Source organism: Camellia sinensis, chromosome 11, assembly GCF_055761805.1.
Source record: "Camellia sinensis isolate YWXY chromosome 11, ASM5576180v1, whole genome shotgun sequence".
Classification (NCBI taxonomy): Eukaryota; Viridiplantae; Streptophyta; class Magnoliopsida; order Ericales; family Theaceae; genus Camellia; species Camellia sinensis.
The window spans coordinates 160,966,172-161,038,260 of NC_138971.1; the positions used below are offsets into that span (position 1 = coordinate 160,966,172).

The 72,089-nt window shown below is 38.9% G+C and overlaps 1 protein-coding gene and 2 pseudogenes across 3 annotated transcripts; 1 reads left to right on the forward strand and 2 right to left on the reverse strand.

The window, feature by feature from the left end:
- Positions 1-10,982: 10,982 nt before the first annotated feature.
- LOC145802819 (uncharacterized) lies at positions 10,983-11,943 on the reverse strand. The gene is made up of 2 exons (XM_082895611.1): positions 11,356-11,943; positions 10,983-11,270 (listed from the first exon to the last, which is right to left on the reverse strand). The coding sequence occupies exons 1-2, from the start codon at positions 11,941-11,943 to the stop codon at positions 10,983-10,985; spliced, it is 876 nt and encodes a 291-aa protein (XP_082751737.1).
- Positions 11,944-21,108: 9,165 nt separating this feature from the next.
- On the forward strand, positions 21,109-21,952 carry LOC145802972 (14 kDa proline-rich protein DC2.15 pseudogene; annotated as a pseudogene). The gene has a single exon (XR_014344878.1). The product of XR_014344878.1 is annotated as a 14 kDa proline-rich protein DC2.15 pseudogene (transcript).
- A 1,866-nt stretch (positions 21,953-23,818) lies between these two features.
- On the reverse strand, positions 23,819-51,280 carry LOC145802820 (cation/H(+) antiporter 15 pseudogene; annotated as a pseudogene). The gene is made up of 3 exons (XR_014344636.1): positions 50,617-51,280; positions 47,574-47,587; positions 23,819-24,544 (listed from the first exon to the last, which is right to left on the reverse strand). The product of XR_014344636.1 is annotated as a cation/H(+) antiporter 15 pseudogene (transcript).
- Positions 51,281-72,089: the final 20,809 nt, after the last annotated feature.

Genomic DNA, 72,089 nt, shown 5'->3' on the forward strand with positions numbered 1-72,089 from the left:
CATGATTTCATTCATTAAGGGGCTTAACACGCCTCTCTTTCTCTCAATTGATCAAAATTTTGCAAAACCTGAGGAATTCCTTCCTCTTCGTTTTCACCGCAGTGTTCAAAAAGTTTTGGAAAACTTAGGTCGATGCAATGAATTCAAGGCACAGAAAAGACACAACTTCTAGTCAGATACTGCCATCTCATTTGGAATTTCTGGTACAACTGGCACACGGCAGAAGCAAACATAAAAGCATGAAAAACCACTGTTGTTCATTCGAATCTGCTGGCGTTACTGGCTCCAAGGCAGAAATAGACTCAAAACAAAACGAAAAGACAAACAGAAAACAAAATGGTGACGCCCGAGGTAACACCCCCCGGAATCACCCGACTCCTATACAACAGGACTGACTCGATACAACAAGACAAACCCAAAACAAAAGAGACTGACTCAAAACAAAAAGATAGACTTAAAAACAAAACAACAAGACTGACCCAATACCTAAGTCAGAATGTACAAAAACCAGCATTCACAAATGCTCAAAACAGTGCGTGCCATACACCATATCTGAAATAAACTGAACGCCGCCCACAGGTGGTTCATCCCTCGATCACATCACATTATCCCTTACAAGTTCACTGATCAAGTGCCGATAGACTTTGCAGGACCTGGTGCGGGGATGACCCCGTTGTCAATCAAATTTTGTATGTCGTGGCGGAGACGGACGCAACTATCGGTGTCATGACCGGTTTGTTGATGGAAAGCACAGTACTTAGTCGGGTCATGTTTTGGAGGGAGAGGATCGGGTAGAGGCCGTTGCTCTAACGGTTTCAGATGTCCTTTCCTGAGTAGGACCCCCAGGGCTTTAGACAAAGACGTATAGAGTGGGGTGAAAACCCTCTTGCCTCGGGGTAGATAGTCTGAAGTACGGGGGTTTGAAGTGGATGCACCAACAAAGGGGGTGGCTGCTCTACGTGTGGTGGCGGCGACCATGCCCACTTCGGAAGATCTTGCAGCTGCGTCACCGCTGGTGGTCGCATTCGAACTGCGGGTAAACGCCCTCCTGGGCTGCTCCTTCTCCTGGTCAATGAGGCCCTGCTTCATAGCATCCTCGATCTGTACTCCCATCTCATGCAAATCTGAAAAGGTAGGAAAGGGAAGCACGATCATTTTCTGCATTAGTTTGGGCTGGAGGTTGCGCACAACCATCCGTATTTGATCCTTATCCGTTGGCCTAATGGTCATCATTGAGGCCTTGGCCCTCCAGCGGGCCACGAATTCTAAGAAGCTCTCCTTAGGCTCCTGCCTCGTCGTCTCAAGATCACGGGTCGTAATCTCGATTTGGGTATTGTATGAATATTGTGCGACGAAGGCCTCGGCCATCTCCTCCCAGCTTCGTTTCACTGAATCCTCCAATTTGGCGTACTAGATGGCCGCAATACCCGACAGGGTCCTGCCAAAAAGGGAAAGCTTCTGTAATCTTGTCAAGCCCATCGGGCGCAGAACATCTGAAAACAAACTCAGGTGGACCATGGGATCTCCTGACCCGTCAAAACGGTCGATGTGAGGCATCTTGAACCTGTCCGGCAGTGTCACAGCTACGTCGGTGTACCCGTCCTCAATGTCCGGGATGGACTTTACCCCCTGGGATTTTTTGAACAACTTTTCAAGCTTGCTCAACTTCAACGCTATATGGTCTACCTCGAACTTAAAGGGAGAGTCTGGCGGGTTGATTGGTGCTTTAGACAGCTGGGGTAAGATTGGGGGCAGAGCCGGCCCTGTCGGAATGCCCGTACCTTCCTGGACATTTGGCGTCTCCCCGGGTATTGGATCTACTGGTGGGGGGGAGCTTGATGCGAAGCAGATGCTCCGTTTTGCCGTTGCAATCTGGTGATTAGCTCTGCCTGTTGGGCCATGACCGCAGCCTGCTGTTTGGCGAATTCAGTTTGGCGGACAGCATCTTGCTGCATGAGTTTCATACTTTCTTGCATCTAGCGCATCATTGCCTCCATCCCTAATGTGTTCTGCTGATCCATCTAACTGACTGGTATCTATCCCAGCAGTAGAAACTGAGATCTCAGCCTGACTGTTCACTGGTGGGGTGGATAAGGGCCACTGATCTGGTAACTGCTGAACTGGTGATTTGTGCCTGACTGGCCCTTTTACCCTGCGTCTGGCAAAGGAACACCGATTACCCTTGAACTGAATCTCTGACCTGACAAAATCTATCAGCACAAGTTCGATGAACCTCGGGGGATATCAGAGCCTTCTGAAGCTATGGTTCCAGGACTACCCTAGCAAAAGAGAAAACAAACAGCACCTCAGCTCAACTTCACCAAAAGAGATATGAGTGTAGCGGGATGACTGTACCCTCTACTGAATTCTGCCTCCAAAATTCAGCCTCAAATCTGATACCCTCAGGTAAACTGAATCCCAAAATACTAAACTGGTGCCTACAGGCCTGATGCCCAAACTTCCAAACTGATACATGCATTCTTGTAGAGACGCACTCTAAAAGCACATAACAGATAATTGAGAGCCAAAACACCCCTATGGAGGGGTAGGGTTTCCCTGTCCTATTTTGTCAGGAGCTAGGGTCTCACTACGCACGTAGCTTGGGTAAGCAACCTGTCCTAGTTTGGAATGGTCAGTAAGGATTCCGAATATGCACTAGGTCGAATGGTCAAAAGGGTGCCCCGGTAAAACCGGGATTTCTATTCCCATACTGGCAGAGCCCACAACCGGTCAGCCTTATGGTCATGCCTTGACAAGCAAGCCTCCGACAAACCGTTCAGGAATAGCAGATGGCAAACAAGGTGTCCTAAGCGCACCAATGCAAATGCAATGCAAAGAAACACATAAGTGTAGTCAAAACCAGATATCATGAGTTCGAGTCAAGTTCTCTAAGTCCCCAGCAGAGTCGCCAGAAACTGTAGACGTCCCCGAACGCCCGGGAGGGATGAGTCCCCCGTTCCGTTCGTATTGGGGTCACTACAGCTCGGACTCTCAAATTGTCACGGTTCTAAATCTGAACCAAAGAGTCCAAATCCGGCAAAATCATTTTGAGAAAACAGATTTTGAAAGAAGTACCAAACATGGACTGCTTTGCCAGATACAGAGTCACCACCTAAATGTTTTATTTTGGGAAAATTTAGGAAACCCTAACTCGTTTGCCTAAGGCCACGTGTCCGTCATCACCAAAGTTGCCTCGGCTCGGGAACTTGGGTACGATTGGGGAAGGTCACTTCGTGAGCACCCCCGCTCGCCCGATCAAAGATCGGCCTCTACTAACCATGATATCTATTTTTGAAAACATTATGCGTTCTTATTCCGGTTATTAACCTAGATTTACTATGTGATGCGCACAGCATACAAGTATAGACTGGGTCGCCTGAATTGGAACAAAACATTTCATGTTTGTTTATTTGAAAATGGTTTGAAGGTGCTACTCGCAAGTAGGCTAAGACGTGGATTTGCCACCCTCGGGTGGGCTTAGAAAAACATGGTTTTGCCACTATCTAGTGGGCTTAAAACACACATTTGATGAATTGTTCCAATTCAAATAACCCAACCTTCACCCACAGGCATTCAGGCAGTTATATCACATAAGCATATAGCCTCATGGTAAGCATGCTATTCATGGCAGTCACTCACACGCATGCAAGGATGCTAAAGCATAAAACTTACCGAGTACTCCAAGCCAAAACAGAAGCTAATTAGAAATCCATGCATGATCCTAATTATACGGAAATGCCTAATGCAACACATGCAAAAATGCAACTATAGCAGGCTCGACTATTCTAAACATGGCATATGAAATGCTACAGCTAACATGTATTCAACTTGGAATTGAAAATTCAATGCAGTTAGTATGATGCGCCGAGCCCGGTGCATGCAAAACAGATGAATGAATGCAAACATGCTATCATACTGTATGCTAATTGAAACATGCCCTAATCTAACCATCATAAGCGGGTGAATAAAAGGGAGAAAGACGTGGGGTTGGAAGACATACGTCACACACACGCACGCTTATTACAACATTGCCCTCGCGCAGAGGGTCCGAATAAATAATATACAATCCCAAATGAATAATTACAGTCCAAATATGTACAAAACCCTAATTAATTAACAAATTAAATTAGGAAAGTAATAAATTGGCATGCAAGCCAGGGACTGCCTCAAATCTGCTCCGGATGATGAATGATGCATGCTCGGGTTGCCTTGTGCGGAGAATCCCTCGCGATGCCCCGGTTTGCCTCTGTTTGCAATTGTTCTTGGAATGCGTGCCAAGCTCCGGAAGGCTGTCGATTTCTGATTTGCTGCAACAGAGAGCAACAAAGGGGCATGGCAAAGTATTTTCACATATGTATGCATGACTACTCTTCCGGGAGTGTAGTCCTCGGTCCTCGTGCCACCAATCACGCATATCGATGCATGATGGCCGAGGAGTCGAATTGCACGACTCAATATGAAATGAATGCACATATAAACACAACAAAACCTAAACTCCATCATGGATAATCCGGAGTGTCGGTGACTGGGAATTGAGACACGTTCCGTCACTAGAAATACGAAACGTCCCTCGTTTCCCGTGCTCGGGCTAACTCCTATCCTAAGCAAAATGCAATATGCATGAATGCAACTAATATACAACCTAGCATGCACAATGCTATGGAATGGCATACACGATGCACGAGGTAACATGGCATACACAATGCGCTAACATACGACCTAGCATACACAATGCTATAAAATGAAATGGCATACACAATGCACAATGGACTTACACCAACATGAGTGGACCACAGCCACACTAACATCAGCAGCCATGAGATGAAAAATGAGACACTCGAAATGCGTGCACACATGCACGCAAACCGAGGACCGATCCCAAGGCATAGCATGCAACACTAACAAGGCATGGTAGGGCATGGAATATGGCATACAAGCATGAAAATTTCAGTACCAAAATATGATGCAAAATAGCCCCGAAACATGGCAATATGATACCCGATGCATGAAATGAGACCCGAAACGCAAAACTAGGCACACGCAATGGCCTATAGCTATACAAAGCATGCATTATTTGAAAATGAAGTGTAAAGATAGAATCAAGATAGTCCCAAAACAAGCATATTTACATTTTTAAGAAAGGCCAAAAAGTGAACACAAATAGGGCTAAGTTAACATGCAAAAATAGCCCCAAAAGAGAGATAATGAAGCAAGTAGAAGCTGCTGGCCCTAAATGGCAAAGAACCCTTCAACAAAGTTGAAGAGGGGCGCAAAATATGGTATTTTACAATTAGTGACCAAACCCAAAACAGTGCACATGCAAGCTTAAAATACTATGCAAAATAAGGCCTAAAGAGAGGTTTAAACACAAAGAGCAAAAAGGGAGCTTCAAACAGCAAAAGTCCCTTGATCAAACATGAATAGGGGGTCAAAATAAGGCTATTTACATTTCGTACCAGAGCCCAAAAACACAAGAACAAGGGGCTAACAAAACATGCAAAAGTAAGGCCAAAAGAGGGATGAAGAGGCAAGTGACAAAAGGAAGCCTCAAACAGTGAAGAGCCCTTGAACAATGTTGAAGAAGGGCTCAAAATAAGCCACTTTTCAGTTTATGACTAAGCTCAAAACAGTTTACAAATGAGCCTAAAATACTATGCAAGAAAGAGGCATACAAGAGAGGTAAAGAAGCAAGTGGTAGCTAGAGACCTTAAACATGGAAGGACCCTTAATCAATCATGAAAAAGACATCAAAACATGACTATTTTCAGTTAGGGTCGGAGCCCAAAAATGTAAGCAAGTATGGCTTAGATATAGAACAAAATAAAGCACAAAAAAGGGAGAATGAAGACTCACCCTTGTAGACCAAGCTTCAGCAGCTCTTGGCTTGAGAAAAGGTGCTCCTAAGCTCTATAAAACCAGCTCCAAGTGTTGGAAAGGATGGTGGTGGTGTGGTTCTATGTGGTGGTGTAGAAAGGGGTGTGGGATTTGAGGGGTTTTGAGGGTTGGAGTGTAGAGAGAGAGAGATACAATGTAGGAGGCTTAAACAAGATTTTCTAACCCTCAAAACACAGCTGGGGGTCCTGGATATATAGGCAAAAGTGTGGGAAAAAAGGGGGGGGAAATGGATTTCAAATTTCCCCCCAAAAGTGCAGCCCCCCGGATACACAATCTGGGGGGAAACAGAATACATATTTGTAATGTACCAGAGGAGGGGAGCAAGGCCGGCCTGGAATCTAAGTTGCAGGTGGCCGGCCGGCCCTCCCCATGGCCGGTCGGCCAAGGGTCAAAAGGCTCAAGAAGCATTAGTGGCCGGCCACCCCAGATTGGTGGCCTCCCATGTGTGCACAACACAACCATATGGTCAAAAACTGGAGAAAGTAAACCAGGAGAGAGAAAAGCCCACTTTTAGGAGGGGTTCAAAAGGGTCACACACAATGACTAGCCGGCCATATGATATTGGTGGCCTCCCAGGTGTGTACAACACAAATATGTGGTTTAGGGCTAGAAAAAGTGGCCTTAGGGTGGTCAACATTGGCTTTCAAGTGAGAAAAATGGGCGATGGAGGGCGATAGAGGAATAAAACTAGTTTTCAGAACAATTACTGGCCTCCCACCCTTCTATGACCTTCTTAGCAGTGAAACAGAGGTCCCTGCCAAAAATGAACTCAAACCGATACAAAATGGAGGTTCGAGGGCCGAAACGCGCAGCTCGAGGCCCCAAAAACTGACTGTTAGGCACCGGAAGTGGTGTTCGACCACGAAGTTGGTTTTTCGAACCGCAGTGTCCCTCAAAAGGAAGCAAATAAGATACATGCCAAAAACCGGAGCAAATGGAGGCGGTTAAGCGGTCCCGAACCGAGACACACGGCCAACGGCTCCGAAAAACTGAAAACCGGACTCCAAACGGGCAAAATGGCCTACGACCACGAAACGTAGCCTACGGCCACTGAGAGATGATCTACAAGACCTCTCCCTCCCTTCGGGAAGAGAAAATGGAGAAAACAGAGCTTGGTTCGCAAATCGAGGCAAAGCATGAAAGAGTCCAGAAGTCCAGAAGCAAGGCTCGCAGCCGAGACTTTGAAACCTCTGAATGAGCACAATATGCACCATCACCGAGCGCTCAATCGGTGACGTCTGAGTCTTAAGGTCGGTCAAAAATGGGGTGTCTACAATCTACGGATGAGACTCATCGCGTGTATGATGTCTAGTCTTGTTGCTGTCAGGTACATTAAACTTCCTATAATCTGCTTGTAGAGAGTGTTTTCTACATTCTTTCCTCCGGGATCCTTCATTAGCTTCAAACCAAGTTCTGTTGGTATGCCAAATGAGTTATAATTCTTCATCTGAAAACCTATCCAAAATCTCTTGAACATATTTCTTCTAAAAAATAAAGATACCAACAGAAGATTGCACAACTTCAATGCCAAGAAAGTAGTGCATCATTCCAAGATTTGTCATATCAAACTCTGACATCATTGATTGTTTAAAATCATCAAACATAGCCTTATCATTTCCTGTGTAGATCAAATCGTCAACATACAAGCATATAACAAGAATTTTTCCTCCAAGCCCAATTTTCTCATAATGTGTATGTTCATATGGACATTTTTTAAAACCTTATAAAAATAAGCATATATGCAACTGTACCAAGCTCTCAGTGCTTGTTTCAGTCCATAGAGTGCATTTTTTTAATCAGTATACCTTATTCTTACTCTCTTGTTGTACATACCCAGGTGGTTGATCAACATACACTTGTTCTTGCAACTCGCCATATAGAAATGCTGACTTCACATCTAATTGGAAGATAGGCCATGAATTTTGTGCAACCATAGAGAGCACTTGTCACGACCTGCTCCCTGTACCCAAATGTTAATTATCGTGATGGCTAGTAACTAAAGTTATCTCCGGCCAATTCTTGAACAAATTAATAAATCGGAGTTTCTATTTTTATTACAAAATTTATTGACCAAAAAGGCCGATGTTTACATATAAAAATATCATAAAAGTGGTGTGTGTGTCTATTCTGCAACCCCGCGTCTAAGACTTTCCAAAAACTATTTTTGAATTGCATTGTTTCCTGAAAATTGGTAAACAACTATAAGCACATGGCAGAGTGAGAAATATTATGCCAAGAGTATAAGGGACACAAAATAACCATGGATAGTTATGTAACTAAAATATTTAAGATACCTTAGTTTGAACAAATAATCATTTAAGTAGCAAAACTAAGATTATGTAAATAAATAACCATAATCACGGTACCGAACAGAACAGAACATAGGTCACATGAGTGACAATCAGAACAAAGATACGGATTCAAGAGGTAGCTCGTATGGATTATAGAGGTAGCTCTTACAATAGTGTAGCACTTATCTTCGCACAACACTTTGCTTCGCACAGAACAGAGGTCATTAGATCCATGACAACAGAGGGCCATAAAGTGATCAAACAGATGTCAATGGTTATCTAAGTCCCCCAAGGCATGGAACTCCCGTGGTGGTACTTACAAAACATAATTGTTTATAAGGTCGTAGTCAAATATTCTTTAAAATTTAAACAAACATATCCATGGATTTTATTTTAAGCAAATAGAGTTCAGAAATTAATCCACGTAACTGAAAATATTTATAAAATATAACTTCTATTAATATAACTAATAAAATACAACTTGTATAAAATAAATTATGGCAAGTTAAAACATGCGTAAAATATATTATGATAACTAAAGGTATAATATAACTCACTTTAATATTAACCCTTAGCCTTTACTTTTCACTATCACAAACCTTCTTACTTCTTACTTTCCTATCTCCACTATTCTTGTGTTTTTCTTCTCTTTTCTCTCTCTTTTCTTTTTTTCCTTCTTTTTTTTCTTTTTCTTTTGCACTGATCTTGATCTTCTCCCATTTATAGGGAGGCAAGCCCTGTCATTACCCACCACATGTCCACGACAATTTCCCTCAGGTTTGGATTTAAATCTCTCAGATCTGTACTTATCTCATTAATTTTCTATAATTACATTTTGGCCCTAATTCTTTAAAATAATTATATTCCCCTTATTAGTATAAATTTACAGAATAATTAAAAATCTGGGTTGTTACAGCACTAGCCGAATAGTGTCTAGCCTTGCAACTAGAGCAAACACCTCTTTGTAATCAACACTAAACTCCTATCTGTAACCTTTTGTCACCAAATGTGCTTTATGCTTATTAACTTCTCCTTTCGCATTCAACTTAGTTTTGTAAACCCATTTGACATCGATCATCTTCTACCTATTGGGAAGATTTGTTAATTCCCAAGTGTTGTTTTTCTTAATAGCTTTAATCTCTTCATCCATAGCTTTTTGCCATTTTGATTCTTTGACCGCATCTTAAAAGACTATAGGAGCACGATCTGAAAAAAGAGCAAAATGTGTGAGTGGGTCTTCAGATTGATCAAGACCACTGACATGGTAATCACTCATCCATGCAGGTCTCTGTATAATCCGTTGAACTGGTTGTTATATCTTGTTGCCCACTTGAAAATTCATCAACTTCAGCCGCTGGTGGATTTTGATCTGTTGTAAGAATGAAACTTGTTGAATGTTGCTCATTCACCACAGGTTGTTGCCTCCTCTCATCATCATCATAATCAAAAGTTGCTGGAATTTGATGTCCATCACCATTATCATCCCATGACCAGATCTTTGTTTCATCAAAAACAACATCAGGACTGATAACAATTTTCTTAGTGATAGGATTATACAATTTGTAAGCTTTCGATTGATTATTAATACCAAGAAAAATGCATTTTTCTCCTTTGGGGTCTAGCTTTCTTCTCTTCTCATCTGGAATGTGAGCATAGACAATGCAACCAAAAATTTTGAAATGGTTAACGCCTCTTCTACGTCCACTTCATGCCTCTGCAGGTGTCATGTCTCGAACAACAAATGTGGGACTTCGATTCAGTATATGTATGTTCTAGTTTACTGCTTCAGGCCAGAAATTCTTTGGAATGTTCCTTCCTGCTAGCATGCTTCTCACCATATTTAGAATTGTCCGATTATTTCTCTCGGACACACCATTTTGTTATGGTGTGTAGCCTGGTGTAAGTTGCCTCCGGTTACCATGTATATTACAAAAATTAGCAAATTCTTGTGAATTGTAATCTCCGCCACGATCAGCACGAAGAGTTTTAATGGCTCTCCCAACTTCATTTTCTACAAGAGCCTTAAAGCTTTTAAAAACTGAAAAAGCTTCAGATTTTTCCTGTAAAAAATATACCCAAGCTTTCTGACTATAATCGTCAATAAAAGAAATAAAGTATCGCTTGTTACTGTTGGATATCGGAGTAATCGGTTCACATATGTCGAAATGAATTAACTCCAACGGTCTATAAGATCTTCATGCCTTCCCTCTTGGAAAATGATGACAATGATATTTGCCAACAATACATTCTTCACAAACTTTCGAGGAACAAATGATCAGAGGAAGGCCAGTCACCATCTCTTTCTCTTGTAATGCTTGTAATCCAGTGAAGTTCAGATGACCATAGCGAAAATTCCAAAGCCATGTTGAATCATTTACTTTGGTAAGGAAACAGGACTGAATATCATTCTTGATATTCAATGAGAACATTCGATTCGTCGTCATCTTGACACGAGCAATTAAACCTTTTTCCGGATCATTTATCTGACAAACACAATCATAGATAATGATCTCATATCCTTTCTCTTGAAGCTAACCCACACTAAGCAAGTTGCTCTTCAAATCAGGAACATAGAAAAAACACTAGAAATGGTTTGAAGAGTATTAGCTCGTGTTCGGATTTGAATATTACCTTTTCACATAACAGAAATTTTTGAATTGTCTCCAAATCATACCGTCATTTGAAAAGATTCATCCAACTTTGAAAAAATTGACTTACTGCCACACATATGATTGCTGCAACCTGTGTCTATAGACCATAGGTTTTGGTGATTTTCTTCCATGGTATGACATGCCATTAAAAGAGTGGCTTCTTCTTCTTCTTCTGCAAAGTTGGATTGGTCTCCATTTTCTTTTTGCAAATTGGTGCAACATTCAGAACGGTAATGACCAAGCTTGTGACATCTGAAGCACTCAATATTTGATTTGTCCCATTTTGATTCATAGTCGGTTGACTGTTGATTTTCGCATCCTTTGCCTTTCCTTCGGGGACCAAAGGTGTGATGATCTTCTGATCTGTAATTTGTGAGTTTGTTTCCTTCTCTATTACTTCTGCCTCGTTATTTTCCTCAGCCTTGACTTGATCCTTTCGATGTTGAGATTTCATCATTCATTGAAATTTTCAAGGCTTGCTCCTCTGAGGTTGTACGATTGACCCTTTGCTCATGGACCAACAAGGAACTCCGCAGTTCATCAATCAAAAGCTCATCAATCTTATTTGATTCCTCGATGGAACAGACAACATAGTCAAATTTTGTTGTCATCGATCGAAGAATTTTTTCAACTACTGTAACAACTTCCATTTTGTCACCATGGATGCGCATCTTACTTGCAATCACCATCATCCTTGAAAAATAGTCAGAAATAGACTCTTCCTTTTTCGTATGAAGAATCTCAAACTCTATGCGAAGAGCTTGAAGCTGGGCACGTTTCACCTTCGTTGTGCCTTGATACTTCTTCTTCATTGAATCCCAAATCTGTTTGGAAGTGTCTTTCTCAAGAATAGTCTCCAAGATTGCATGATCAATTGCTTGAAAAAGATAGTTCTTGGCTTTGAGATCCTTTAGCTTTTGTGCTGCCAACTCTGTCTTCTGTGTATCTGTCATCACTGCTCCACTTGCAGGTTCAGGAGTACTTGTCTCCACCAGAGGCCAATACTCCTTGGATCTTAAAAAGTTCTCCATCAACATGCTCCAATGATCATAGTGACCATCAAAACGAGGAATAGCAGGTTGTACATAATTGTTGTCTAATGCCATGAGACGCTAACCTGGCTTTGATACCACTTGTAAAACCAAGCAAGTATATAAAAAACACAAGAGAGAAGTAGAGGGAATTCGGTACTTTATTCATTGACGATTAGCTACTTAAATAGAATCATACAAAACTAACTTTGCTGAAAATAAGAAGCAACTAAATCACTACTACCAGATTCCTTTACTAGTGGGATACTCTTAGAGAATAGATGAACAACTGACTTCTTGTGGAATAAGACAACTAAGACATATTCAAAGCAAATTAAAAAAAAAAAAAAAAAAACTCTCAACAATATCTGCCCCCTTTATCTTAAAATCCTGACTCCGTCCCTACCTACATTTGATTAGACTTGTTCGGTTATGAAGTTAACAATTGCCGACAGTCAACTGACTGTCATGAATATAAGTTTAAAATAAAAAGCTTATAACACTAATTGATTTAGGTGAACTAGCATAGGATCAAGAATTCGCATCATAGAGCCTCTTAGGTCTGGTGTTCTTTTGTGGTGCCAAACAACCCTCGTAAACTCTGCGGGTTAAATGTTGACCATGCATTAACCGTCCTAAACACACATTTAATTATAAAGTTGAAGCATTTCCTAACACCAATTTATTTTAGGTGAGCAAGATTGTTAGGTTATGAGAAGTAATCAGTAATATCTACTAAAAATTTTATTCAAGAATATCAATGTGTGGTCTAAATTAAAAGAGGCACCAAAACTACTGATTTAAACAGACTTATATAGGCTCTGTGTCAAGAACAAGGCAAGGTTGGAGTTTCTGTGTCAAGTGGTATCAAGCTGGACTTATATAGGCTCTGATTTATATACATTCAAGATGAATGGTGGTTGGATTCCTGTGATCAGAAGGAGGGTGGTAGGAAATCAGGATGGTTTTTGCAAGAAGACAAAGGTGATTACCATTTTTGTGGACAACATCCCTGAGTCCATGGATGCTAAAGGATTATTCAGTCTTTTTAGAAAGTTTGGCGTGGTCAAGGATGCGTTCATACCAAGGAAGAGGAGAAGAGTTTTAGGTTCCAGATTTTATTTTGTGCAATATGATTGTGAAGTGGCGGCAGAGATGGCGATTGAGAAGGGTGATGGTTTGTGGTGTGATAACAAGGCGCTGAAAGTTAAAAAAGCAGAGTTTCAAAAACTTCATGCTCTGGGTCATTGAGAGAAGGGGATGCTAAATAGAGGGAATGAAGGCAGAGTGATGCATCAGTGGCCTCAAAGGCAGCAATGACAGGATAATGGGATTAAGCAGTCATATGCAGAAGCATTAGTGAGAGGAGGAGTACGTGACAGTGGGAAGGTGGTGATCAGAGCTTATAAAGAAGGAAACGAATGGCTTTACGAAAGTTTAGTGGTGAAGTTGAATAGCTTCTTAGTTGTGGAAGTGTTCAAAGCAGAACTACATAACAGAGGAATGAGGGATGTTATTGTTAGGGACAATAGAGGAAGAATAGTAGTGATAACTTTTAATTCTGTTCAACAGATGAAGGAAGGGAAGGAACAAGTAGATAAGTGGGGTAAGAAGTGGTGTGATTCAGTTGATGAGTGGGGGAAGAGCCAGTTTGAGGAGCAAGAGAGATGTGTCTAGTTAAATTGCTTTGGCATACCAATTAATCTTTGGACTGTGACGACTTTTAGAAGCATTGGCAGCTATTGGGGGACTATTGTTCAATTCCAAGAGGATATTACTAGCCCACAAAATTTCCACCATGGAAGAGTACAAGTAATCACAAGATGTATGGAGTTGATTAATTCGGTAGTCTTTTTGGAATTCAAAGGTAAATCTATACCAGTAAGGATCTGTGAAGAACTACCAAAGTGCTTGTTTCCTACTTCCAATGAAAGCCGAGTGAAGGAGATGATGCAGTTGAAATCTAAAGGTTGTGAGACTGTGGAGGTGGATCAGGTGTCTGGCAATGGTGGGACAACAAGGTGTGATTACAGAGGTATTGTAGCAAGGGAGAAGGAGGTGGTTGGTGAAGATGATGAGGTCAGCAGGGTTCAGGAAACAGTGGCTGGTAGATCAGATGTGATACGTAGGGGTTATGATGGGAAGTATGAACCAGATGAAGTTATGGTGGGTATGGGAAAGGGTAAGGTAGGCGCTGGGTCCAAAGAAGAGGGTATGAATCAGGAAGTCAATTCACAGCAGATAATGATGACCAAAATTCAAAAATTGGATGGGGTTGTTGACAATACTGGACTTGCAAGTGCAGTGAATGGGCCGGAGGGGGTCACACCAAATATAAATTTGGAAGTAATTCTTGAAGGCCTGCAGGTTGGGCCTCAGCCTAGCAGATTACAAGTTGGGTGAGGCTCGGATTTGAGTGACTGTGTGGCCCAAACACAACTCAGACCATCTGAGGCCGATGTCTCCCATTTATCACATTCCATTATGGTTAAAAGGGCTAGGAAAAATTCAAAGAACAAGGCAGCAGTTGGTACTAAAGGTAATATATCACAGCAGAAGGGCATAGGGATAAAGAAAGGCTCCTGCTCTGTAGGCGGCCTTAGCAAACAAAGAAACATGGTTGGAAGGCTTGGTTTTCAAAGAGGGGCACTATTCAGAGCTTCAGCAGTAGCAGCTGCAGCTGCTACTTCTTTGTCTTCGTCTCAGAGTCATGCAACACAAAGGAGGAAAAATTTAATGGAGGAAGCACAATCAACAGTGAAGATTGGAAAACTGTTGGGTTTGCAATGTCAAGGTAAAGAGGATGAGCTAGTCAACAAGATAGTGGAACTTGAAGAAAGTGATTTACAAGGAATTGCAGGTGAGGAAGGGGCAGTAAGACCTTAACAGGTTGTTAAGTAGGGGACTAAGGAGAAAATATAAGTTTATTATGTAGATTTTATCTTCGAATGTTAGAGCGCTGAGAAAGTCACAAAAAAGGGGCAAAATAAAGAATTTGGTGAAGGATAGAAGAGTGGATGTCTTACTTTTACAAGAAACCAAAAGGAATTCAATGGAGGAGCATTTTGTGAGATCCATGTGGCCTTTTGAAGAGATGGGTTATATGATGGTGGATTCAAAATGAAGTGCAGGAGGGTTGCTATGTATTTGGAGGCCACAAGTGTTTGAGCTAAAAGACTGCTGCAGCAGTAAGCACTTCATTCTACTCTCAAGTACCTTGGCTCAACATTTTGATTATGTGATTGTTAATATATATGCTCCAAATGAGGTGTTGGGGAGAAAGAAGCTATGGGATTCCCTTGTGTGCTTACAACCCCATTTTCCAAATCCATGGTGTGTGGGTGGTGATTTTAATAAAATCATATTATTGAGTGAGAGGAAAGGGTATTCAAGAAGAGAGAGGGGGATGAAGGAGTTCAATGAGTTTGTGGAACAGTTGGAGTTGTCTGATTTGCCTATGTTAGGCAGAAAATTTACTTGGTGTAATGCATTGGAAGGGGATAGGTGGAGTAGGATAGATCGTTTTTTATTAGACTCCCTTTGGATGGAAATTTTTTCATTTAATCAATGGGGATTACCTAGAACAATTTCAGACCATTCTCCAATTTTGTTGAAGGAATATGATGGGGATTGGGGTCCTAAGCCATTCAAATTCATTAATGCTTGGACATCATATTCTACATTCTTGACTGAAATCAAGCACATTTGGGAGGTCACACAGGTTTCAGGATGGGCAGGGTATAGATTAATGAGGAAGCTATCCTCCTTACGGGGTCACTTAAGGGTGTGGAATAGGGAGGTGTTTGGTAATATTGATACTATGTTGAGGTCAGTAGAACAAGAACTACATGAATGGGATTTGAAGGCAGAAATTAGATCTCTGGATGTGCTGGAAACAATAAGAAGGAGAGAGGTTAGAAGTCAGGTATGGAAGCTTAGTAGGGATAAGGAAAGAACATGGCATCAAAAGTCTAGATTGCTGTGGGTTAGGTGTGGTGACAGAAATACTAGATTTTTCCATCTTATGGCAAGTAGTAGGCAAAGAGTGAACTTGATAGATTTTGTGACAGTGGGGGGAGTGAGACATGAGGATCCAACTCAGGTGAAACAAGCAGTGCTTAGTCATTTCAGAAACCATTTTGCTGAAAGTTGGACTTCTAGGCCACAAATTTCTGGACCTTTTGTTACAATTTCTCCGGAGGTAGCAGTGGGTTTAGAAGCAATGTTTACTGAAGAAGAGATCTGGGCAGCTATTCAGGATTGTGATGGGAACAAGGCTCCTGGCCTAGATGGTTTTAACTTAGCTTGCATTAAAAAATGTTGGGAAATAATGAAAGGTGATATATTGCAGATGATGTATGAGTTTCACACAAATGGGAAGCTGGCAAGGGGTGTTAACAGTTCTTTCATGGTGCTCATACCCAAGAAGAACAATCCCATAGGCTTGGGGGACTATAGACCCATCAGCTTGGTTACCTCGGTGTATAAGATTTTGGCCAAGGTGCTATCTAGAAGATTAAAGAAGGCCCTTCCCTCTGTGATAGATGAAGTGCAGTCAACTTTTGTCAGTGGTAGATATATCTTAGATGGGGTGTTAATTGCAAATGAAGTTGTGGATTGGTGGAAAAAGTCTAAGAAGAAATGCATTATCTTAAAATTGGATTTTGAGAAACTCTATGATTCAATAAATTGGGAATTCTTGTTGGCAATGGTGAGAAATTTTGGATTTGGTGTCAAATGGATTAGGTGGATGAAAGCTTGTATCTCTACAACTATGGTGTCAGTTCTTGTCAATGGTGCACCTATAGAGGAGTTCCAGCCACAAAAGGGGTTAAGGTAAGGAGATCCCCTTTCTCTATTCTTGTTCATTATTGCTACAGAAGGGCTTAATTTGCTACTTGCTAGGGCTAAAGTACTGGGTTTATGTAGGGGTTCTACTGTTGGTTCCAATGACGTGAGTGTTTCGCATCTCCAATTTGCTAATGATACTATTATATTCCGTGAAGGGGATATTGAGGATATTTCGAATATTAAGAGGGCGTTGAGATGTTTTGAAGTGATGTCTGGGTTAAGAATTAATTATCATAAAAGCATAGTGTGTGGTGTGGGCTTCCAAGAAGATCAATCTAAGGAGTTTGCTAGGGTTTTGAATTGCTTAACTAAGAAATTACCTTTTTCTTTCCTTGGTCTCCCTTTAGGGGCTAATCCTAGGAAACAGAGTGCTTGGGACCCAGTTGTGCAGAAGGTCAAGAAAAGCTGGCCTCTTGGAAGAAGAAGCTTCTTTCCTATGCTGGGAGATTGACCTTGATCAAGTCAGTCCTTGCTAATTTGCCAATCTATTTTCTTTCTCTCTTTAGAATGCCTGAGGGTGTTGTTAAAGCCTTAGTCAAGTTGAAGTCATCTTTTTTGTGGGGAGGGAATGTTAATAAAAGGAAAGTGCACTTGGTCAAATGGAAGGAGATCACAAGTAGTAAAAGTCAAGGAGGTTTGGGTGTGAGAGACTTAGGAGAGGTGAATGAATGCTTGCTATTGAAGTGGTGGTGGAGGTATGGTAATGAAGATTCAGCTTTATGGAAAACTGTGGTTTGTTCAAGGTATGGTAGGAATGGAGGAGGTTGGCTTCCAGATCTGAACTCTTCAGGTGGGATGTCCATAGTCTGGTTGGACATTGTGAAATTGCTCTCAGAAAATCAGCAATTGGGGGATTTCTATGGTAAGCATTTTAGAATTAAGGTTGGAAATGGAAGGAGAATCTTGTTTTGGCAGGATAAATGGCTTAACAATAGTGACCTGAAGATTCAATTCCCTAGGCTTATAGTCTATCCACTGAGAAAGAGGAGACCCTTCAGCAAATCAGTGCTAAGAAGAGTAATATGGGGCTGTGGCAGCTTAAATTTAGAAGGCAGTTATTTGTATGGGAAGCTGAAGAGCTGTAGAGATTGATGGAGTTGTTGGATACATCTACAGTGCTGAGGTTTGATTGTGTTGACTCTTCCTTTTGGTTAGCAAATAGTTCAGGCCTTTTTTTGTCTCTTCGGTGAGAAGATGGTGGGATGCTCAAATAGGGACTGGTCAGGTTGTGCCTAAAGAGGTATGGGTCGGTTTAGCTCCGCCAAAAATGCAGTTCCTTTGTTGGTTGGCTTGGAGAGGCAGAATAAAGACTGCAACCTTCCTTCAGAGGATTGGGGTGCTACCTGTTTCAGCAAATAATATGTGTGTGTTTTGCCAAGCTGAGGTGGAATCCTTGAATCATGTGCTTATGTTTTGTCCACTGGTGTGGAAATGTTGGTCTCAAATGATAAGCTGGAGTGGTCAGGTTTGGGCAATCCCTGGATCAGTTCAGGACTTGTTACAGTGGTGGTCTGCTGGTAAGAGTAAGCGTTGGGTCTCTAGATTATGGGAGATAGTTCCAACTGTTATGTTATGGTCAGTTTGGAGATTGCGAAATGAATGTATGTTCAAAGGTGTACAACCCATTTTTGATAATTTTTGTGATAAAGTGAAGGTACAGGTTGCTCTATGGGTAAAATGGAGTTCGGAGGTTGAATATTCAGTTGATCATATTGTTTGCAATTTCAATCAGATCAGTTTGTCTGTTCAGACCCTCTGCAATTCTGCTTCAGGTCCTCTACTGTAGGGTGCCTGATTCAGCTGCTTCAATGTGTGAATGGTCTGGTCTGGTCTGGTTTGATTCTGTTTCAGGTCCTCTGTTACGCTGATTGTTGTTGCTGCTTTGATTCTGCTTTGGTGGAAGTCTGTTGCTAGGTTGATCTTCTGCTGCTCTGCATCTGATATGGTCTGCTGATTTGTGGATGCTTCAATGGGATGAAGGTCAATATGTTAGGTGGTTATTTAGGCTATATACTGATCTACAGTGTTGCTCCAATTTCTACTGCTAGTTTAGCTTGGTTCTAATCAGTTTTGGTTCTTGGAGTCTTCATTCAGGAAATGTGCTGTTGAGGGCAGAGGTGTAGTCATTTGGATGCAGGGGAGCTGTGCCAAGTGCTGTGTAGTCTGGGGTCTTGGTGACTTCTTTCAGTAAGGACTGCAACTGGTTTTTTGGGTGGTTTGCTGCTAGATAGCTCCTTTTTGGTCTATATCTAAGTTGGTCTGCTGCTAGTGGCTGATTTGCATCTGGTTGGTCTATTTTAGTAGCTAGGAGGTTGGAGCATGTCTATCTGCTGCTGATTTTGGAAATTAATTATGAAGTGTTGAAATTGATCTGCTGTTGTTTGTCTATCTGTTGCTGCTGTTGCCTATCTGTCATTTAGGTGTTGCTTATGCTTTGTTTTGTGTTGTTGGTTTCTCACCAACTTGGAGGTTGGAGCTTTTTCTAGCTCCAATCTCCTCTTTATTGATGTTTTGCCTTTCATATGTAATTTATATATGGTTCATCAATAAAGATTTCTTTTACCGATCAAAAAAAAAAAAAATGTATGATCTAAATTCATCTATGCACAGATTTTACAGCACACCATCTCAACCACACCTCAAAATTCTTGGCAAATTATTTATTTAATTTTTTGGAGCACTGTTTTTATTGAAAGAGCAAACGTGGGAATCTTTTCTATATGAACTCTAATAGGATTTGACTTTTAATTATTTTTCACCACAAGATAAACAAAGAGCCAAACAGCAAAAGAAGAATGTTTCTGGAAGCCATAAGATCTCATAATTGATCTGAAGATTTTAATTTATGCATGTTATTGAGTATCATTAATAAACTTTTTTTTTTTTAATTTTTTTATCAACAAAAAAAAGACTTTATTGATGGAAAGATTATGTACAAACATAAGATCATACACTAATAAAAGTGAGTGGATACCGTGACAAAATTAAACCATCTCAACTAGGTTAATATTACGAAACTTACCCAATCATATATCAGCATACCACCAGGTAGGTGGTGAGACACCAACCAACAAGAAGGAAAGCAAACAAAAGCAAAGGGGGGAAGCACAGTGAAACAATCATGGCCTCATAGTAACACCCAACAAGCACTGCCCAGTAAAGAATAACATTAGCACTCTGCCACCAATGCAAACTCTATTTTGCTTCATGTTTAAAATGAGGTCATTGATTAAAAAATGAGCTAATTTAGGTGATGACTTCACCCAAATTGCAACTCTAGTCTTCTTGACCAACTCAATCACTTCATCAAGGCAAGAATTTGAGTCTTTAAATAAACGCTCATTTCTGATTAATGTGAGTAACATTAATAAACCTTAATGCTATGTGAATGGAAAAAATCACAAAAGAAAATTATAAGTGATTCAAATTTATTTCCGATTGATTTTTCTGTATACACCATAATCTTTTGCAGGTTGCGATAATAACATGTTTAATCATTTATTAGAAAAAAAATCTTTACAATGTTTGAAAGTATGAGGGACTGAAAATTAGATCAATAATTGATTAATATTTTAGTTAGTAAGAGAGAGAAATGAATTTTTTTTGGAGCAATAAATGTTAGTTGTTAATTATTAGATTAACACTTATAAGAGAAAATCTCTTCACCGTTGACAAAGCACTAAAGTACTTGCGCTCCCTTAATTTAATCTCTTAAGAGGAATTAAACTCATGACTTCCTTAAGACTAAGTCTTAAAAAAAAATATAATGACCAATTAAGTTAGACCTAGTTGGTTAGAGAGAGAAATGAAATGACAGGCAGTCAAAGCAGAAAACTCCAAACTCTATAATGCAGGGGGCTTATCCTCCAGTTTGCACCCTCCGACTTGTTTAGCATATCCCAGATTTCCAATCCACTCTGCTCACATGGCTGTCTCTATAATTTTTCCAACAATATTTCCAAAATAAATAAATAAATAAAACAGATATTCTCGTAAATCAATTTTATTATGAGTATATCCATATTATATCAAGTTTAAATTTATACCATATATTTAATTTTTAATTATTTTAATGAGTAATTTTTTTTTTTAATTGCATAGCAATTTTATTATCATTTTTTTTACATTCACTTCATTAAAAAAAGGCTGCTTAATATCACCTATTTGCTTCATTAACTGTTTTACAATTATCTCAAAATGAAGGAACCAATCAAAAGTATCCACATAGCAGATAATACAAAATAGTGACAAAAAAATAGGGACATATAAATTTCTTTAAATAAAAAAGAGGTTATTAACAGTATTAGAGTGTCACAATAAATTGTTTACGTAGTGTTCTTGACAAATAAAAAATCGCAAAGCATACTAGTTCGGCAATCTTTTATTTCTCAACTGCTACTTAATAAAAATGAGTACACATTACGTCATTGATTAGAAGTATCACGTTAACAATGCTAGGTAATATTTAGAAATTTTTTAATATTACCCATTTAAAAAAAAAACAAAAAAGGATATGTCATTATTTCCATCTATAAAAGCCTAACGCACTTCACCATTTCCATCACACCCAACATTCTCTCGAAAGCGCACACAGCCTAATTTCCCAAACCATTCAAGACTTTTTGGTGTCATTGAAATGGCTTCAAAGGCACTAGCTTCAACTACTCTCCTCCTCACCCTCAACCTTCTCTTCTTCACTCTAGTCAGTTCCAATTATGTCCCATGCCCACCACCACCATCAAAAACACCCAGCCACCACCACTACCCATCTCCTCCTCCAAACCACTACCCATCTCCTCCACCAGCCAAGGCCACTTGCCCTACAGACACCCTTAAGTTGGGTGTGTGTGCCAACTTGCTCAATGATTTGGTGCACCTAGTCGTCGGAACCCCGGCGAAGACTCCTTGCTGCTCCCTCATTGGGGGACTTGCTGATCTTGAAGCTGCTATTTGCCTTTGCACTGCCATTAAAGCTAATGCCTTGGGGATTAATCTTGATGTTCCTGTTTCTTTGGGCTTGTTGCTGAATTACTGTGGAAAGAAAGTCCCCACTGGCTTCCAATGTGCTTAGAGCTGCTTTTGTTTATTTCTCTCACAATGTATTGTATTTACAATAACTAATTATGGGTATTGGAATGAATAATTTCTTCAAAGGAAAAAATGTAAGCAATGTGTAATGGGTTCTATTGGAAGGGTTGATCCCATCACTATAAGAAAAATTATTGTCTTGCAATTTCCATTTCTCATTCATATGCACAAGATGTGGGATTGACTTGTGAAATAACTATATATATATATAAGGAATTTCATATAGCGAATAATATAGCTTACTTACATCGATTCAACAAAATAAAAAGTCTATCACTATAAGCTTATTCATAATTGTGAAAATATAATTTTCAAACCTTTTTATGAGTATTTTACATGAAAATTTTATAAACTTAGCATTTACAGTGAAAATAAGAGTTAGAAGATTACTCATTAAAAAATTCCATACTTGTTGGTGCACCACATGAGCTCGTTTATTTCTAATAATTGTGCATGAGATGGTAAATAAAATTAGTATACTTTCAATCACATAATATGTGAGAATTTTAAATTATAAGAATTTTAAAATTAATATTCTCCTGTCTTATCATGAATCTTGAAAATTTCAAGATCAGAGCAAGAGAACAAAACTGACCCTTTTTTTTTATTAAGGACAAAAGATGCCTTCCATTATGTGGGGAGACAAATGATCCCATCCAATGTTTAGATAGAGAGATAGAAATATGAGAAACACCTCCGATATGTAATTTATCATTTTTAAAAAATATAATTTGTATTTGATAAGTATTAAATTTTAATTTGTCAAACATTTTATCATGTGGGGTCAAATCTCAATATCACATCACTAATAATTATTTAAAAGTGATAAATTAAAAAAAAAATATAGCATTATTGATAGAAAATTTAGGAAAAACACACATAGATCAATCAATCTTCGACAAGCAGTGCTCAAGACCTGTAGGATATTGAGTCAATCTCCTTATTTGGTTTCAATTTTCAGGATTTGTTTTTTAGAAAATTAAAATTTTTTATTTTTCGTATTTTTTTATTTTTACTTATATTTTTTAATATTCTAAGCAAGTTTTTTAATTTTTAAATATACCTAACATAAATACACTTTAAAAGTATAATATTTGTGAAAAAAATATTTAGAAAATTCACTGAATACCAAAAAAAAAAAATTTTAAAAATGAGAATCCAGTACATTTTTTTTTGTATTATTGTGTATTTATTGATTTTTTAAAATATTTTTTTACAAATATTTTATTTTTTCGATATGTCTAAGTAAGGTGCATTTAAAAAGTAAAAAACTACTTAGAATTTTAAAAATATTCACTAAAAATAAAAAAATAAAAAAACAAAAACTCTTCGTACTTTTTATCTCAAAAACTACTCTACAAACACAAACCAAACACACCCTCAATTTTTAAAAAATTGAAACGAAACACACGAAATATTTTTTCAAAAAGATAAGATAGTGTTTGGTTCATTAGAGTGAAACGGAATGGAATGCTCATTTATTAAAATATTTACTTCAATGTTTGATTGATTAAAAAATAATGACAAAATATATTGCAAATAAAGTAATCATTCATCCTTTTAACACAATGGTCATCTATATACGAGAGTCCAAAAAATAATCACTCCCTTCTATTTCAATTTATTCTAATGAACCAAATACATAAGTTATCATTTACAACATTAGCTTTGTTTTAATCAACATTTTTCTATGATTTCTTAAAAAATGTGGCTCATGGCATTGTTCTGTGGACCATTACTAAGTCCACGTTTGGCAAAAAAACTGTTTTAGTTAAATTTTTGGAGTTGAAATCTTTTTAACTTGGGATTAAAAAATTCATTTGATAAATTTATTTTGACTTTTGTAAAATAAAAAGTAAAAATGATTATAATTTAAATATATCATTTTATTTTAATGACTTATTTAGTCTATTTTATTTTTTATATCTTTTTTACTCTCAACTGAAATAGCCAACAAAGCCTAAAAATATCAAACACAAATGACATGCAAATTTTGGTCTATGACAAATAATTGATACTATCAAAATTTAAAAATTTTCAATATTAACTGATATAAGAATCGATACTGTTAAATATATAACTGTACATCATTCAAAATAATATTTTTACGAATTAAACGAAACCGGCCCGCGGGGCGGCTGCTGCTGCCGCCGGTTCATCTGTACACTAAAATTACCATAATTCTCATTCTCATGGCTGGGACTATCCGGAGTTCCAACCCCATCCATATGCCCCATTCCAACATACTGTTGCACCACCAACACCGACACTGCCGCCGCAAAATCCGACGACGCCAACAAATCCCCGATCGCTCCCAGCTCCGGGCACTCACTCCAGTCCGTCAACCCCGCCGTGAGCGGCGATATCATGCCCTGACCTCTACCGACTATGAAGAGGTCATTTATTGTGTCCACCGATCTTATCGCCGCCACGGTCTCTTCGCCGTTGTTTACGACACGTTCGGCGTAGATTATAGATTCGTCGTTGGCTGTTCGGGCTCGGAACTCGTTCACGTAGTCTTCGTCGAGTTGTTTTTCTCGGTCGTTGTCTGTGACGACTGTGAGGATTCGAGGGTCGTTGGGTTCGCGGTTGGGTTCGCGGTTGGGTTCGATGGTTGATTCGATTGCGTCGTCGCCGGGGATGAAGCGCATTACGGTTAGGTTGATTGCGGGGTGGTCGGACATCCTCCATCCGTACGATAGTGCTTCTCTGTCGTCTGGTCCGCCGAAGAAGAGAACTACGATAAATATGAATTAAAATCTGATTAAGTTTTAAATAATTAAATCTAAATTTATAATATGAGTAAAGCTAGAGATCCCAAATATTCTACTACAAATTTTACCAAATGTCTCACACAATGTGGGTCCCATGTATACTCATGTGAGACATTTGGTAAAACTTTTGGTAGAATTTTTAGGACCTCTACTATTTTTGTTATAATATTACTCAAATTCAAAAGTGCTATATTACCAAATAAATGACAACATTTTGTTTATTTATTTAATTTTAAAGGTAAATTATACTTTAGTATCTCTGGTTTGCCTATTATGACAATTTGGTAATTTTAATTGTAATTATTTGAATTTTACCTTTAATTTTTTTAAATTAGATTAAAATCAAGAGATAAAATAAATTAATCATTTTTTTTTTTTGAAATAATTGGGAGGTTGATGTCCAATTTTAAATGTTCAATTCCTTTAATTTTTGTCAAATTACAAAATACAATAAAATCGTGTACTTATAAATATCAAATCAATCTAATTTTTCATCATAAACATATTCCACCCAAAGCTTTACAACAAAATATTCAGATTATTTGAGTAAGACCAGTGGTGGCCCCAAGAATAACCCCGTCTCTTCTCATACTTACAAACTAAATTTTCTATTTTTGTTTTAATTTATGTTTATATGATTTTTTTGTAGAAAAAATTACACACCAAAAGAAAAAAAAATAATTCAGAATTTAACCATTGTAATAAAAAAAATTTCTAAAATTTTAATTTATGAATTTAAACCCTACCATTTTGGTTTGATTTCAATCTAAATAATTATCATATTTTCGTTAAGTAACCGACAGAGAAAAAAATATTTAAATTATTGAGTTTAACGAAAGAAAGGAGATTTTATGTAAACTTATATTGAATTTAATGATTAAAATATTATTTTTTTTGAGTCAATTTCCCTTAACTGAAATAGATAGGTAAATTAAAATTTTAAATTGACAAAATTAAAATTTATTTTATTATTATGGTCAAATTGTGAGATTTTTTTTAATTTCTTTTTTTTCAGAAAATTAATTTTAAGGATAATTATATATATATATATATATATATATTTCAACAATACTACATCAACTTAATTTATTACTTCTAAATGACCCCTAATATGATAGAATATTTGGTAATTAAAAAATTTGACACTTGTCAAACAAATCATTAAAAATGTTTTTAAAAATGATAAATTAGGTGTGTTTGGTAACGTTTACGTTTTCAGTTTATATTTACAAAAATTTTATAAACTGGTTTTTGTTTATTTTTAGAAAAACATAAACTACAAACGCGTTTGGTAATTGACAAAATGTTTAAAAAAATTTTAAAATATAAAAAAGAGTAAGAAATGGCAAGTGGCGGCGAAAGACGGTGGTGGAAAGTGGTGACGGTGGGTGGTGGGTAGCTGGTGGTGGTAGGTGGGTGGTGGTGGTGGTGGGTGGGTGGGTGACGGTGACGGGTGGTGGGTGGCAGCAAGTGGATGGTGGTGGTGGTGGTGGTGACGAGTGGTGGGTGGTGGTGGTGGCAGGTGGGTGGCGGATGGCGGGTGGTGGTGGTGGGTAGGTGGCGGGTGGTGGTGATGGGTGATGGTGGCGGGTGGTAACGAGTGGGTGGTGGTGGCAGGTGGCTGGCGGATGGCGGGTGGTGGTGGGTGGGTCGTGGGTAGTGACGGTGGGTGAGTGGGTGACGGTGGTGGGTGGTGGGTGGTAGCGAGTGGGTGGTAGTGGCGAGTGGTGGCGGCAGGTGGTGGTGGTGGTGGGTGGGTGGGTGACGATGGCTGGTGGTCGGTGGTAGCTAGTGGGTGGTAGTAGTGGTGGTGGGTAGTGGGTGGTGGTGGCAGTGAGTGGCGGGTGGGTGATGGTGGTGGTGGTGGTAGTGGGTGGTGGGTGATGGTGGTGGTGGTGGTGGTGGTGGTGGTGGTGGGTGGCGGCGGCAGGTGGTGGTAATGGTGGGTGGGTAGGTGACGATGGCTGGTGATCGGTGGTAGCTAGTGGGTGGTGGTGGCAGGTGAGTGATGGTGGTGGTGGTGGTGGTGGTGGTGGGGGGTGGTGGTGGCGGGTGGGTGGCAGGTGGCTGGTGGTGGTGGATGGTAGTGGCAGGTGGGTGGTAAGTGGTGGTGGCAAGTAGGTGGCGGGTGGTGGTGACGGGCGGTGGATAGTAGTGGCGGGTGGTGGGTGGTGGCGGGTGGATGACAGGTGGTTGGTGGTTGGTGGTTGGTGGTGGTGGTAGGTGGGTGGTGGGTGGTGGTGGAAAATGGTGGCGGATGGTGGCTAATGTTGGGTGGTAAAAAAAAAAACAGAAAACTCAAAATGGAAACACATTTTTTGTGTTTTCATTTTTTGGCCAAATTTATAAACTGAGACCACTGATTTATAAATCAAAAATTTTACCAAACAAGTTTTTATTTGAATTTTTAAAATTTTATAAATATAAACAGAAAACTGAAAACGTAAGTGTTACCAAACGGCGCCTAAGTGTTCCAAATATTTTTCACATTTTTTTTACTTCATCATTCTTAGTTTTAGAAACGAAAATTCAGTGTGTTTGGTTTTGATGGTTGATTCAATTGCGTCGTCGCCGGGATGAAGCGCATTACGGTTAGGTTGATTGTGGGGTGGTCGGACATCCTCCATGCGTATGATAGTGCTTCTCTTTCATCTGGTCCGCCGAAGAAGAGAATTACCACTACAACAAATTATACTTTTGGAGATTAAAGTCGCTAAAAGTCATTTTTTAGGCGCCGAAGATTTTTGCCGATTAAATTTTTTAGTCCCCAGGTTTGTCGCTAGATGATTGTCGGGAAAAGTATTGGTGACTAATTTTTTTTTGGTCACCGAAAGTCACAAATTGGCGACTAAAAATTTAGTTGTCCAAAAGAGAATATTTAGTTGCCAAAGAGAAAATATTTTCCGTCTTAAGTTTTTTAGCTACCAATTTTTTAGTCGCTAAAAATGTGACATTCTTTTTTGGCTACCAATAAAAATGTGACACTCTTTTTTGGCTACTAATTTTTTAGTCGCCAAAAACTTTTTTTTTTTTTTGGCTACTAACTATTTAGTCGCCAATAAGTTCTTTTTTTTTTTTTGCTACTAAATGTTTAGTTGCCAAAAGCTCAAGCTCTATTTATTAATTTTTTTAAAATGCACAAATTGCGTATTTTTCATTCATTTATAAATTATATACATTTCATTATCAATGCAACCTGTAACCTGTACATATACAGAATAATATATATATCAATTATAATCTAAATCCATTATCAATAATATCTATTTCATTGTCAATTATTCAAAAACTTTAACTTGTAACATGATATTTCAAATATCATATAAATCCATACAAACCAAGTGTAATCCATCTTAATTAAATATTACATATAAAAACACTGGATTTCCAAAATAGAGGATTGTTTCAAAATAAATGTCTTCCATATATAGAACAAATGCTCTTCGTACACATCCACAATAGCCCACGCAAAAGCAATCTGTAAGAAAAGAAAAAAAAAATTAACCATTAGTACTTATTCAATATAATTAACGTTTCAAATTATAAAAATTATAAAATTAATAATTTAGATATATTATACTTTGCATATAATCCCATCAAGATCATTTTAATGTTTTTGTTTTGTTAAAAATTTATACAACCTCCAAATTGAACCTCATGGCTGCCTAGTAAACTCTAGTTTGACAATTACATGCAGTGTTTCCAAAATTTTCTTTTCTCACCAGTATAAAATATGATTCTAATTGTTTCAAAATCAAAATCCTTCAGCAGTTTTCATCAAATTTTGTTACTTTTGGCAGTTTGCATTTTCACAAATCTTGAACAATGAAGGCATTATAATTTCACAACCTCCAAGAGTCTAAATAATTAGTTTACCAAAAAAACGATTCATCTTGTTGCTGCCACAATAGCCATTCATAAATAAGTAAACCTAAATTCCATCATAAATTATATTCAATACCAGTTCTAACTCATGCAAATATCATCAAAGCACAAAATAAAAGGGGAAATAAGTTTAAAAAATAATTTCAGATACATGAGAAAGTATGTAAAATTATCTTTTAATGTTATAGCGTTTAACATTAATATGTAAATAGATATTTTTTAATTTGCATTAAATGAAATTCCCCCAAAATGAAAAGCATGATGACTTAGGTTCAAACTTGAACCTTCACCAAAATTGTCCTATTTTCACACTCATGAATTGATCAAGGTCCTTATCATCCACTGTCTTTAAAATAAATCTATGGCGTGTGTTTAAAGTTTTTGTTGTATCACCAAACCTCAAGTGAATCCTAGCCATCAATTTCAATTGCTAGGTGTTTTTCTGTGACACCCACCTCCTTAATTAAGCAAATTAATTAAGTTAATTATATGCTTATTGTTAATTATGTAATTATGTGTTATGTGAATTATGTGTCATATGGTATATGTTTGCATTGATTGGTATTGTAGTGTTATTGTGAACAAATACGTAAAGGAATGAATTTAACCTGTCTGATTCGCTAATTTTAATAAACTAAAATTAAGAAAATTGGGTGGGAATTAGGGCGTAATTCACCTTGGCATAATTTAATTTAGTGTAATTAAGATTATAAGATGATGAGATTAAGTTAATTTGAGTCAAATTGATTTTAAGCTATTTAATCTAATTAATTTAAGTTTAATGCATTACACTTACCAATTGAACAAATGAGAGAAGTGTAGTGTTGGCCTTCTTGCACTTGGATAGACTTACACGTAGAAAGAGAAGAGAGAGAGAGAGACTTGAGATATCAACAAACTGCTGTAGGAAGAAATAGGAAGAGAAGAAAGAGGTAGAGGAAGAACTTAAGAGGAAGATAGGAATTGCCTTAGATTTTTAGAAATCAACAAGTAAGGTAAGCATTTTTCTTTCTAATTTCTTGATATAGAGGCTTGTTATCCATCATCTTTAATGATTAAAGCTTAATTTAGGATGAATTGAAGTCCAAGTAGAAGGTTTGTTCATAATATGAAGAGTTTGAGTCATGCATGTTTTGCTAAAGAAGAACTCCACAAATTAAATTCATATAGATACGTGCAAGGCATGATTTTCATGAAGATTGTATTCACACATTTAAATTCATGTATGGTTCTTCAAATGGGAGAGGGGGGGGGGGAGGGGAAATTTCATGAGAATTGAGGATGAGAGCTCAACTTGTAAGTTTAATGCACATAAATGGCAAATTCAAAAGTTTGACTTCATTGCAGGGGTTTTGAGTTTGAAACGAATGTCTTTTGATTTCAAATGAAGTAAAGATTGTTTATTTATCATGTTTATGTAAGGTTCTAAGGCTTGAATTGTATGGAAATGGAAGTGGTTTTAAGAAACATAAACCCCAAAACTTGGCAGATTTTTGAACACCATTTCACCATTTCGAGCGGATTGGGCCCCCGCACGAGCGGCCCACCTTCATTAGCCCAAGGGTGCACACTGCTTGACCGCCACTGATGTGGCCAAGTCCACCGCACGTGCGGCCAAGCCACCGCACGAGCGACCAAGGCAACCGCACTTGCGGCTAACAGGGCAGTCCCGGTTTGCTTTTCGCTTCTCTTTTCTACTTTCCGGGCCTCTGTTTACATGGTTTTAAAGTGTATTTCATGTGCATTGCATCTCATGTGTGAGAGAATGAAAGTTAGAACCGAATAAATGAATAATGAATAGAAATTGACTAAATAATAACGAAGCGAATAAAAATAGAAGTGATTGAATCCGGCATGGATATAATTGAACTGTTGTGCTTGAATTTGTTTGTTAGGTTGGACACCATAGCTTAGTGCCTTATCGTTCGCGTATCAAGGAGCCCACTGTGAGTAACAATGTTGTAAAGATATGTTCAAATTGTACTTATTTTCCGAATGATAAATGATATTGTTTCTAAATGGTTATTTTGTATCGATTGAATGATGATCCTCTTTTAAATTGTATTTGTGGCATCTATAGCGTATTGTTATTGTTATTGTTATTGATATCACTATTGTTATCTCTGTCAGTTCCAAATCTTGGAACTATTATTATTATATAATGGCCCTCAATTGATTGTTCGGTCTTTTAAGACCAAGTGTATCGTTGCTATTGGATGTACCACGTATGACTTATATAATTATCGATTGATTGAAATGATTGAATCGAATGATAGATCGACAAATGATATTGATTGAAAATGTATTAATGCTAATCAATTGTTTCAAAAATTGAAGGACATCATTTTTAAACTCTTTACACATTTGTTATTCACTGGGCTATAGCTCATAGTTTACTATATATATATATATATATATGTAGGTGGCTAGACACTGGATCAAAGCTAGAGGCACCAACCCGAACTCACATTTTGTCAAGCTAGCCATTGTGCCTCATAACGAGGTTCCGAACTTGCACGAGTCAAGGCTTTTTGGGTGATTCAAATCCACCCTTTTGCTAAGTGTAAATAATGTCTAAGATTTTTGGTTATACAGTTTTTGATGATAGGATTATGTCCCTAGCTTACATGCTATCTTGTATATGTATTTTTGTTATAAATGGTTATGAATATGGCTATGTGTGTAAAAATTTATTTCCATTCAGGTCGTCACAGCTCATTGGACGATGTATATTATTATTGCTTGGCTCCCGCCAGCCCTTTTATAGTGAAATATTGTTATCATTGTTAAACAGGCCTTCGGTAATCACGGATTACTGACCAGTTACAACGCTAAACCTATAGGGGCGGGTTTGGGTCGTGACATTTTCTGACTTCCTAGTTTCAGTTTGGCAGTCCTTCTGGAAACCCACTAGAGAAGGATTTTTTTAGGGGAGTTGTTATAATTTAACAACAGCAACAATTATAGCATCTCACTGGAGATTCTCTTAGTTGCAAAGCTTGAGTTCTTGTAAATGAGAATACAGTGAGATGCTTCTGTTAAAATTTTGAATGAAAAAAAGATCATGTGTAAACTAGAAGGACCATTTAGTCATTGTTATTGAACAGACACACAACCAACTTCAAATTTCCAGAATGCAAACAACATTTATAGCACCCGATTTGGCAGACCTACTGATAGAATTGTATCATAAGAACTACACCAATGTGAATTTCCAAACGATACTTCTATCCAATGTAAAACCAGTTATTCCGTCATGTGCCCTTCTTTAAGTTATGACTATATGTATGCCTAGAATTCTAAATCTTGTTGAACCTATTTTTTTTATTCATAAATGATATTATAATGAAATTCAATAAAAATCAGTAAAGCAAATCGAACCAAAAAATAAAGAATGTGCCCATATTTAATAATGTTGGCACTACATTCACAGGCAATATCATTATAGGATCTTGTCTCCAATTCTTCTATCGTCCTATCTCAAAACACTTATAAATACAACTTTGACTGTTTTTGAAACAAATGGACAAATTTTGGAACAAAGGCTCTGCACCAACAATGTTAAAAGTTATGGTAAACCCCAACATGCATTCCCTATGGGACCTCATATAACATGAAAAAGATCAAAAATCAAACAGGTGAGGAAGCCCCATGAAGATTTAAAAAAAAAAAAGAGCATGCTCTACAATGTACATATACACTACCTGACGTTTTAGCACTTTTCTTAACAAGCAACATGCGTCTACAGAAACACATAACCCTAGTTCTCAATAAATTTTTGTACATAAGAGCAACTATTCGATACATACCTAGTAAGAGTTCTTCACAACTATGAAACCAACTCTGCGCCAAAAATCCTGCTTTAGATCACACACAGAAACAATGGCTCATCTTGAAATACTCTAAATGATAGGCAAACATTTTTTTTATCAGCAAAAAGAACTATTATTGATGGGTGAAAAGGATTACAATACAAGCACTTTAACAAAACATCAATAATAGAAAGAGACCTCAAGAGAGTTGCCACGAGTACTTAGAGCGGCTTAACCTAACCATAATACCACCCTCTCCAAGACAAAATCAAGGACTCCTAATGAAGAGAACAATCCGAAACTATACAAGCATCCCCCCAAATATATATATATATATATATAAATAAAAAAAAGTGAGAAAGAAAGTATATATTTAATAATAATAAAATAAAATAAAAAAGCAAACACTGAACAACACTGCAGCATCCGCAAAAACATAAAGGCGATCCTCAAAAATAGCACTAGCATTACAAGTTACTTGAAGAAAATTCTAATTGAACACCTTTCCAAAACTAGTCATTACCTGGTTGTCTACCACAGAGCTTATCTCTTCCTAACATTGATCAATAAGAAGTTGGGAACAAAATTTTCAGCTTAATAACATAATTGACACAGACATGCATTCAAATAGAAACCTACAATACGTGATTGCATGTGCACATTGTTTGAGCACACATTTTTTCCGAGAAAGAGAGAGATAAACAATCACAAAAGCAACACTAGGTAATGTCATAAACAAAGTTTCCCAAATCTTTCTCCCAAACAACTTTTCATTAATTTTAAACCTAATTCAATTTATTCATCCTCTTTCTAATTTACCTATATGACATGCAAATTAAATCTAATTTCTTTCCAATTACATGAAATTTAGCCTAATCATTTCTTGATTTTAATTATTAGATAATTAATCTACAAGAATCATGCATGTAATCCTTATCTAAAGTTCTTAATTGATGATAATCTCTTGAGTCAAAGGGATCTACATCACCTCTTGAGCTCCCAGCACACACACACACCCGTGCACTCTGTGGGTGATGAAGGAGCCGCCGATCGAGCTTCCGTGGGTGATGGAGATACTTTAAAAGTCCATAACTTGTCAATCTTAAACCAGAACAGCCATACATTCACAAATATTCACTAGTATGTACGTAAAATTTAAATAAATAAAAAAAAAAACTAGAGAAGTTAATGCAATTAGATTCAATGTTTGATTAAGAAACACAAATAGAAGTCCAAAACATCGAAATTAGAATGTAGACCAAATTAGAATCCAAAACCTAAAATCTATAGGCCATAATATAACATATCTCTAAAAATCCAAAACCTAAATTCACCATTTCTTTTCAATGAAGAGCTTGACAAGTGTAGATTTCCAAAAATCCAATACATACATAGACAAATTGAAAGAGAGAGAGAGAGGTTACTGATTGAATAAGATCTTAGAGCTGTGAGGGTTAATGCCCTTACGAAGGACATTGTCGTGCATATGAAGTCCGTTGGCCTCGATCTAATCCTTCACCTATCTTGCATCATTCGCCGTCAGCGAGATCATCTCTCCTCCGAACACAGGGGCTCCGTCAGTGGTTAAGGTCACGGGAAAAGGGCAAGAACAAGGAGGAAGAGGACACTACAACAAAATGCACCCTTGGCGACTAAAAAAAATTCCCTGATTCTCATGCCATGCCATGCCAATTTCTTAATATCATCATTTTAATACTTTCAAACTTTAAGAAACAAAAGGAACTTCCCGCAACATTTCATAAAATATTAAACTGATAAGATAAATCACATTATATTATAATCCATAAAGAGATCCAGAGCTTTATGCGATTGATTATATTCCAAATCTAAATTACAAGCTAGCATATAAACCAGACACTATAACAGATATAATACAAGATTTAATTCCATACCCTATGGTTCTACATCAGAAGAAGTCATTGCAAGTTATATAGCATAAAGCAATTTCCCAAATTCCCATTCCATTGTCATTTAATTAGAATTTCATCCTTTACATTCTCAAGAAACAAAATTGGCCTCAACCAACAACCCACAAAAATTTAATCTTGCAAGATCAAACCATCATATATTATATAGCCTACAATGAGATCCAAAAGCTTATGCGAATGATCTGGCATCTATCAGACAAATTTACCAAAACATGCACCATTAGCTTGTATAAATTGACTCACTAGTATTAGAAAAGGAGACATACTTCTGGGCTAATATTTTCATTATCTTTAAAAAAAATTGTTGAATTGGTTTTAGAACACAAACATTATCTAAAATAATGTATTCCTAATTATTTAACAAATGCACACTGCCAATGCCATTATTTTCAAAAAAATTCAGATATACACATTAAAATATAAATTTCCTCACCTTATGGCTAGTTTTGTACCAATCACCAATAAGTAAAATCCACTGCAAGTGTGGGATATGGTACAAGGATGACAACTTTTGCATATACATTTAGTCCTCCAAACCATCTACGTCAAAAATCATCTGTAAAAATAAAATTAATCATTAGTATTAACTGAATATTGGCATATTTAAAATTATAAAAAAAAATAAACATATAAAACTCGAATATAATTAATATTTTCAAATAAATCATTAGTTTTCTGCACAAGGGCACATTGGGAAAACATGAAGCGTAGCAAATCAAATACAATAAACAAACAACAGGACAAGGTTAGAAGAAAATATAATTGCTAACAAAAGTTTTAGTAATCATTGAAGTATTTTTTTCTTTGGTTTTTTTAAATGCTTATATGTGGTATCTTTTGCACAGAAATTTAAACTTCATCCATTTGGATGTCCAAAGTAGCAGGAAGACAATGAAAAATAAGTAGACAGAGGCACACTAGCAAACATTATTAACAGATGCAAAAAGTGTTCCAAATATTGTGGTGCAATGCACTTCAGTTACAAATTCTAGGGTTTACTTTCTGCAAAAAGTGTCCCAAATAATAGAACCAACCCAATTGTATTTGTTCAATTTAATTTTATTGTACTTCATTTCCTTCACCTTTAAACAAACATCTAAGATTTCGTATGAATAGCAAAAAGCTCAGGATGCCAAGTATAAAAATAGAGGTTAGAATCAAAAGAAATCCACTTTTGTGTGAATAAAAATGTTGATTGACTACTCATGTAACCTTCCCTTGTGTGAATCAACTATAATTTCCACGAATTAGATATAGAGCAATAGAGATCAAAATGTTTAAAATTGACAAAAGACATCAAGCTTGAAGGATTGGATTAAGACAGATATCTCACCACTCATGTAACCTTCCCTTGCGTGAATCAAGTATAATCTCTATGAATTAGATATAGAGCAATAGAGATCAAAGTGTATAAAATTGACAAAAGACATCAAGCTTGAAGGATTGGATTAAGACAGATATCTCACCACTCATGTAACTTTCCCTTGTGTGAATCAACTATAATCTCCATGAATTAGATATAGGGCAATAGAGATCAAAATGTTTAAAATTGACAAAAGATATCAAGCTTCAAGGATTGGATTAAGACAAATATCTCACAACAAGAAACCCAAATGCGAGTCCAGTTCCCACTATAACCAAATGCGGATAGTTTCCAGTTATATCATATGGAGACAAATAATCCCTACACAAGACATAAGAAGCAGAATGAAAGAAATATGGTCAAATAAGATCCTCAAGCTAAGCATGTGAAAAACAAACAGCCAAGACAGTCACATACCACACCACAACTCCAACCAAGAGCACAAAAAATGGGTAAAGCTGACAAGAAACAGTGACAACATCCATTGAGCAACTTGAAAAATAAATAAAAATAAAACACAGATGAAGCATTCAGTAGTAACAGGTTTACCATTGCCAAAGCCTACTAGCATGCTTCTTTTCCTTGCCTGAACACCCTTACAAACATTGTACACACTACACAAGAACAAAACACCATGTAAAGCAAGGTCAATCTGATCATCACACAGAAACAGTTAAGAAGATGAGCATGTAAATTTTTGCCAAAAAGAATATGAAGAACTACTTACTTGAATGAGATCGTTGGAAGAACAGCAAAAGCTGTTATTAGAAACAACATAGCTCTGTTTTTTGAGATTTCTGAAGTCTAAAGAATAAATAGATAAACGAAAAATGAAAATAATAAAATAAAAGCAAGTCAATTTTCTAAAAATGTGCTTCGAAAATAGATAAGGGCAAAGCACATTAGGCCAAGAAAATAGACAAGGCAGAGCCTGATTGACATTTAACAGAACTTCAAAATATATCCCAAAATCGAAGTGAAAAAGGCTGTATTTCATCTGACTATTGCCTCCAAATACATAACTATATGAGTCGAAATCAGTCAAAAACTTCAATCGATAAAGAAAGCAAGCACAATGTCGAAGAAATCTACAGAAAATTGAACGAATATATATATACATAACTATATCTACATGTATCGAAATCAGTCAAAAACTTCAGTCGGAAAAGGACAGAGAATAACTTGAACGTCGATGGGAGGTGAGGCAATGGTGAGCTGCGGTGGCGATGTTCAACGGTGGAAGATTGACGGACAGTGTGGTCGTGTGCGATGCTAAGATGAGGAGCGGTGGTGATTGATTATGTGTGTGTGTGTGTGTGTGTGTGTGAGAGAGAGAGAGAGAGGGGGGGGGAGAGCAAGAGAGAGAAAGAACCTTGTGAAGACTAATAGATTTGGGCAAAAATCTAGGCGCCAATATGAAATATTTCCCACTAAAATTTTGAACACATTTGCTGACTAAATTTTAGTCGCTGAAGATAGGTTACCAAAGATAAAAAAAAAATTTTACTTTTCATTCGGCAACTAAATGTTTAGTCACCAAAACTCAATATACGGCGACTAAAATATTTTTTTGTTGCTGAACATATGTTTTTGGCGACCAAACGTTTGGTCGCCAAAGATAAAAAATAATTTTTTTACTTTCTATTCGGCGACTAAATTGTTTTAGTAGCCAAAACTCGATGTACGACGACTAAAATATTTTTATTGTCGTCAATTCTAGTATTTTTAGCGACTAAATTTTTTTTAGTCGCCAATAATCAATATACCTCGACTAAAAAAAATTAGTAGCTAAATATTGTACTTTTGCCGACTAAAAAAATTTTTAGTCGGCAATTCCACAACTTTTGGCGACAAAATTTTTTTTAGTCGCCAAATGTGCATTTTGTTGTAGTGTACGATGTGGTGTGCTACCTACAAATTTAGAATAATTGAAAAAATACTTCTATGCACCTGCCTTATTTATTTTAAATTTATCCGATTATGTGATTGAATTTGTATAATGTGCAATTTATGTGTAAAATAAATATGAATTAAAATCTTATTGAGTTTTAAATAATTAAGTCTGATTTTATAATATTAAATAAATGACAACATTTTATTTATTTATTTAATTTTAAAGGTAAATTATACTTGTAGTATCTCTTGTTTGCCTGTTATGACAATTTGTAATTTTAATTGTAATTGTTTGAAGTTTACCTTTAATTTTTTTAAAACTGTAGAAATTAGATTAAAATCAAGATAAAATAAATCATTCATTTTTTTTTTTTGAAATAATTCAGAGGTTGATTTTCAATCTAAAATGATCAATTCCTTAAATTTTTGTCAAATTGACAAATACAATAAAATCGTGTATCTATGAATATAAAATCAATCTAACTTTTCTTCATAGATATTCTACCCACAAAGCTTTAAAAAAAAAAAAAACAGATTATTTAAGTGCGACCAGTGGTGAGCCCCAAGAATAACCCCTTCTCTTCTCAGAAAAAATCATGTTTATATGATTTTTTTTGCTGAAAAAATTACATACATGAGAGGGTAATTTATATGTAAATTAGTCCGAGCTGGGTAATGGGCCATTCTGAGGGCTACAGTAAGAAGGACTGAGTAAAAGGGCCTAGAAGTTAGCCTGGTCCAAGAGAGCGGTAACAGTTAGCTCGGTCATACCATATTGTGCCGAAGTATGTTGAGTTTTCTTAAGAACCTTGCTATTGGTTAGCTCGGTCCAAGCTCGTTGTGGTTAGTGCGGTTTCAGACAACCCAGTTGGAATATGTCAAACCAAGGTACACTCAGTGAAAGGAAGAACCGAGCTAGTAGGAGCTCGGTCTAGTCTGCAACTTTAGCATGGCCATGTTATCTCGGTCGTATTGACATCCAATCGTGGTAGAACCATCTCACTTGGTTTAAGCAATGAGGGAGGTGTTGAAGGAGAAGCATTATCTTTTAGGAATGTGATTCCTAGGAGGACTTTACATGGAGGAGTAAGAGTCTTACTTGGATTGTGCCACGCGGAATCTATAAAAACTCACAACATCACCTATGGAGAGGTAACACAACTTTGATTCTCGAATACACAGAGTTTTTGTCTATTTGTCTATTTTGCTGACTTAGGCATCAGAGAGGTATTCGGCACACACCCGCCGGCTAGCTCACGTTTGTGTTTTTAGGGAGTAAAGCACCGACGTTTGGAGAAGCGTAGGCTTGGTCAACAGGATTATACGAAAATATTGTTTCTTGCTCGTACAATTGGTGTCGTCTGTGGGAATCACAGAAAGAACAAAACCTCTTGATCAAAGTTTTCCTCGCTAGATTAGACGCAATGGCGTGCGATGAAGATTTGCCGCAGTCCGCCATTGACGGACAAACCCTAGAGGGAGGTGGGAGGCGCGAAGGTTTGCCTTCCATCCCTCCAATGGCAGATTTAAAGCCCCAGCGACAGAACCCCCGGAGGGATGAAAGAGGGAGACGGGGTAACAGCCCCCGTCGTTGAGGTCTTACACTGAAGGAAGCACCTATCGGCCCTCGCATATGCACCAGACATCATCCAGGCAAACAGAGTTGACTAGATCGTCCGACTTACGGACTGTGCTTGAAGAAAGGGCACGACGGAAGGAGGATGCCAGGGCACGCAACCCGCACAGAGTTTCAGCCCTTCAGTGGTTGGCTCCTCGGACGCATGGAAGCGTCGAGGTAGGAATGCCAATATTGCACCTTGCTTACGAACCAACAGACAAAGTATTGGCAAGGCTGCATAGCTCGCCGTTCGTTCCGACGATTGAGAACGCACCATTACCTTCAGGCTTTATCCAGCCTAAATTTACGACGTACGAGGAGAAGACAGACCCTTACATGCACCTAAGTCACTTTTTCCAGGTCATAGTAGTATACCGGCGGAACGAGGCTTTGATGTGCATCCTATTCCCATCCAGCCTTGGTTACCCAGGTTTAACTTGGTTTGAAAGGCTACCAGAAGGCAACATAGCCTCCTGGGCACAATTATCGGAGGCGTTCGTGACAAGGTTCAGAACGAATACCAAGACGCCAGTAGAGATCGATCAGCTACTCTCCATTGACATGGGCGACAAGGAGACGTTGAGATCCTACAACAGTCGTTATTGGGAGACCATCAACCAGATAGGAGATTGCCCCACAAATCTCGCCATCGCACAGTACAAAAAAGGTCTTCCAGTCAGAAACAGGTTGAGAGACTCAATCACCATGACGCCACCCCTCACAATGGAAGCCTTAATGGAGAGGGTACACCAGCACATTCGGGTGGAAGAGGATGGCGCCCGTACTAAAACAAAGTCCGGTACAACCGCAATACCAGATAAAAAAACTACGGCAAAAGTCAATGCGGTAGAACGTCCAAATAGAAACGGGTGAGACAAGCGGGACAACGGAGAGGACCATGATAAAAGGTGATTGAGAGTCCGCACTGCCATTACCACGGTGTTCAAAAACTGATCTATCGGATTCTCAGTGAGATACGCAATGAACCTTTTGTCAGATGGCCAGCTTAATTGGGAGAGGCACAAAAGGACTATGACAAAAGATCCCGGTGCACCTTCCATAAGGAAAAAAGGCACCGCATTGAAAATTACACGCCGTTGAGACAGCACCTGGAGGAGTTAGTGGTAGCTGGGCACTTGGACCAATACATAGAAAGAGGGACACAACCAATCCCCCAATACCACGAGCATCCAGATGGAACGCCGATCGACGCCCCACCTCAAGGCGTGATAAACGTAATACACGGGGTATTCGAACCTGAACGAGTATGTGAGCTCAGGGGAATAATCAAGAAGGTTGAGCACTTAAGGGAGGTATTAAGTGCGCAGCCTACCATTAAAAAAGGAAAAATAGAGGCCACGAACGTCATGTCTTTTTCAGACAGAGACTTGGCAAGGATATATTGCCCTCACAATGACACACTGGTCGTAACTCTCCGCATCAAGGATTACGACGTCAAGCGAATTTTGATTGACCAATGGAGCTCATGTGAGATAATGTATTACGAAACCTTCAAATAGTTAAAACTGGAGGACAAAGACTTGGCACCTGCCGTATCTCCCCTGATCGGATTCAACTTAATGCCACAGTGGCTAGTTGGCAAGATAATCCTCCCAGTCAGAGCAGGAAGCATGACGAAACAAGTGGAATTCTGGGTATTGAAAGTCCCTTCCACTTACAACATAATCTTAGGAAGGACATGGCTGCATGCCATGCGATCGGTAGCGTCAACCTACCATCAAGTAGTGCGGTTCCCCAACGAAGCCGGAGTAATTAAAGAGGTCTTTGGAGACCAAATTATGTCCAAGCAGTGCTTCGTCACAGTAAATGGCAGCCGAGCTGCCAAAGGGTTTGTTCAAATGGTGGAAGAACCTGAGAGCAATGAATTGTTTGCGAATGTTGGCAAAGCCGCTGAACAGAAGGCAGTGGAAGACTTGGTACAGGTAAGAATAGATGAAAAGGACCCGGAAAAGTTCTTTTTGCTTGGCTTATCTATGTCCAGCACTGAGAGAATAGAGGTCAAGGAATTCTTGACCTCTAACATCGAAGTGTTTGCCTGGACGCCGTATGACATGCTTGGCATTGACCCAAACTTCATCTGTCACCAATTGAATGTCCACCCAACTACAAGACCAATCATACAGTGCACTCGCAGATCGGCACTCCACCACGCCGAGAAAGTGGCGGAAGAGGTGGGAAACCTTCTAGAGGCAGGAGCTATCAGAGAAGTGCACTATCCCAAATAGATATCCAATACGGTAGTAGTGCCAAAAAAGAATGGAAAATGGCGTGTCTACGTGAACTATAAAACAGTCAACAAGGCGTGCTCAAAAGACAGCTTTCCCCTACCACGGATAGACCAACTAGTAGACCTAACGACATGACACAATTGACTTAGCTTTCTTGATGCGTACAGAGGTTATCATCAGATCGCTATGTATGAACCAGACTAGGAGGTCACATCTTTTACAACGCCAAGAGGACTGTATGGCTACAAGGTCATGCCCTTTGGCCTAAAGAACACAGGGGCAACATTCCAACGGATGGTCACCAAGATGTTTGAGCCATTGTTAGGCAGAACAATGGAAGCTTATATAGATGACATGGTGGTCAAGAGCAAGGATGAAAAAGACCATCTCAGGGACCCAGGTGAAATGTTTCAGATCCTAAAGATGCACAAGTTGCGCCGTAATGCATCTAAGTATGCGTTCAGTGTAGGATTAGGCAAATTCCTAGGCTTCCTGGTGACCAACCGAGGTATAGAGGCAGACTTTTCTCAGATCAAAGCAATTCAGGATCTAGAGGGGCCCAACTCAGTAAAAAAAGTACAGCATCTCACCGATATGGCAACCGCGCTAAACCGGTTCATAAGTCGGTTGTTAGACAGATGTCGACCATTTTTTCAAGCATTAAAGGCCATGTTTGAGTGGGATGAAGAATGTGACTGCGCCATAGAAAGTTTGAAGGAATACATGTCTTCTTCACCATTGCTAGTGACCCCAATACCTGGAGAAGAACTATTTTTGTACCTGACAATTTCGCAGCACGCAATTAGCGTAGTGTTGGTCTGAGCGAAAGGAATCTAACATCAGCCCATCTTTTATGTCAGCAAGACATTGCTGGGCGCAGAGACCAAGTACTTACCATTGGAAAAACTAGCCTTAGCCTTGATAATGGCTTCAAGGAAGTTGTCGCACTACTTTCACGCCCACACCATAATTGTCCTCACAGCTTTTCCATTAAAAACTTTGTTTGAGAAGACGAACTTTTCTAGGCAAATCTTGAAGTGGGCAGTAGAATTGGGACAGTTTGATATCAAGTTTCAACCGAGAACAGTGATAAAAGCCCAAGCTTTGACAGACTTTGTCGTAGAATTCACACCAGGAAGTCATCACGTCTGCCCAGTTGACTTAACGGGTACAACCGAAATAGGAATGGAAAGTGGCGCCGGAATAGCGCAACCCCTAATACATCCCAGGACAGACCAGAGTGAACAAACGGAGGGAGAAGCAAACCATGCTGCACCAAGCAAAAACCCATCAACAAATAAAGACTTGGTACAATTAGATAGCGAGGAGCAAACAGTAAGTGTGGACTTTGAAGAAAACACCAGCAACACTCAGGACCCCAAGGCATCATCCGATCCCTCTACCTGCTAGAAGCTATTCGTTGGAGAGATATGGAAGTTCTTTGTGGATGGAGCATCCAACAGGCATGGAGCAGGACTCGGCATAGTCCTCATCTCACCAGATGGCCTAGTAGTGGAATTTGCAGTCAACCTTGGCTTCCCAGCATCAAACAACGAAGCGGAGTATGAAGCGCTGCTAGTAGAACTAAAATTAGCACTCTATATGAAGGCCACCGAGCTAATGGTTTACAGTGACTCACAGCTGGTGGTAAACTAAATTTCAAGTGACTATGAAGCAAAGGATGAAAGGATGGCTAAGTACCAAGAGTTAGTCAGAAAATAGATCGTGAAGTTCGAAGTAGTGCGGATCGAGCAGATTAGCAGAGAAGAAAACAACAGAGCAGACGAACTAGCAGGCTTTGCTTCAATGGCAGATACATCCATCCCACATCCACTACTGATCGACTTCCTACCCAAACCAAGCATTGAAGAACCCGAAGTAGAAGAAGTATATTGCGCCGAACTAGGCCCTTCATGGATAGATCCCATCATAGTGTTCCTAAAAGACTGCATTTTACCCGAAGAGAAGAAGGAGGCCAACAAGATAAGAGCAAAGTCACAGCGATTTTGGCTCTCCCCATCAATGGCCTTGTACAAGAAATCTTTCACAGGACCTTACCAGAAGTGTGTCCATCCCAGTAAGGTCGAAGCATTCCTGTTCGAGATTCACGAAGGCGTATGCGGAAGCCACCATGGAGGAAGATCATTGGTTTACAAGGCAATTTCACAGGGATATTGGTGGCCTTATATGCAAGAAGATTAGGAGAAGTATGTGAAGAAGTGCGAGAAATGTCAGAAGTTTGCACACCAAATACATCAGCCAGCCAAAGAGCTTCTACCATTAACTAGCCCGTGGCCCTTCGCAATGTGGGGCTTGGACATAGTAGGACCACTCCCAGCAGCACCCGGTAATAGAAAGTTCTTCCTTGCAGCACCAGACTACTTCACAAAGTGGGTGGAAGCAGAAGCACTAGCATCAATAAAGGAGAAAGATGTGAAGAAGTTCGTCTGGCAAAATATAATCACTCGGTTTGGCATACCCAATGCGCTAATATCAGACAACGGCACTCAGTTCAACGGCAAAAGTTTTAGAGGCTTTTGTGAGGAGTACAAGATAGAATTTTACAACTCTACACCGGCATACCCCCAAGCAAATGGCTAGGCAGAAGAATCAAACAAAGTTGTCTTGGATGGATTGAAGAAAAAGGTTAGAGAAAGCAAAAGGAAAGTGGGCTGAGGAGCTTCCTCATGTTTTATGGGCTTACCGTACCACACCTCGACGATCAACTAAAGAAACACCATTCTCCTTAGCCTACGGCATGGAAGTAGTAATCCCACTGGAAATTTGCCTCCCCACCATCAGAAGTGAAAATTTTGACCCAGACTTAAATGGAGAAGCCATAGCGTTGGAGCTCGATCTTACAGAAGAAAGAAGAGAAAAAGCGCTGGTTCACATCACCTCATACCAACAAGAGTTGTCCAGAAAGTATAACAAAACAGTACATCCAAGACAATTCAAAATCGGAGATTGGGTACTGCGCAAAGTGATGGGCAACACCTTGGTACCCGGAGATGGCAAGTTAGGGCCTAATTGGGAAGGACCTTACAAGGTGGTTGGATTAGCAGGAAAATGGGCATACCACTTAGAAGATGAAGACAGCAAAGCCATTCCCAGGCAATGGAACACTGCCAATCTCACACTATTTTATTTTAGCTTTTCTTTCAAGTATTTGTAATTTTTTTTTTCTTCAATAAAACAAGTAGTTTCTTTTTAGTATAGTTGTTTCCTTCTGCAAAAGATTGTTTTAGTGAGTTAGGCGCACTAAAAGCATAGTTGGCCGGAATAACCAATTTTGCACTCTCTTCAGCTAAGATTAGGATCAGTGCTAAATAAGTTGGTTGGAAAAACCAACACCCCTCCTAAGCCCAGGATAAAGATCCAGGCTGCAGGACATTTGGTTGAAATAACGAAACACTTCACTCTAGGTTAGCAGGAATAACCAACTTAGAAATTGGCTAGAAAAACTAACACCCTTTCTAAGCCCAGGATAAAGATCCAGGCTGCAGGACGTTTGGCAAGAATAACCAAACATTTCACTCTAGGTTGACAGGAATAACCAACTTAGAAGTTGGCTGGAATAACCAACACCCCTCCTAAGCCCAGGATAAGGATTTAGGCTGTAGGACGTTGGGCAGGTATAACCAAACACTTCACTCAGGATTGGCAGGAAAAACTAACTTTGAGCTCTCTTCAGCTGAGATAAGGATCTAGGCTGAAGAGGTTGGCTGGAAAAGCCAACACTTATCATTCTTCAACCGAGATAAGGATCTAAGTTGAAGAGGTTGGCTGGAAAAACCAACACTTATTGTTCTTCAACCGAGATAAAGATCTAAGTTGAAGAGGTTGGCTGGAAAAACCAACACTTATTGTTCTTCAGTCGAGATAAGGATCTAGGCTGAAGAGGTTGGCAGGTATGGCTAGCTAGATTTCAAAGTTACGACCGGGATAAAATATCTCGGCCAAAGAATTTACTTCATTCAGATTATATCATAGAAGTAAACCGAACAGACAGTTGAAGAAAACAAGAGACGATTTCACTGAGAATGCAAATCAAGAGCTACATAAGGGTGGGATTTCAGCCCGGTTACAATTTTCTTTCCAAAAGTAAAAAAAGAAAAAAATACAAAGTCAAGCAAACAGGTTGTCAAGATCAGTATCCAGTTCAACTCGGAGCCCGGTTTCAGTTGGTAGCTCAGTTGTCAGGTCTTCCACCAGTGGTTTTGCCCGAGCTGACTGGATATCAGGATCATTGATGACCGGGGCATTATTAGGCACGGTCTCTTCATCATCATCCTCAGATTCAAGGAATTTTTGTTGAATGGCGGCTGCATACTCCGCCATACAGCTCGGTATGAAATACGATGGAGGGTTCAGGAAAACCTCAGTCTCTGGACCGTGACCGAGCTGTTCCACCGTCGCTTTCCACCCGTACTTGAAAAATAGATCCTTGGCAGCTTCGCACTGCAAGATGTAGGTTGCCTCACCTTCTTTGTAGCCACGGTCTTCCGCATCGCCAATCTTCTTCTCAAGTTCAGTTATTTCGGCCTTCTTGTTTTGCTCAACTGTGGCAAGCTCACGCAGATAGCGATCCTTCAGCTCGGTTAGAGCTTTTTGTTTGTCCACTTCGGCAAAGTCAACTAGGCCAGTGAGGCAGGCGACCTCAAATTGTAGCTTGGCCATTTGTTGTTTGGCCTCGTTTAGCTCGGCCGTCTTCTTGTCAGCCTCTACCAAGGCTGGCCTTGTTGTTTTGCGTAGCTCTAGTACACGCTTATGAGCAATCTGGTTCTTTTGCATGGCCTGCATAAATATGGTAAGCAATTTTGAGTGAGAACCGAGCTAACAGTTGCACAAAACAGGAAAACAAAGGAAAGAGTACTCACCAGTACCATTGATTTGGTGGCCGAGCGGATAACTTTTAGCTCGGTAAGGTGGGTGTGGTGATCCATATCAGGGGGCAGACACACGCTCTTAGCCAGGTTGAAGGCCAGCATGTGATCTTTATCTGCCACCACTGAATCTGTTTGTCTGATGGCTCGGTTCTGATGTGTTAATCTCAGTGCCCAATCAGAAGAGTTAGCTCGGTCTGGGCTCTCAGGTTGTGGGCTCGGTACCTCGGTTGGGGGAAGCACAGTTTTTTCCTCATCAACGAGGTATGGCTCGGTAGTGGAAGACCGAGCGCGCTTGCGAGTCCGAGATGATTCAGGTTGATGGAATGGCAGGGCTACCACGGTCTCTTGGGTTTGACCGACTTGTGGTACCTCGGGCTGGTTCGTCTCGGTGAGGAGTGCTCTTATGACTCTCTTCTTGGCCATTTCATGTTCGGTAGTTAGTGGGATGAGATTGATTTGAGGCAAGAATGGATCTGGCTCTGGCGAAGGTTCAAGGAGGAAATCAGTCACTCTGGTCTTCCTGCGGCTACTATATTGGTAGGTCGGTTCAAAATCCAGTAGTTTGGCCCAACGTCTAGTGGGATATCGCAGTGCGGCGCGAAGTGTGTTTAAGTTGGGGTAGCTGTACTGGGACTTGAGAAAGTTTAAATCTGCAAGAAGTAAAAAAGACAATAGTCAGTGCGGTTCAGCGTAAGAAATCCAAGGTAAAAGAAAGCATAAAACTAAGCCGAGGTAATTATACCGGCGACTCCTTTGTCCCAGTTTATTCGGTCGCCTGGGATCTAGGTCTCATGGTCTTCAAAATTCTCAGAAACCCAGAAAAAATCATCGTCGTTGACATCCTTATCCGGGGTATTTTTTATTATCTTTTCACGCCGGCGCCTTATTCTTAAATAGTAAACCTAGCCATCTTCATTTGATCCTATGGAGTATTGGTGGAAAAGCTCGGCTAAACCAAGGTTAAGGCTAGCCCGGCGGTTTAGCTCGGTGATGCCATTTATTATGCGGTATAAATTTGTGGAAAGTTAGGTAGGGCAAAGGTTGGTTTGTCTGAGGAACTCGCATAGAATGGGCTGTACAGGGAATCTTAGTCCGATTTCTACAATGAAAAGAAGTATAAAGGGAACAAAGCCAGGGTTTTCCCAGGGTATGGTATCTAGTTCGGCTAAGTGAGATGAACATCATCAGGGATATGGTAGTCCCTTCGGAACTCGGCCATAGCACCTGGTGAGTTCACTAAAAACCTATATTTACCCATAAGGATTTAAATTATGTATAAATTAGCCTGGAGTATTAGCTCGGCGCCAAGCAGATAATGGGTATCTTGGTTGGACGTGCAAGGGAGTGCCTGGCCAACCTAGTCAGAGTTTGCAACGTGAAAAAGAAAGGTGTTAAGCACAGATTGTTGGACCGTGCTAAAAGAAACAAAGGCAAAATAAATGAAGTCCTAGCCCGGCTTCGTGGGTTACTATTCATTCTTAGCTCGGTTTAAACGAAGAACTCTACCCCGATTAAGTAAATGTGAAGTTCACAGGTGGTTGGAGCTTTTGGGGCAGCATTCTAGTCCGATTTTTACTAAGGAAGCTGGTTTAGCCTCAAGTTTTAGCTCGGTCGGTGATTGTGGCTTTCTAGTGCGGCATTGTGCAAACCTAATCTAATTCGCTAGCTCGGCTAATTAAAGCAAAAGGTTCTTACACCTACTTGAAACATCAAGTGTTCATAAAGTTCTAGCTCAGTTGTTTAGTTTTGCTAAGGCTCGCACCTACTACAAACTACTTCCTAGTCCGGTTGGAGTATGATTTCGGATCTAAGACGTCCCAGTTCAATTTTTTCACAAAATCAGTAGTTATGGGTACTATTCAAGTTGTTCTTACTCGTTACAGAGAAAACTATTTTGAAAAGTGTTGTGAGAAAACACGTATATACAAATAGTACATGTAACCAGTCAAACGGAAAGCAAAAAAGAATTGAGTTACTTACAGATTGGAAAAGGAAGGATGTAGGTCTGAAACCACGAAGGTGATGTTGAAAATGCAAGCTTCACAGGTGCAAAAGTGGCAGCAATGGAGGTTCAAGCAAAGAAAAAGAGAGAAGATGAATAGTGCAAATGAAGCGGTTTGAAGCATAAGGGTTTGTTTTGTAAAAAGGGAAGGAAAAAAGGCGGGACTGTTCAAAATTCGCGAGGTACGAGGGCGATGTGACAACTACGATGGGCCAGTAAGAGTTTGCCACGTGTCCAGAGAATAGAAAACGATTCAGTAACAGCGGCTGAAAAGACGTTTTTGACCGGACAGATTAGTAGCTTGGTGTAAATGTAGCCCGGAATGAATTTGGCTCGGATGAAGGCTACAATTTAGCTCGGTTTAGAAAACTAAAGTTGTTAGCTCGGCTGGAAACGGGTAATCCCGATCATGCTACGCAGATGGAATTAAGGGGCAATTGAGAGGGTAATTTATATGTAAATTAGGCCGAGTTGGGTAATGGGCCATTCTGAGGGCCACAGTAAGAAAGGCTGAGTAAAAGGGCCTAGAAGTTAGCCCGGTCTAAGAGAGCGGTAACAGTTAGCTCAGTCATACCATATTACGCCGAAGTATGTTGAGCTTTCTTCAGAACCTTGCTATTGGTTAGCTCGGTCCAAGCTCGTTGTGGTTAGTGCGGTTTCAGACAACCCAGTTGGAATATGTCAAACCGAGGTATACTCAGTGAAAGGAAGAACCGAGCTAGTGGGAACTCGGTCTAGTCTGCGGCTTTAGCATGGCCATGTTATCTCGGTCGTATTGACATCCAACCGTGGTAGAACCATCTCACTTGGTTTAAGCAGTGAGGGGGGTATTGAAGGATAAACATTATCTTTCAGGAATGTGATTCCTAAGAGGACTTTACATGGAGGAGTAAGAGTCCTACTTGGATTGTGTCACGCGCAATCTATAAAAGCTCACAATATCACCTATGGAGAGGTAACGGAATTTTGATTCTCGAATACACAGAACTTTTGTCTATTTGTCTATTTTGCTGACTTAGGCATCGGAGAGGTATCCGGCACACACCCGCCGGCTAGCTCACGTTTGTGTTTTCAGGGAGTAAAGTAACGACATTTGGAGGAGTGCAGGCTTGGTCAACAGGATTATACGATAAGATTATTTTTACTCGTACAATACACAAAATAATAATAATAAATCAGAATTTAACCATTGTAATAAAAAAAATTCTAAAATTTTAATTTATCAATTTAAACCTTACTATTTTGATTTGATTTCAATCTAAATTATTATCTTATTTTTGTTAAGTATAACAGATGGAGAAAAAAATAATTAATTATTAAAGTCAATGAAAAAAAAGGAGATTTTAGATATTTTATGTAAACCTGCTTTGAATTTAATGACTAAAATATTATTTTTTTCATCAATTTTCCTTAACTGAAAGAGACAGGTAAATTTAAAGTTTAAATTTTGCAAAATCAAAAATTCAAGATTTATGTTGTTATAATGGTCAAATTGTGAGATTTTTTTCAATTTCTTTTTTTTCAGAAAATTAATGTTAAGAATATGTATATATATATATATATATATATCAACATTGTTACATTAGCTTAATTTATTACTCTAAATGACCCCTAATAATATGCCATTGAGATTAGATTCCACATGATAGAATATTTGGTAAATAAAAAATCTGACGCTTGTCAAACACATCATTAGAAGTGCTTTTAAAAGCAACAATGCTACAGATCCCAAAAAACACAACCTCCACTCACCTGTGGTTGGTCTAAGAAAGAAAAAAAAAACAAAAAAACAAATACACATTATTGGTCCACATTATTTTGAGGGTCATAGGGGCCCCAACTTTGGGGTTCCAAGCATTTTTGTTTTAAAAATGATGAATTAAGCGTCCCAAATATTTTTCATATTTTTTTAACCTCATCATTCTTGGTTTTGGAAACGAAAATTCAGTATGCTTTGTTTCAGTTTTTTGAAATTGAGTTTTTATTTTTTATGTTTTTTTTAAAAAAATTAGTGAATATTTTTAAAATGTTAAACAATTAATCTTAGACGTATTTAAATAGTAAAATATTTTCAAAAATTAATAAATATATAAAAATATGGAAAATGCACTGAATTTTTATAAATTTTTATTTTATTTTTTTGGTATTTAGTAAATTTTTTAAAGATTTTTTTCACGAATATTATACTTTTTAAGTGTATTTATATTAGATGTGTTTAAAATTTTAAAAAAAATTACTTAAAATATTAAAAAAATTCATTGAAAAACAAAAAAAAAATACAAAAAATAAAAAAATAATTTTTTTTGAAAAGTAATTTTTGAAAATCAAAACCAAACAAACTGATAATAAAGATTATAATTTTGATAGTCCGAAACAATACCTGGTTAGCAGACAATCGTGTAGTACCACTCAAGCCTCTATCCACAAGAATCCCAATAGAACACGGCGCATTCGCCAAAACATTCTGATTAAGAGTCCGAAAAGCCGGGTCGTCGCCTCCATCTCCCCATCCACAGTCTGTTGCTTATGAAACGGAATTATAACAAACGCCACTCTCTTATCCTCCGCCACTCCACATATATCCTCATGCATCGTCGAGTACGGCGATATCGCCGTCAACGGCTGCACCGAAACACACCCAACATGTTGTTCGAAATTCTCGAACGCATTGATTATGTGATCGGATTGTGCTTGTGTCCTCTTCAGGGCCGGGCGGCTTGATTTACGGGTGTTGTGGACGATGAGCATGGACGAGGTCCGCCCCGTGAGGTCCACGAGGTGGAGGACGTAGATGCATGGTTGGGATTTTTCTGTGGGATGAGAGGCTTCCAGGAGGTTGATGATTGTTGGGACGTTGCGAGGGTTGTGAATGCAAACTAGGACTCGGAGTTCCGCGTCGGGTTTCGACCGTCGGATTGATCGGCGTTTGTAGGGGACGAAGCGTCTTGCTGGTTGGTAGATTGAGGTTACGATTGGGATTATGATTGCCGTCATTACTACGGCTACGATTACTAGGATTGCAAATGACTTGCCGTCCAATCAGAGTCGGAAAATTAAACTAGAAAGATACTTTTACAGTTTTATTTTTTTTCATAATCAATCAACAATAAGAAAATACCATTGAGGGTGGTGGCTCAGTTGTGAAGGCATTATCTTCCTACAGTAATGAGTCAAGTTCGACTCTTGGAGGGGTGCGAAATTCTTGGATTTTCTAGGGGCTCGCTTCTGCGATCTCGCACTGTACTCCGGTCGTAGCTTGTCCGTGACTGGGGCAGTTGATGAGCTCCACTGGAGTTTTGGGGTAGGTCCCTTCCTATGGATTGGGTTAAACCAGGCCGGCAACCGGCTACTCCGGGGTCTAGGCCTGCGGAGGTCGTGATGCCCCCACAGAACCTCCTTTTTTTGTGTTAAAAAAAAAAAAATCAACAATAAGAAAATAATAATAATTTTTGAATTAATATTAAGTACAAAAAAATTAAATATATTGTTACAAAAATATTTCACATAAAATTTTACAATTAATTTTTTTATAAAATTGAAAAGAAAGTATTGCGTGTAATTAGTGTATCATGGACAATGTAAAAAAGTCATATATTTAAGTCGTAAAATAAATTATATAATGGGAAAATAAATCAAATTTTTGAATAAAAATTTCATTAAATAGTGATATCACATCATTATTGACATATAATATCACCAACTAATAGTAAAACAACATATAAAGGGTGAACTTTACATGCAAATACAACTAACACTCTAGTAATTTTTACATATATATAGTGAGATTAATTATATTTGCATATCAATAATGATAGATATTATTTTTATATTGAGATTTTTTCACAAAATTTTCATACATAAAAATATAATTTGTTGAAGTCACTTCATTTTCAATAAAACAATTACTATTGTTTTCATAAATTTAAAAATACCCTTGATATTTTATTCTATATATTATTTTTGTTTAAAATTTTATTTATATACATATGTAAAAAAAAAAAAAAAAAACCAAGGCGGCACGTGACCCCACTAGCCCCATGTGGTTCTGTCACTGCATCCAATACCTGCGCCACATTTGTGTTTTCACAATGTTAAAAACTTTACAGTAAAATTTTAGGCCAAAAAAAAAGATAATGATAGGAGTATCAAATTTTTTACTAAATAAATGACCAAAAGACTCATATGAGTACGAGGTTCATAATTTTGTGGATTTCACAGCCATATGAGAAATTTGGTCATTTGTTTAGTAAAAAATTTGAAGCTGAAGCATTTTCCAAAAAAATAGACAAATTTTGTATTTTATTTATTTATTTATATATATATATATATTTTTTTTTGGTGTGATGCTAGTTAGGCTTAAAAATTAAATTTATTTTCAAAATAAAAAATATGGTAGTTTATTTCTGCGGTAGTGCTATACGCACCAATTTATATACCAATTAATGTATCAATATATGTTAAAAAATTACTACTTCAAAACTATGACTCTACTTATTATACAAATTACAAAGGCCTAAACACTTTAAAATTATGCTACATCTTTCGTTAGTACCCTAATTGGCACCCCAATTGATGTATATAGTATTATTCTTATTTTTATGTGTGTATATATATGTTTTTAATTTTCTTTAAGATTGTCATAGAAATTAAAGTAAAAATTTGACTCCAAAGTTTTTTTTTTTTTTTTTTGTTTTGTTTTTAATTTAGTGATTGCTTGAAAACTTTCAAATAAATCATATTTTTTTAGACCTGTTTTGTCTCTACTAATCTCTCTCTCTTTTTTTCTTTTTCTTTTTTAAATTATGTCAATGTTTTTTATCTTTCCAATTTTGTATAAACAAATCTGAAAAGTAATTAAATGACAAAAAGGTTCACTATTTTTGAATTATTTGCCTTTTTGAGAATTTTTAAAAGAATTTTTAATTTTTCAGATCATAATCTAAAAACCTAAAAAAGGTTAGTTGTTGGTCGTTCGTCGGTGGTCGTTTCGTCACTCGTTGGTGCTCGTTCATTGGTGGCCGGTCATCAGTGGTCTACTATCTAAGGTACAACTCCGTTGCCTTCTTTATTCTTCTTCTTCTTCGATCTTCTTCATTCTTCTTCTTCTTCGATCTTCTCTCTCGTCTCTCTTAGTTGCTCTCTCTCTCTCTTTCTTTTCTGATCTGCTCTGACCTTTGCTTTTCAGACCTTTTCTTTTCTTTTTTCTGCTTTTTTTTCCCCTTTTATATGGTCAGTCAGTGTAATTTGTAACATTTGTCTCTCTCTCTTCTATTTTTGTTTTTCTTTTTTTGATTTCATTTTATATTTTCTTTTCTCTATCTCTGTCTCTCTTATTTAAGTGTATATATATATATATATATTGTTAATTAGTTTTGTTAATTTTCATAATATGTGTTTATTAATTTTATTATAGGAATTAATTTTTAATTCTGAATTACCTTTCTATGATTTTTTTTAATAATTTTATGACATATAAGAAATAAATTTAATTATGTATATTGAACGTGTTTCTAGCGTGTCGTGTCCCCTATTTTTTAAAAATTTACGTGTCTGTGTGTCCATGTCATGTTCGTATCCGTGCAACATTGGTGGGACGAATATGTCATGTAAGAAATAGAGATTTTAGAAGCATTAAAATCATTGATATTAAAAATCTCTTTTTACCTATATAATATATAGATTGGTGCACTTACATATTTACCCAGACAGCCTTATATGCTCTTGCAATTCATGCTTAGATTATTGATTTTAATTCAATTCAATCAATGTATTCTCTCTCTACTTCATGCCTCACCCCTGTTCTTCTCCATTTTCTGCTTTTGGTTTCATGTTTAATTTTAAGGTTTCTGGGTCTTCCTTTGTGTTGTTTCAATTGTATTGAACTCTGTAGAATTATTTATAAATTTTGTCGATTGTGAGATCCATTAAGAAGCTCTATCCATCAGTTTTGTATGTTTATAAATTGTCCTAATTTATCGTTGGCTAAGGCTTTTTTAGTTTGATTTTTTAAGTTGAGAATTTTTTAATTTTGGATTAAAAAGTTCATTTGAATTGACTTATTTTAATTTTTGTAAGAAAAATAAAATAATTGTGTTTTAAATGTCACATTTTATTTTATTAACTTATTTAATCTATTTTATCTTTTGTACTTTTTATTAGTCTAACATGATTGCCAAACGAAACTTAAGTCTAGGACCGTAGACTTTTTCAAAAAATATACACGAGGAAGAGGAGGAGGAGGAGTCATCACCGTTATTTTCTAGAAAATTTTTCTAATCGGAAAAAATGGCTGGAAGGTTGAGCCACGTCGCATCTTAGATCACGGGTAGAAACGGTGTTGTTTCCCGCTTCGCTTCCTCTTCTCTCCAGCTCCGCGTCGGCATTGACCTCCCCGTCAGCAAACACATTGTCCCCGACAAACCCGTAATCCTTTCTTCTCTTCTTCTTCTCTACACAAACCCTAAATCTAGTTTAATTTTCAGCCACATTTGCAATGAAATCATGAAACCCTAGAACTATAGTTGTGTTTGGAGAAACTCTCCAAACACATTTCCACCCATTGATTTGAGTGTGGTATTTGTTTTGAGTTTTTAAATTATAATTTCACACCTATTTTTGAAAACTCCTTTCGAGGTGGGAAAATTTGGCTAACCCGATTGTCTTCTTGGACGTCCGGCCGGTTGACCGGAACAGTGTTCTTTTTTTTTTATTTTTTTTATTTTTTATTTTTTTCACCTGTTATTTTAATATTTTAAATAAAAAATATTTTAAAATTTTTTTAATTTTTTTTTATGAGCTTTGAATTTGGTTTTGGGTTGTGTGTTTAGTTATGAGTTGTAAATTTTTGAATTAAATATCATGTGTCATATCATTCATTTCAAACTCAATTTAAAACTATTTTCAAAACTTATAACCAAACAAATTTTTCATACTCAAATCATAATTCTAAAATTCACAAACTTAAAATACAACTCTATTCTGAAATCATATTTAGAAAACTCTACTAAATGCTACCTTACTCTTTTTTTTTTTTTTTTTTTTTTTGGAGGGGCGGTTTGTTCTGCATTCCTTGAACCCTGTATAGATCGAGTCGCTGATATAGTCCGAAGGGTAATTTTTTTTTAATTTAATTTTTTTTTCCTGATTGTAATTTGGAATCTAACGCTTCATGAGAATTGGGTTTTGGATTTTGTGCTTGTTAGAACACTATACACCCTGTTCGGTTTATAACTCATAAACTGTTTTTTAAGTTTTTAATTTGGGTAAATTATCCTAACCTCGGTTGAGTATATTTAGCTTATGCTTTTGACATAGTGGCCCTATTTGGTAGAACGGTGGGAAAGTGCTTATAACTTATGCATAAACAGCTTATAGCTTATAACTATGAACATAAGCTGATTTCTGACTTATAAATTAAGCATCTCCTGCCTCACTCAAAGAATAAGCTGATTTTTGACTTCAAAAAAGTTATAAGCTATAAGCTATAAACTATAAGCTATAAGCTATAAACTATAAGCTAAACCAAACACATCAAAATAACTTAAATTAAGCTGAAAGCTGAAATAAGCTGCTTTTAAGTTCTGCCAAACAGGCACAGTTACATTAATGGTTTCCTATGACATAAGTCAAAGTCAAAATGTCACACTTAAATCATAATTATTCTATTTTTTCTCTTATAATCATCAAATTAATTATAAAAAAAGTTCAAATTTATTTTAAATACAAAATTTTAGTCAGGTTAAAAAAGTTAAAAGTAAAATTCAGGTTAAATAAACTCATCCCAAATGAGGGCTAAACTAACAGTGATAAATATATATTTTAGTAAGAAAGTGATAGATATAATTTTTCAATAACAAATTATTGCTGAAAAGGGGATCAAAGTATTATGTGAATTAAAATTTTGAGAGAAGCATGAATTATATCAAAAGTGTGGAGCTAATTATATTTTCTTCAAATCTCAAGGAGGTGAGTATAATTTACCATTTTTATTTTTTTGCGTCTATTATTTTTTCCCCCACACACATATATACCTAATCTATATAGACTTAAAAATTAAAATATTTGTGAAATAATTTGAAAAAAAAAAAGATTACTAATGAAAAAAAAAACACATTTTAATATTATTTTTGGGTCTTTTAGGCAATTTTTTAAATATTTATTTACAAAAATTTTATTTTTTTTAACTACATCATAAAAAAAAAGTTGACTGGAATATGAAGAATTCACTCAAAATAAAAAAATAAAAAATACGAAAAACAAAAAATTCAAAAACCACTCTAACAAACTAAACCAAACAAGGTGTGAGGTTTCTTATGTATGTTAATTTATCCGGTGGTGCTACATGTATTAATCAGTGTACTAATTAGTATACCAACACTAGTTATGATATTATTATTGACTTCACTTATTATACAAATTATAAATATAAAAAATATCTTAAATTATGTGACATTATCAATTAGTATACTAATTAATACACTAATTGATGTATATAACATTATTCTAATTTATCCATCTTTCAATATGAAGCATCGGCTTGGTTGTGTGTTTTTTTTGGGTTGGGCTTTTCCGTTAGTCTTGAACTGCTGGCTGTCCGGATTGACAAAGCCTCCAAGAAACCTTCTATGAGTTACCCTTAATTTGATATTCTCAATTGTACGAGCAAGAAATAATCTTCTCGTATAATCCTATTGATCAAGCCTGCGCTCCTCCAAACGTCGTCACTTTACTCCTTGAAAACACAAATGTGAGCTAGCCGACGGGTGTGTGCCGGATACCTCTCTGATGCCTAAGTCAGCAAAATAGACAAATAAACAAAAGCTCTGTGTAGTCGAGAATCAAAGTTGTGTTACCTCTCCATAGGTGATGTTGTGAGCTTTTATAGGTTCCGCGTGGCGCAATCCTAGTAGGACTCTTATTCCTCCATGTAGAGTCCTTCTAGGAATCACATTTCTAAAAGATAATGCTTATCTTTTAACACCCCCCTCACTGCTTAAACCAAGTGAAATGGTTTTACCTCGGTAGTATAACAAAACGACCGAGCTAACATGGCCATGCTAAACTAGCAAATATGACCGAGCTCTAACTAGCTCGGTTCTTCCCTTCATAGCTTGTACCTCAGTTTCACTTGTTGAGACTGAGCTAACCATAGCAAGCTTAGGCCGAGCTAATCTAGAGCAAGGTCCTGAGGAAAACTCAAAACACCTCGGCTCAGAATGGTATGACCGAGCTACTTATTACCACTCTGACCGTGGTGACCGAGCTAACTTCAAGGCTCTCTTTAGACCGAGCTAACTACAAGGCCCTTTTACTCAGCCCTTTCTTACTGCGGTCCACAGAACGGTCCATTACCCAGCTCGACCCAATTTACTTATAAATTACCCTCTCAATTGTCCCTTAATTCCATCTGCGCAGCATGATTGGGATTACCCGTTACCAACCTAGCTAAAACCTCTTGCCTTTCAACCGAGCTAAAATGCTGCCGGGCTACCGATTGGCACGGTTACAAAACGTCTCTTCAGTCGCACTGTAACTGAATCGCTTCCCATTTCATGGACACGTGGCAAGCTGTCATTCGCCTAGCGTAGCTGTCACGCCGTCTTCGTACTTTGCAAGATTTTGAACAGTCCCTCCTTTTCACTCTCTTTACACAAAATAAAACCCCAATCTTCGAACCAACATATCACTATTCATCTTCCTTCTCTTCCTCAAAGCCCTTGTTCTTGCAACCCCAGCATCTGCCAAGCTCCTGTTCCTGCTAGAATTGTTTCCTACCTTTGGTCCCTTCATTTCGAACTAGTATGCGACTCAAATCTGTTTCTTCTTTGTTTATATAGTTTCTAAAGCATTTAGCATAATATTTGTATGCTTTGCGAAATACAAACCCCATTTTTGCTTCCATTTTTTTGGGAAAAAGCCATGTAATATAACCACTGTATCTATGAATAATCTAAAGAACGATGCGTTTGATCCAAAATCACACTTCAACCGAGCTAGGAAGTTGTTTGTAATAGGCGCGAACTTTAGCAAAACTGAACAACCGAACTAGGACCTCATGCCATACCTGTGGTTTCAAATAGGTCTAAGCAACTTCTGGTTCACTTAGCCGGGTTGTCGAACTGTATGAGGTTTGCGCAATACCGTGCTAGAAAACCTCAAACACCGATCGAGCTATAACTTGGGGCCAAACCAGCTCCCTGACTTAGTCAAAACTGAACTAAGAATGTTGCACCATAAGCCACAACCGGGCTATGAACTTCTCATTTACTTAGCCGGGCTAAAGTCCCTCGCTCAGGTCGAGCTAAAAATGAGATACCCCACGTAGCCAAGCTAGGACTCCATTTATTATGCCTTTGTGTCTTTTAGCGCGGTCCAACGATCTGTGCTTAATACCTTTCCTTTTCACTTTGCAGACTTAGGTTGGCCAAGCACTCCCTTGAACGCCCAACCGAGCTACTCAGCGTCATCTCTCCACCGAGCCAATACTCCAGCTAATTTATACATAACTTAAGACCACTTGGGTAAATATAGGTTTCTAGTAAACTCACCAAGGGCTATAGCCGAGTTCCGAAGGAACTACCATATCCCTGATAACGTCCATCTTAGTTTAGCCGAGCTAGACACCATACCTTGAGGAAAACAGGGCTTCATTCCCTTCACCCTTCTTTTTATTGTAGAAACCGGACTCCGATTCCCTGTGCAGCCCCTTCTTTGTGAATTCCTTAGACAAACAAATCTCTGCCCTACCCAACTTTCCACAAACTCATACCGAATAATAAATGGCATCGCCGAGCTAAACTGCCGGCTTGGCCTTAACCTCGGTTTAGCCGAGATATTTCACCAATACTCTCCAGGCCGAAACGAAGACGGCTGGGTTTATTATTTAAGAATAAGGCGCCGCCGTGAAAAGATAATAAAGAACACCCCAAATAAGGACGTTAACGACGACGATTTTTTCTGGATTTCTGGGAATTTTGAAGACCATGAGGCCCAGATCCCAAGTGACCAAATTAATTGGAACAAAGGAGTCGCTGGTATAATTACCTCGGCTTAGTTTTGTGCATTCTTTTACTTCGTTTGTAAGCTATGAACCGTACTAACGTTGTTTTTTTCCTTGTGCAGATTTAGACTTTCTAAAGTCACAATACAACTACCCTAACTTAGACGCACTTCACGCTGCACTACGATATTCCAATAGAAGTTGAGCTGAGCTACTTAACTTCGAGCCGACGTATAGATATAGTAGCGGGCGAAAGACCAGGGTGACAGACTTCTTGTTGGAGCCCTCGCCAGAACCAGATCTTACCTTGCCTCAAATCAATTTGATCCCACTAGCAGTAGAGCAAGAGATGGCGAAGAAGAGAGCAGTTAGGGCCCTAATCGCCGAAACAAATCAAGTCAAAGTACCGCCAACCGGCCAATCGTAAGAGACCGTGGTAGCCCTACCAACCCATCAGCCTTCATCATCTCGACCCAGCAAGCGTACTCGGACTTCCACAACCGAGCCACGCCTCGTTGACGAAGATGAAACCATCCTACCCCAGATCACACCACCGAGTCCACAACCGGAGCGCTCTGACCGAGCTACCTCCTCTAAATGGATGCCAAAGGTCACCTATAAGAATCGCGCTATCACTGATTCCGACTCAGTGGTCGCAAAAACGACCATTTGTTGGCCTTTAATCTTGCCAAAGGCGTCTGCCTTCTAGCCGATATGGAGCACCACGATCACCTTACCGAGCTGAAGGCCATTCGCTCGGCAACAAAGTCAATGGTGCTGGTAAGTTTTCTCCTTTCTCTTGCCTTGATTTCTACATCTATTTGCTTGGTTCAGCTCAAAATTGATCCTCTGTTTGCAGGCCCTCCAGAAGAACCACGTCGCTCATAAGTGCATGTTGGAGCTTCGAAAAACCACAAGACAGGCCTTGGCAAAGGCCGATGCTAAATCGGCCGAGCTAGAGGAGGCCAAGAAGAAAATGGCTGAGCTATATACCGAGGTGGCCCGCCTGACCGGCCTTGTCAGCTCGGCTGAAGCTGATAAGCAAAAGGCTGTGGCCGTGCTGAAAGATAAATATCTGCACGAGCTAGCCAAGCTCGAGAAAAAGAAGAATGATGAAATCGCCCGGTTGGAGAAGAGCATGGAAGATGCTGAAAATCGGGGTTACAATGAGGGGGAGGACACCTACATCTAGCAATACGAGACTGCCAAAGACATATTTTTCAAATGTGGATGGAAGGCAGCAGTAACGCAGCTCGGTCTTAGCCAAGACACCGAGGTCTTCCTCAACCCTCCACCACATTTTAAACCAAGCTACATGGCGGAGTATGCCCACGCCATTCAACAAAAATTTCTTCAAGATGATGATGAAGAAGAGGCCCCAGAGCCCGACAATGCCCCGGTCATCGCCAATGATCCCGCCGTTCAGTCAGCTCGGGTGGAGCCACTAGTGGAAGACTTGGTTGAAAGTGTGACCGAGCTACATGCTAAAACCAGGGTTCGAGTTGAACTGGATGCAGATCTTGACGACCTTTTTTCTTGATCTTGTATTTTCTTCTTTTTACTTTTGGAAAGAAACTGTAACCGGGTTGCAATCCCGCTCATTTGTAACTCTGATTTAAATGAAAGCTTCTTTTGTTTCAACTATTGTTTCGGTTTACTTCCATGTTTATATTTACTTTCCAATTGTAATCTGAATGCAATATAACATTTTCTGGCCGAGATACATACCTCGGTCTTAACCTTGTAATCTACCTGGTCATACATGACAACCTCTTCAGCCTAAGTTTTTACCTCGACTGAAGATTACAAAAATTTGTTTATTCCAGCCAACCACTCTTCAGCCTGGATCCTTATCTCGGCTGAAGAGTACTAAATGTCAATTTTTTTAGCCAACTACTCTTCAGCCTGGATCCTTATCTCGGCTGAAGAGTACTGAGTGTTGGTTTTTCCAGCCAACCTCTTCAGCCCAGATCCTTATCTCGGTTGAAGAGTACTAAGTGTTGGTTTTTCCAGCCAATCACTCTTCAGCCTGGATCCTTATCTCGGTTGAAGAGTACTAAGTGTTGGTTTTTTCAGCCAACCGAGCTCAAAGTTGGTTATTCCTGCCAACCTAGAGCGAAATGTTTGGTTATTCCTGCCAAACATCCTGCAGCCTCGATCCTTATCTTGGCTTAGGAAAAGTGTTGGTTTCTCCAGCCAACTTCTTCAGCCCAGATCCTAATCCTGGCTAAAGAGGGCTCAAAGCTGGTTATTCCTGCCAACCTAGAGCAAAGTGTTTGGTTATTCGTGCTAAACGTCTTGCAGCCTCGATCCTTATCTTGGCTTAGGAGAAGTGTTGGTTCTTCCAGCCAACCTCTTCAGTCCAAATCCTAATCCTAGCTGAAGAGGGCTCAAAGTTGGTTATTCCAATCAACTCTGATTTCATTACCCCTAGTTCCCTAAAACTATTTTTACAGAGGAAAACAATTTATGCTGAAAAAAAAGCTACTTGTTTTATTGAAAAAATAAAAACTACAAGTAAGTTTAAAGAAAAGCTAAAAATAAAATAGTTTGAGATTGACAGTGTTCCATGGCCTGGGAATGACTTTGCTGTCTTCATCTTCCAAGTGGTATGCCCTTTTTCCTGCTAATCCAACCACTTTGTAAGGTCCTTCCTAATTGGCCCCTAACTTGTCATCTCTGGGTACCAGGGTGTTTCCCATTACTTTGCACAGCACCCAGTCTCCAATCTTGAATTGCCTTGGATGTACTGTCTTGTTATATTTTCTAGATAACTCATACTGGTATGAGGCAATGTGAACTAGTGCTCTTTCTCTTCTTTCTTTTGCAAGGTCGAGCTCCAATGCTATGGCTTCTCCATTTAAGTCTGGATCAAAATTTTCACTTCTAATTGTGGGAAGGCCGACTTCCAATGGGATTACCGCTTCCATGCCATAGGCTAAGGAAAAAGGTGTTTCTCCAGTAGACCGCCGAGGTGTGGTACGATAGGCCCATAAAACATAAGAGAGCTCCTCCGCCCACTTGCCTTTTGCTTTCTCCAGTCTTTTTTTCAATCCATCTAAGACGACTTTGTTTGATGTTTCCGCTTGGCCATTCGCTTGGGGGTATGCCGGTGTAGAGTTGTAGAATTCTATCTTGTATTCTTCACAAAAGCCTCTAAAAATTTTGCCGTCAAACTGAGTGCCGTTGTCAGATATTAGAGCTTTTGGTATGCCGAATTGAGTGATGATATTCTGCCAGACGAACTTCTTCACATCTTTCTCCTTTATTGATGCTAGTGCTTCTACCTCCACCCACTTTGTGATGTAGTCTGTTGCCGCGAGAAAGAACTTTCTATTGCCGGGTGCCGTTGGAAGTAGTCCTACTATGTCCAAGCCCCACATTGCGAAGGGCCATGGACTAGTTAATGGTAGAAGCTCTCTGGCTGGTTGATGTATTTGGTGTGCGAACTTCTGACATTTCTCGCACTTTTTGACATACTTCTCTCAATCCGCTTGCATGTAAGGCCACCAATATCCCTGTGAAATTGCTCTGTAAGCCAATGATCGTCCTCCTTGGTGGCTTTCGCATACGCCTTCATGTATCTCGGACAAGAATGCCTCTACCTTGCTGGGATGGACGCATTTTAAGTAAGGTCCCGTGAAGGATTTTTTGTACAAGGCCATTGATGGGGAGAGCCAAAATCGCTGTGACTTTGCCCTAATTTTGTTAGCTTCTTTCTTCTCTTCGGATAAGACGCTATTTTGTAAGAACACATAATTAGATCCATCCATGAAGGGCCTAATTCGGCGCAACATACCTCTTCCACTTCGGGTTCTTTAATGCTTGGTCTTGGTAAGTAGTCAATCAGTAACGGATGTGGGATAGATGTATCTACCATCAAAGCAAAGCCTGCTAGTTCATCTACTCTACTGTTTTCTTCCCTACCAATCTGCTCTATCCGTACTACTTCGAACTTCATGATCTCCTTTTTGACTAACTCTTGGTACTTAGCCATCCTCTCATCCTTTGCTTCGTAGTCGCTTGAAATCTGGTTTACTACCAGCTGGGAATCGCTGTAAACCATTAGTTTGGTGGCCTGCATGAAAAGTGCTGATTTTAGTCCTGCTAAGAGCACTTCATATTCTGCCTCATTGTTTGATGCTGGGAAGCCTAGGTTAACTTCTTGTTCCACTACTAGGCTATCTGGTGAGATGAGGACTATGCCAAGTCCTGCACCGTGCCTGTTGGACGCTCTATCCACGAAAAGCTTCCACATCTCTCCAACGAACAGCTTCTAGCAAGTGGAGGGATCGAAAGATGCCTTGGGGTCATGAGTGTACCAGGTTTTTACTCGTTGATGAGTCTTGGCTTGGTGTAACATGGTTTGCTTCTTCCTCCCTTTCTTCACTCCGGTCTGTTTTGGGATGTGGCTGGGCATCCTGTATCAGGGGTTGTGCATTTCCTGCGGCGCTTTCCATTCCCATTTCGGTTATACCAGTCAAGTCAGCTGGGCAGATGTGATGACTTCCTGGTGTGAACTCTGCCACAAAGTCTACCAAAGCTTGGGCTTTTATTGCGGTTCTGGGTTGAAACTTGACGTCAAACTGTCCCAACTCCACCGCCCACTTCAAGATTCACCTAGAAAAGTTTACCCTCTCAAACAAGGCTTTTAATGGAAAAGCTGTGAGGACGATTATGATGTGGGTGTGGAAGTAAAGCAACAGTTTTCTAGAGGCCATCATCAGGGCTAAGGCCAGTTTTTCCAATGGAAAGTACCTGGTTTCAGCGCCTAGCAAGGTCTTGTTGACATAGAAGATGGGCAAGTGTTGGATTCCTTCCGCTCTGACTAACACCGCGCTGACAGCGTGCTGTGAAACTGCCAGGTACAAAAAGAGTTCTTCTCCAGGTATTGGGGTTACTAGCAACGGTGGAGAAGACATGTATTCTTTCAGGCTTTCTAAGGCGCGGTCGCATTCTTCATCCCACTCAAACTTGGCCTTTAATGCTTGGAAAAATGGTCGACATCTGTCTGATGACCAACTTATGAATCGGTTGAGCGCAGTTGCCATGCAGTGAGATGCTGCACCTCTTTCACTGAGTTGGGCCTCTCTAGATCCTGGATTGCTTTAATCTGAGAGGGGTCTGCCTCTATATCCCGGTTGGTCACTAGGAAGCCTAGGAATTTGCCCGATCATACACCGAACACACACTTGGATGTATTTACGCGCAACTTGTTCTTCTTCAGTATTTCGAACATTTCATCTAGGTCCCTGAGATGGTCCTTCTCATCCTTGCTCTTGACCACCATGTCATCGATGTAAGCCTCCATTCTTCTGCCTAACAACGGTTCAAACATCTTGGTGACCATCCGTTAGAATGTTGCCCCTGCGTTTTTTAGGCCAAAGGGCATGACCTTGTAGCAATACAGTCCTCTGGGCGTTGTAATGTGACCTCCTGGTCTGGTTCATAGATAGCGATCTGATGGTAACCTCTGTACGCATCAAGAAAGCTAAATCGATTGTGTCCTGTCGTTAGGTCTACCAGTTGGTCTATCCGCGATAAGGGAAAGCTATCCTTTGGGCATGCCTTGTTGACTATTTTATAGTTCACGCAGACACGCCATTTTCCATTCTTCTTTGGTGCCACCATAGTATTGAATATCTACTTGGGATAGTGCACTTTTCTGATAGTTCCTACTTCTAGAAGGTTTCCCACTTCTTTCGCCATTATCTCAGCGTAGTGGAGTGCTGATCTGCGAGTGCGCTGTATAATTGGTTTGGCAATTGGGTGGACATTTAATTGGTTACAGATGAAGTTTGGGTCAATGCCAGGCATGTCATACGGCGTCCAGGCGAACACTTCGATGTTGGAGGTTAAGAATTTCATGACCTCTATTCTCTCAGTGCTAGACAATGACGAGCCGAGCAAAAAGAACTTTTCTGGGTCTTTTTCATCTATCCTTACCTGTACCAAGTCTTCCACCGCCTTCTGTTCAGCTGTTTTGCCAACATCTGTGAACAACTCATTGCTCTCGGGTTCTTCCATCATCTGTACATATCCCTTGGCAGCGCGGCTACCATTTACTGTGACGAAGCATTGTTTGGACATAATTTGGTCTCTAAAGGCCTCTTAAATTATTTCGGTTTCGTTGGGGAACCACAATACTTGATGGTAGGTCGACGCTACCGATCGCATGGCATGTAGCCATGTCCTTCCCAAGATTATGTTGTAAGTGGAAGGGACTTTCAATACCCAAAATTCCACTTCTTTCGTCATGCTTCCTGCTTTGACTGGGAGGATTATCTTGCCCACTGGCCACTCTGGCATTGAGTTGAATCCGATTAGGGGAGATGTTGTAGGGGCCAAGTCTTTGTCCTCCAATTTCAATTGTTTGAAGGTTTCATAATTCATTATCTCACACAAGCTTCCTTGGTCGATCAAAATCCGTTTGATGTCGTAATCCTTGACGTGGAGTGTGACGACCAGTGCATCATTGTGAGGGCAATATTTCCTTGCCAAGTCTCTGTCAGAAAGGATATGACACTCGTGGCTTCTGTTCTCCCCTTTTTGATGGCAGGTTGTGCACTTAATACCTCCCTTAAGTGCTCAGCCTTCTTGATCATTCCCCTGAGCTCACATACTCGTTCAGGTTCGAATACCCCATGTATTACGTTAATCATGCCTTGAGGTGGGGCGTCGATCGGCATTCCGTTTGGGTGATCATGGTTCTAGGGGGCTGGCTGTGTCCCTCATTCTATGTATCGGTCCAGGTGCCCAACTGCCACTAACTCTTCCAAGTGCTATCTCAACGGCATGCAATTCTCTATACAGTGCCCCTTCTCATTATGGAAAGTACACCGGGATCCTTCGTCATAGTCTTTTTGTGCTTCTCCCAACTTAGCTGGCCATTGAATGAAAGGTTCATCGCATATCTCACTGAGAATTCGTTAGATTGATTTTTTGAACACCGTGGTAATGGCAGTGCGAACTTTTAGCCACCTTTTGTCTGGATCCTCTTTGTTGGCCCGTTTGCCTCGCCCATTCTTGCTTGGTCGTTCTACCGTGTTGAATTTTGCCGAAGTCTTTTTATCTGGTGTTGCTGTTGTGCCAGATTTCGCCCTAGCACGAGCGCCATCCTCTTCCACACGAATATGTTGGTGCACTCTCTCCTATAAGGCTTCCATTGTGCGGAGAGGCGTCATAGTAATTGAATCCCTCAATTTGTTGCCGACCGGCAAGCCCTGTTTGTATTGTGCGATGACGAGATTTGTAGGACAATCTCCTATCTGGTTGAGAATTTCCCAATAGCGACTGTTGTAGGACCTCAATGTTTCTTTGTCACCCATGTCAATGGAGAGTAGCTTATCGATCTCCACTGGTGTCTTGGTGTTCGTTCTAAACCTTGTCACGAACGCCTCCGCCAATTGTGCCCAGGAGGCGATGCTGCCTTCTGGTAGCCTTTCGAACCAGGTAAGACCCAGGTTGCCTAGGTTGGATGGAAACATGATGCACATTAAAGCCTCGCTTCGCCGGTATACTGCCATTGTCATGACCCGAACCCACCCCTCTGGGTTAAGGCCATAACCGGCCAGTAATCACGAGATTACCTACGGCCTCAAACCAAATAAGACAAAACTCATCAGAGTAAAATGGGCCAAACGGAAGCAATTTTAAAACTTTGTCCATAGAGCCTTGCTTATATGCACATCATAACATTCCAAACATACATATGTTAATAACTCACAACAGAAAGTATAGTAACATAAGTACTGTACAGACAGGATCATTCAAATCTAAGTCAGCCAAGCAAAACTACATACAAACGTATTCAAAACTTCGCCAACCTGACAAAATCTAAATACATGATAAAAAGGCGAAGACGGGTCTCGTGCGTGAGACACAAGGGCTGACTCTCTCAAAACCTTAGTTGTTCCATACAGACTTCACTAAGGCTGGGTCTGGACTTCTCTTGGCTCACCTACAACCACATGAATGAGCGTGAGCGATAGCCCAGTGAATAATATCAAATAAAGAATATACATTGGAACAATGTACATCAAACGGCCTTGGGCCCAATTTACATTTTAACTAGTATATACATACATAGACACATGTAAGTTAAGTAACTGAGATTTCAAACACATTATACGGCCTCGGGCCCAATTCATTCGTTTCATTGTCAAACTATTACTCGTGTCAAACTAGCCTTCAGTCTTTTCAAACTTTCATATCAAACTGGTCTTTAGGCCTATTTACACTTTCGTGTCAAAACGGCCTCTGGCCCATTCATTCATGTCTTGTCAAAACGACCTTCGGTCCATTCATTTATGTCAAAATGACCTTCGGTCTATTCATTTGTGCCAAAACGACCTTCGGTCTATTCATTTGTGTCAAAACGGCCTTCGACTCAATCACTTATGTCAAAACGGCCTTCGGCCCAATCATTCATGTCAAAACGGCCTTCGGCCCAATCATTTATGTCAAAACAACCTTAGGTCCATTCGTATATGTCAAAACGACCTTCGGTCCACTCGTTTCTATCAAAACGACCTTCGGTCCATTCATTTCTGTCAAAATGGCCTTCGGCCCATTCGTTTACGTCAAAACGGCCTTCGGCCCACTCATTCATATCAAAACGACCTTAAGTCCATTTATTTCTATCAAAACGACCTTAGGTCCATTTATTCATATCGAAACGACCTTCGGTCCATTCATTCGTTCATGTCAGACTTTTGTCCACAATCCCAATTAGCAACTCATAAAGCTTATAAGGGAATAAACAGTTGGACATTGCTAAGCTTTCAAATATCGATATTACTCACAGTGATCGGCTTGTGGATTTGCCCTGGAGCTTGACCCTACACATTTCATAAACACAAAAGGGGTCACTAACAGTTCAATCCATTCTTTGATTCACATATTCCTCTTTAGGCTTTATTCTTATCTCATTAACTCATTTACAATGCTTAACATATACCTAAGAGTGCTTACAAGTGAAAGAGAATGGAAAACGAAACACGGAACGAGCATACAAGATTTCAAAGAACAGGGTCCCCGCTCGAGCGTCAACTTACCCGCTCGAGTGGACCCTTAAGGCCTGCAAAAGTACTGGTTGCATGAAAAATACGCTCGAGCGTGGAATAGAGAGCTCGAGCGGAAGGCCTGTCTACAAAACTCCCCGCTCGAGCGTGAGATATCCCACTCGAGCAGAAATCCAACTCTGCAAAAAGTGCTGGGTGCACGATTTTCCCGCTCGAGCGGCCATCAAAAATCTGGGTTTTCCAGATTGAGTTCTTGAGCTCCAATTCGACCTTCCAACCACATTTCCTGCATAATATGGCTCCAACTTCACATATATTTGCACTAACATGATATAAACACCAAAACACAACATCATGGCGCCCACTTTCATGAATTAACCACATGCATGTCCCAAGTTGGCACTAAACTCAACTCCAACATACACATTCATGCATTCAAAGCTCTCATCTTCATAAATTGTATATGCATGTGATGAATTAGCCACATTCTCAACTTAGATAACACAAATGGTGATCATTCTCATGGAACACAACAAAAACATGCTTAATTATGCAAAATCATGGTGATCCTACACATGTATGTGCACATTAGCTTCAAATCCATCAATTATAGCACAACTCTTGTTCTTGATCACCAATTAATCTTTAATTCACAAAATCACAAGTTAAGTCTCATGAATTCAAGACCAAATGCTTACCTAGAGGCTCAATCTTCCAAACTATAGCAATTTCTTGAGTTCAATCCTCCAATTCTTCACAAATTTGAGCCAAACACCCAACTCTCTTCTTTCCATCTCTCTAGCCGACCCCCTCCTCCTTCTCTTGAGTCAGATTCAGTCAAAATAAACTAAAGGGGAAAGTTTGAGTGTATAAAGCCTTTACAACAAAACCCACTAAGGCCAATATAATAGTAATGAAGTAGTTGGGTTCTAATTCATCAATTTAATCGATTTAATCTGACCCGAATCAATTTTTAATTAAATTTCATCGTAGGTTCTAAAAAATTATGCCAATCACAATGGCGTAATCAATTTCGGGTTCTGTGGCCGATAAGGCCTTCAATTTAATTTCCAAAGCAGATTATTCAAACAAATATTCCTACGGTGAACAGATATAACTTCGAAATCACATATATTCACAAAATGGCACATAAAATCATATTAAACACATCATCATACTCATATTAAGGACCAATTAGCATACTACAAAACAGGAGTATTACAGTCTTCCCTCCTTTAGGAAGTTTGGTCCCTCAAACTTATTTTACCTTTAGTCGAACGCAATTCGGAACACCTTTCATTCAACGGTTCCAATCCTTTTTGATAGCCATTTACTTAGTCTCAAAATCGAGCAACACTTTGTTCTCAATCAGTTAGGGACTTACCTTTTCTTCCATACAAGGCTTGTATGGTGCCATACCGAAACTAGAGTGTGAGTCGTTGTTGTAAGCAAAGTCTGCCAATGATGGATAGATTTTACCAATTCCCCGAAGATCTAAAATACACATTTGGAGCATTTCTCACAGAGTCTAAATAGCTCTTTCTGATTATACATCGATTTGTGGATGGAAAGTAGCGCTGAATCCCAATTAGTTCTTATCACCTTTTGAAGGCTTGACAGAATTCAAACACATTTTAGAATTTCTGTCTAAACAATAGATACTGGGACCCCATACAACAAGCAACCTTATTAATGTAAACAGTGGCTAGTCTACAAGCATCATACGAAAATGTCACAGGAAGGAAATGAGCGAATTTAGTAATTCTTCATACAATAACCCAAATGGGACTTACACCTTGAGTACTTAAGGTAGCCCCACAATGAAATTCATAGTCACATATCCCTATTTCCATTCTGAAATAGAGAGAGGTCGAAATAGCCCCGTCTATACCTGATGTTCAACTTCGACTTATAGATACCGAAAATATTTAGACACAATTTCAATAATTGCCCTCTTCAAAGTAAGTCACCAACATATTCATTTCAGATGCCAGCCAACTTTATCATAGAAGTTCAGTCCATTCCCTTGTCACAAAAGTTCAATTCATTCTTCAATAATTCCACAATACACAATCCGATTCGGTATTTTCAGTAGCTCATTATAGCTATTCAAGGTTAATCAAAAGTCTTCAGGAATTTAAAGTGAATTCAGGCACTGATCCTCGAGTCAACAAAGATAACAACGAAACAATCCACCACACAACACACGTAACTCATATATCCCCATAGCACTAATTGTAAAGCATAAGAACATCAAAGCAGTCAACTTTTAACACAATACACGTGTTCTTAATTCATTCAGCAGTTTACGGTTTACAATTCAGTTCAATATTCAATTCTCTGTCTATCGAGTCTCCCACATTATTAGATAGTCGTCAAAAGCATAAGGTAACTCACATATTAATCCCCCCGACATCAAAGGTAGTATTAAAAACAGTCAAACATACGTTAAACACAATTTACACATCCTCAAAGCCTCAATTACAGAATATAATGGCACTGAGCAGTTATTTACACATGGCGTACTGAATCTACACACTTTCGGATAATCAGGGTTTTTCAAAGCTTCTTTGGATGTTAATAACATCTACATGGTCTCAAGAGATGACATTTGGGACAAAGCAAACAAATAATCGCCTTGGGACCAAAGCACACCCGTTCACAACCGTCGGTGGCCGGTCCGAGATCGATTAGACAAACCCACCCGTACAAGATCGTCGGTGGCAAAAGAGATATCTCAACAAAGGTGCTACATAGGCTTAACATCCCCTAGCACGAAGGGACGCTCCAAGAATGTCATCAAAACAAACATAATACCATTTACTTTAACCTGATTTCCCAAAATCTGATAACATTGAAGCAACTACTCTCCCTTACAAAACATATTCTGATCAGCCAAAGACAAATGTTCAGTACTGCTTATAATCAAATTAATCTGCCATCATCGGTCCCCATAGCGTCAACCAACAAGGATGGAACAATACACAAGCACAGTTCCTTAAGACACCCAATCACGGGATTTGTACAATTCGGCTCATTTTCAACGCATATGTACTTGATAGTTGGGGGTTGGTTCTCAACGGTGTCATGGTTAGATCAATCTGCCATAGCCCACAAAAGGTATTTCAAATAGGTCAAGTACTCTAAACAAATTCAAGTTTTAGGTCTATCAATTTTTCTGCCAAGAATATTCTGGCTATTTATTTACAGGCAATCCTCAATCCCTTTTTACAAAATTAAATTAGATAGAGGGTCTTTTCAAACCAATCCCGACACAGGCCTTGCCAAATTAAATCAAACAAAGGTTCTATCAGATCGAATCAGATTAAAATTTTCTCAAATAGGGCACATTCAGTTCTATAAGGCATACTTCGTCTGCTTAGGTACATGGGCGATGGTTTCTCAACTGCCCTAAGTTCATCAGTTCTCAAGGTCATATCGGAATCATTCACCATAATAGTTCATATCAAAGTGTTTCAAATCAGGTACAATACGGTATTGTCTACATATATTCGGGGGTAGTCGCATATGCATGCAGTTATTCGTATCGGGAGGTACGTATCATAATTAGTATAGCAGTTCTCAAATAAGTCTTACATGCAAGAACATGGTGCACAGTAACACATTAAACAGAGTTCCTCAGGTACACATAGTATAGGATTGTTACGCAAAAGTTCCAAATTAGCCACAAAAGCATAGGTTTATGAGTCGAGCCCAGTATAGTCACGTAATCCAGTCAACTTTCTACCAATCAACATACATGGTCTCACAATTATAGAGTTCATCATTTAGGGTGTTCAACTCGGTCACACGATCACAGAATCAT

Bases quoted from the DNA above. Each gene is read 5' to 3' on its own strand.
- LOC145802819 (XM_082895611.1), bottom strand. From the start codon at position 11,943: ATGGCATTAGACAACAATTATGTACAACCTGCTATTCCTCGTTTTGAT. The intron at 11,271-11,355 runs GTCCATGAGCAA...CAACATCGAAAG, and splicing joins AACTGCGGAGTTCCTTGTTG to GATCAAGTCAAGGCTGAGGA.